At 38.8% G+C, this 72089-nt stretch overlaps 1 protein-coding gene across 1 annotated transcript; it reads right to left on the bottom strand.

Moving 5' to 3' along the window:
- Positions 1 to 20746: 20746 nt before the first annotated feature.
- On the bottom strand, positions 20747 to 71504 carry LOC126249774 (uncharacterized). Its single transcript, XM_049951458.1, has 4 exons — positions 71403 to 71504; positions 46900 to 47092; positions 21093 to 21235; positions 20747 to 20899 (listed from the first exon to the last, which is right to left on the bottom strand). The coding sequence occupies exons 1-4, from the start codon at positions 71467 to 71469 to the stop codon at positions 20793 to 20795; spliced, it is 510 nt and encodes a 169-aa protein (XP_049807415.1). The 5' UTR covers positions 71470 to 71504; the 3' UTR covers positions 20747 to 20792.
- Positions 71505 to 72089: the final 585 nt, after the last annotated feature.

Below are 72089 nucleotides of genomic sequence, written 5' to 3'. Positions count from 1 at the left end.
GCTGACACAATTGTCTTTGGCTTCTTCAGTGTACTTTCACCAGCCTTTGTCCATTGCTTGACTCTGGCATGTAATGATGGATCCAGAATCCATAAAGTCATAAATCAGCACAAAACATCTTGTGGATTGCAATTAAACATCAGCTGAGATTGTGTTGAAATGTTGTGTCGCATTAACTTTTCGTCAACTGTGAACAACCGCAGCACCCACCTCACACAAAGCTTCTTCATAGCCAATTCCCCATGCAGGATATTATGCACACGCTCAGTTGAGATGCCTACAGTCTCAGCAATCTCACAAATTTTTATTTGTTGGTTGTGCATTACCATATCATGGATTTTGTCAATGGTTTCCTTTGTGATCACCAAATATTGGGTGGTCAGAGCATGCTTAGTCTTCAGTGCTTGTCCGGCCACATTTAAATTCATTAATCCCTATCCTCAATGATGGTGCAGAGTCCACATGAACTTCATCCAGTTCTGTTTTGATTTGTGTGGCAGTCCAACCCTTTAAATGAAAATGCTTTATTACAGCACAAAGCTCAGTTTTATCCATATGCAATTGCAACTGACACACTTGCCAATTCAGACAGCTGTCAACAATGAACTGTATGCTATTCATTGTTGAAATTCTTTATATACTCCTTGTAATAATCAAGCTTACTAACCATGAAGGCAGAACACAAATGTTCCCTCCTTTCATAAACATTTACCAGACTTATCAAACCAGCCTAATATTCTCTAACTGAACAAGGTGTCCCATAATTCAACCCCTAGAGCATATGATAGCTGAGCTCCACAGCACACAGTGTGCTTTCAAGTCACCTATGAGGAATGATTGGTGGAGGAGTTCCCTGAAGACCTGTACATCTACACCCAGGGCATCATGAGGTGGAAGATACAGGGAACACACTGTGATCTTAACTGGAGTGACAACTTCTGCTGCAACTGCTTGTATGGGCACAGTAAGGGCTGGTGTGTCAGTGACTTTAAAAAGAGTTTCTTGTACGCAGATGCAGAACGATCTTTCCTGGGTCACAATCTGTAATTCTTCCAAATCCAATTGGTATCCGTTTAAGTTGCATGCAACACAGAAGTCCCTGTGAGAGCCACTAATTAGTGGTGGTTGTTCTTGTCCTTCTCCCTGTCCCTGGGTTGTGGTGGTTTACCCAAGAGGTCAGGGGGAACATTAGACAGTACCCAACTCTCTGGTTTCTTCTTGTGGATATCTGTAGCATCGATCATAAAATTACCATCGGAGTGAGAGTGTGCTCATCAATCCAATGGTTTTGCTGCCACTTTCTTCGATTTTGAAGAACTTACTGTGTAACTTTTTCCTTACTAATAGGAGTATTTGGTAGCATGGACAGAGAGGACAGTTTAGTGGGTCTCTGATGGTGTGCATTGGTACGTGGCAGAGGTTCCAAGTCTATTATTGGTGGTTTCTGAGTGGTTTTGGGGCAAGTGTAACTTTTCTGCCACAAGTACATTGACAAGTGCATGTACTTTTATTTGAATTTGTGGTCTGGACTTCTCTGGAGACATCACACTCGGTGGCTGGCTTCTTAAGGGCCAATGAAAAAAAAAAGAGGTAGTAAACACCAAAGGTTGCACAGCTTGGAAAGCTTTTTTAACTTCACCATAGGGTATGCGTCTTGCATCTTTTACCTACTGAAATTTCCTTTCCTTGCTATAAATTCTGCACTCCTTGCTCCTTACTGGGTTATCTCTGGTTCAGTTTATACATTTTGGAGGGAGTGTACAAACACTATCCGATTTGTGAGCTGAACCTCTTCATCACCGAGTGAGGTGGCGCAGTGGTTAGACACTGGTCTCGCATTCGGGAGGACGACGGTTCAATCCCGCGTCCGGCCATCCTGATTTAAGTTTTCCGTGATTTCCCTAAATCGCTCCAGGCAAATGCTGGGATGGTTCCTTTCAAAGGGCACGGCCAACTTCCTTCCTCGTCCTTCCCTAATCCGATGAGACTGATGACCTCGCTGTCTGGTCTCCTTCCCCAAACCAACCAACCAACCTCTTCAATTTACACATGTAGTCCTCCTATTACATGCCATAGTGGTATGATGAAATCTTTGACATTTGAAGCATATCATTGGGCTGGGAACAAATGGTCAAACTATAAGATGGATATAGCCTGCAAGAATACGTTCATGTAATTCCGGAGTGGAGTTAGAAAAAATGTTGCAATTTTTTCCAATGTGCCATTTATTCTCCTCCAATAGTTCTGCACTTATGTGACACCCATGTTTTTCCATTCTTCATGTAGCTCCTTAGGGTCCATCTACACTACATCGTAGCAGGACACCATGCCTTTACAGAAACTACGGGTCGTATGCAACTCGGTACTCACATAAAGCCTAGTCTCCCAGAAGCTTAGGTACTAGGTGTCATATGGCAGTTTCACCTAGAATTGTTCCATTACAAAGCCATTTAACACTTTTTAACAAGCTAGCACAACACTCAAATGCCTGGTAAATATAAAAAATGCAGACCTTTTCAAAGGTTCCCTCTGTTCTCTTGATCAAAGTATTATGACAACCAGTGCCCTGCTACTATAATTCTAAGACTACTATTTGGGCAAACTGACCAGACAAGCTGTCTTTGTTATGTGGGTGTGGGAACAACTGGACAGTACAGTCGTCCCATCATGAGTAGATGTGAAGAATTGAGGTTGCTCCATAGGGAACCCACAAGCTGCTGGAGAAACAGATGTTGACCCAGCAAGAGCCCTGCATCTATGAACGAACCTTATACAACTGGGGGAAGGCAGGGCCCAGAGGTTGTATGGTGGACACTGTCGACAGCCATTCTCCCCATCAGCGCGTACAGGTGTCTACCTTCGTTGTGGTCTAGATGGTAAAACAAAGCCCCTATTCTTAGAGACACACAACTTTCCACCACTGTGCCAAGCGGTGGTCTGTGAAGAATTCCCAGAAGAGATAAGGAGCCACTGGCTAGTCCCAGCTTGGGAAACCCAGAATTGCCATACCCATATCCAACCATTGCAGGTGAAGATCCTGGGAAAAACACAGCTCTCTTTTCCCTAGGTTGCGGGGCACTCTTTGCCAGGCCTCTCTGCTGAGACCTGCCTGGTTTAGGTGACCCTGCTTAACCCTCAGCATCACTGAGGCATGTAAACCCTAACTATGTGGCACTGAAGTTGCCTGTGATAATGCAGTGTCCCCTGGGATGGTTGTATTTATAATTCATGATTATGATTACTCATTTTGTGAGATGAATCAAATAGACATGCTTGCTTATTCCTGACCTTTTCAATGTAAATGTTAAGACTTTGAAAAATTTTTTGTCCCTCCCAATAAGCATTATAGGTAATTTAGGTGCTCATCAGCTTGCCTTTAGAGGGAATGGTTATGCTGCTGCCTCATTGGTGCACATCGTCTGTACACCTGACTGACTCATAAGCAAACCCAGTACCCCCTGGCAAACCACACAGGAACATTTAATCTGTAGCTGCAGCTTGATCACTGGAGTAGCATGCATGTTTCTCTCTAGGTGTGAATGGAATCACTTATGCACATGTGTTGATAAAGAGGCATGTACCTTGATGCGTGCCTCTAATTGTGTGTGGGGCAAGCATAGGCATATGGTAACTAGGTGCATAGGTGTAAGGTAGCTTAAGAGGCACACTGACAATTTCAAACTATTTCCATACAAGATTAAGAAACAGGAGTGGCCCAAATCATGAGTGCATAGCTAGAATAAATATTTTATGGAAACCTGATATTTGACAAATGGATAGTTCTTATATACAAAGACTGAAATTGTCCTTGCATCATATCCTTCCATCCAATGATCTTCCTGGCTTTAATTTTTACTAGCCACTGCCCCATATCATTTTCCACCCCTACCCATTACACTAACTTACTTCATCCAGCACTCACACCACCTCTTAATGGTCTATCTCCTCTTCTGTCTCCCCTTCCCAATCAAATCTTCTGTGCCACTGTGTGTTGAGTGCAGCTAAAACTGTCTGTGACCAGAACAAGCTCTCCAGAGCCACATTCTTATCTTATGTACCTGGTGTGCGTTTTTGATAAAAGAAATGGGAAAAATGCTTGACATATTATGCAAAAATGCAAGTACTGTAAGATGTGTGTTTCCCATCAACCAAAATAAACAATCATATAGCATAGAAACTGTGCAGCATCCATAACCAACCAATGCATCTTGCTGAATTACCTGTATTGTCAACCACTCTAACTTACTAGAAGGAACACAATATCCATAAATATGGCTTTTGTTAGAGAGTTGAATGCAAGTGCCAGTTTTAACATCTTCTTATATAAGAGTACTAAGCATTATTATTATTATTATTATTATTATTATTATTATTATTAATATTATTACTATTTCTTCCCTTTCTCAGACGTTATGTCTGGTTAGAAATGGAAAGTGATGCGGACCTTGGTCAAGCGTGACTTCCTTTTAACTGTATGGTATATGTTACATTGCATTTAGGAACTTTTGGGTAATTGAACATGCATCAATAATTACGGATTTCTGTAGTTGTATATATAATTTTGGATGTAGCTGTTTGCATTGATGAACTGGTGGATATTGTGTGGTATGACTCCTGTAGTTGATAGTATAATTGGTATAATGTCAACTTTATCCTGATGCCACATGTCCTTGACTTCCTCAGCCAGTTGGATGTATTTTTCAATTTTTTCTCCTGTTTTCTTTTGTATATTTGTTGTATTGGGTATGGATATTTCGATTAGTTGTGTTAATTTCTTCTTTTTATTGGTGAGTATGATGTCAGGTTTGTTGTGTGGTGTTGTTTTATCTGTTATAATGGTTCTGTTCCAGTATAATTTGTATTCATCATTCTCCTGTACATTTTGTGGTGCATACTTGTATGTGGGAACGTGTTGTTTTATAAGTTTATGTTGTAAGGCAAGCTGTTGATGTATTATTTTTGCTACATTGTCATGTCTTCTGGGGTATTCTGTATTTGCTAGTATTGTACGAGGTGCATTCAAGTTCTAAGGCCTCCGATTTTTTTTTCTAATTAACTACTCACCCGAAATCGATGAAACTGGCATTACTTCTCGACGTAATCACCCTGCAGACGTACACATTTTTCACAACGCTGACGCCATGATTCCATGGCAGCGGCGAAGGCTTCTTTAGGAGTCTATTTTGACCACTGGAAAATCGTTGAGGCAATAGGAGCACAGCTGGTGAATGTGTGGCCACGGAGAGTGTCTCTCATTGTTGGAAAAAGCCAAAAGTCACTAGGAGCCAGGTCAGGTGAGTAGGGAGCATGAGGAATCACTTCAAAGTTGTTATCATGAAGAAACTGTTGCGTAACGTTAGCTCGATGTGCGGGTGCGTTGTCTTGGTGAAACAGCACACGCGCAGCCCTTCCCAGACGTTTTTGTTGCAGTGCAGGAAGGAATTTGTTCTTCAAATCATTTTCGTAGGATGCACCTGTTACCGTAGTGCCCTTTGGAACGCAATGGGTAAGGATTACACCCTCGCTGTCCCAGAACATGGACACCATCATTTTTTTTCAGCACTGGTGGTTACCCGAAATTTTTTGGTGGCGGTGAATCTGTGTGCTTCCATTGAGCTGACTGGCGCTTTGTTTCTGGATAGAAAAATGGCATCTACGTCTCATCCATTGTCACAACCGATGAAAAGAAAGTCCCATTCATGCTGTCATTGCGCTTCAACATTGTTTGGCAACATGCCACACGGGCAGCCATTTGGTCGTCCGTCAGCATTCATGGCTCCCACCTGGATGACACTTTTCGCATTTTCAGGTCGTCATGCAGGATTGTGTGCACAGAACCCACAGAAATGCCAACTCTGGAGGCGATCTGTTCAACAGTCATTCGGCGATCCCCCAAAACAATTCTCTCCACTATCTCGATCATGTCGTCAGACCGGCTTGTGCGAGCCCGAGGTTGTTTCGGTTTGTTGTCACATGATGTTCTGCCTTTATTAAACTGTCGCACCCACGAACGCACTTTCGACACATCCATAACTCCATCACCACATGTCTCCTTCAGCTGTCGATGAATTTCAATTGGTTTCACACCACGCAAATTCAGAAAACGAATGATTGCACACTGTTCAAGTAAGAAAAACGTCGCCATTTTAAGTATTTAAAACAGTTCTCATTCTCGCCGCTGGCGGTAAAATTCCATCTGCCATATGGTGCTGCCATCTCTGGGATGTATTGACAATGAACGCGGCCTCATTTTAAAACAATGCGCATGTTTCTATCTCTTTCCAGTCCGGAGAAAAAAAATCGGAGGCCTTAGAACTTGAATGCACCTCGTACATCCTCTTGTGATGTGATCTACTGTTTCTATTTGTTGTTTGCAAAGTCTGCATTTATCTGTTGTGGTATTGGGATCTTTAATAATATGCTTGCTGTAATATCTGGTGTTTATTGTGTGATCCTGTATTGCAATCAAGAATCCTTCCGTCTCACTGTATATATTGCCTTTTCTTAGCCATGTGTTGGATGCGTCTTGATCGATGTGTGGCTGTGTTAGATGATACGGGTGCTTGCCATGTAGTGTTTTCTTTTTCCAATTTACTTTCTTCGTATGTGTTGATGTTATGTAATCTAAAGGGTTGTAGAAATGGTTATGAAATTGCAGTGGTGTAACCGATGTATTTATATGAGTGATTGCTTTGTGTATTTTGCTAGTTTCTGCTCGTTCTATAAAGAATTTTCTTAAATTGTCTACCTGTCCATAATGTAGGTTTTTTCTATCGATAAATCCACTTCCTCCTTCCTTTCTGCTTAATGTGAATCTTTCTGTTGCTGAATGTATGTGATGTATTCTATATTTGTGGCATTGTGATCGTGTAAGTGTATTGAGAGCTTCTAGGTCTGTGTTACTCCATTTCACTACTCCAAATGAGTAGGTCAATATTGGTATAGCATAAGTATTTATAGCTTTTGTCTTGTCTCTTGCTGTCATTTCTGTTTTCAGTATTTTTGTTAGTCTTTGTCTATATTTTTCTTTTAGTTCTTCTTTAATATTTGTATTATCTATTCCTATTTTTTGTCTGTATCCTAGATATTTATAGGCATCTGTTTTTTCCATCGCTTCTATGCAGTCGCTGTGGTTATCCAATATGTAATCTTCTTGTTTAGTGTGTTTTCCCTTGATTATGCTATTTTTCTTACATTTGTCTGTTCCAAAAGCCATATTTATATCATTGCTGAATACTTCTGTTATCTTTAGTAATTGCTTGAGTTGTTGCTGCCAGTAGTTTTAGATCATCCATGTATAGCAAATGTGTTATTTTGTGTGGGTATGTTCCAGTAATATTGTATCCATAATTTGTATTATTTAGCATGTTGGATAGTGGGTTCAGGGCAAGGCAGAACCAGAGAGGACTTAATGAGTCCCCTTAGTATATTCCACGCTTAATCTGTATTGGCTGTGATGTGATATTTGAATTTGTTTGGATATTAAGTGTGGTTTTCCAATTTTTCATTACTATGTTTAGGAACTGTATCATTTTAGGATCTACTTTGTATATTTCCAATATTTGTAGTAACCATGAGTGGGGTACACTGTCAAAAGCTTTTTGGTAATCAATGTATGCGTAGTGTAGCGACCTTTGTTTAGTTTTAGCTTGATATGTCACCTCTGCATCTATTATCAGTTGCTCTTTACATCCGCGTGCTCCTTTGCAACAGCCTTTTTGTTCTTCATTTATAATTTTGTTCTGTGTTGTATGTGTCATTAATTTCTGTGTAATGACTGAAGTTAATATTTTGTATATTGTTGGTAGGCATGTTATGGGGCGATATTTAGCTGGGTTTGCTGTGTCTGCTTGATCTTTAGGTTTCAGATAAGTTATTCCATGTGTAAGTGAATCAGGGAATGTGTATGGGTCTGCAATGTAATTGTTAAATAATTTAGTTAGATGTGAATGTGTTGAGGTGAACTTCTTTAGCCAGAAATTTGCTATTTTATCTTTTCCAGGGGCTTTCCAATTGTAAGTAGAATTAATTGCTTGGGTGACTTCATGTTGCAAAATTATCACTTCAGGCATTTGTGTTATCATCTTGTATGTGTCTGTTTCAGCTTGTATCCACCATGCATGTCTATTATGTTGTACCGGGTTTGACCATATGTTGCTCCAGAAGTGTTCCATGTCTGTTATGTTTGGTGGATTGTCTATTTTAATGTGTGTGTTATCTATTGTCTGGTAAAATTTCTTTTGGTTTGTGTTGAATGTTTGGTTTTGTTTCCTTCTATTTTCACTTTTTTTGTATCTTCTAAGTCGTTTGGCCAATGCTTGTCATTTCTGCTTCTTTTCATCTAATTGCTCTATCGCTTCTTGTTGTGAGATTTTACCTAACCTTCTTGGTTTTTTTTCTGACACTGCCCTCAAATACTAAATTGTTAATCCCTTGATGCCTCAGGGCATATTATTATTATTTTCGTATATACCAGCTAGGATACGTAACAACTTCGATTCTTCTATCTTTTTGTTGTTTTCTGCTGCTCCCTCATTTTCTCCCACTGTTGACTTTTCCTTTCTTCTGTCCAGATTGTTTCTAATCTCGTCTGCTTTGAAAGCCATCTACATTAAGTATTTAATTCTTAAAAGATTTCTATTTTTTTTTTTTTTCAAATCTTTGATGATGTTTCTAGTTCTTTCCTTATATCTGTAAGTCATGTTACTGTCAATTTCTTCAGCCAGATATATAGGAATATTTGTTATGTTAGTCTGTTCTCATTAATTTGGTAGAGGTGTCCACAAAATATTACTCTTCTACATGTTTGTAGATCTCCTCATTACTTTTCATTATCCAACCATCTATAGTTCGTATTGCACTCATTATATTTCTAATAATTCTTCCTTAAAGTACTTCAGCCCAGCTTATACTTTATTGTTAGGCAGCCAAATCCATATACAGATTCTGGACATAGAAATGTGTTACAGTTTTGTTTTTACACATAGGCTTTTGTTGTAAATATACTTTCTGAAACTGTATGCTCTTCCCCTTTTCTTAGCTCTTATCTATATTGCAAATTTTTCTAGTTCTGTTGTATTGTTTCTCCAAGTAACTTAGATTTACTTACTCACTCTATTTTTATCCATGTGTGTTTCCATGAACTTTGCTGCACTTTTTATGTTGTTGTTGTCTTCAGTCCAGAGACTGGTTTGATGAAGCTCCCCATGCTACTCTATCGTGTGCAAGCTGCTTCATCTCTCAGTACCTACTGCAACCTACATCCTTCTGAATCTGCTTAGTGTATTCATCTCTTCGTCTCCCACTACGATTTTTACCCTCCACACTGCCCTCAAATACTAAATTGTTGATCCCTTGATGCCTCAGGACATGTCCTGCCGACCAATCCCTTCTTCTAGTCAAGTTGTGCCACAAACTCTTCTCCCCAATTCTATTCAATACCTCCTCAATAGTTATGTGATCTACCGATCTAATCTTCAGCATTCTTCTGTAGCACCACATTTCGAAAGCTTCTATTCTCTTCTTGTCCAAACTACTTATCGTCCATGTTGCACTTCCATACATGGCTACACTCCATACAAATACTGTCAGAAATGACTTCCTGACACTTAAATCAATACTCGATGCTAACAAATTTCTCTTCTTCAGAAACGCTTTCCTTGCCATTGCCAGTCTACATTTTATATCCTCTCTACTTCGACCATCATCAGTTATTTTGCTCCCCAAATAGCAAAACTCCTTTACTACTTTAAGTGTCTCATTTCCTAATCTAATTCCCTCAGCATCACTCGACTTAATTCGACTACATTCCATTATCGCGTTTTGCTTTTGTTGATGTTCATCTTTCAAGACACTGTCCATTCTCTTCAACTGCTCTTCCATGTCCTTTGCTGCTTAACAGAATTACAATCTCATTGACGAACCTCAAAGTTTTAATTTCTTCTCCATGCATTTTAATTCCTACTCCAAATTTTTCTTTTGTTTCCTTTACTGCTTGCTCAATATACAGATTGAATAACATCGGGGATAGGCTACAACCCTGTCTCACTCCCTTCCCAACCACTGCTTCCCTTTCATGCCCCTCGACTCTTATAACTGCCATCTGGTTTCTGTACAAATTGTAAATAGCCTTTCACTCCCTGTATTTTACCCCTGCCACCTTCAATATTTGAAAGAGAGCATTTCAGTCAACATTGTCAAAAGCTTTCTCTAAGTCTACAAATGCTAGAAACGTAGGTTTGCCTTTCTTTAATCTATTTTCTACGATAAGTCGTAGGGTCAGTATTGCCTCACGTGCTTCAACATTTCTATGGAATCCAAACTGATCTTAACCCGAGGTCAGCTCCTACCAGCTTTTCCATTCGTCTGTAAAGAATTCTTGTTAGTATTTTGCAGCCATGACTTATTAAACTGATAGTTCAGTAATTTTCACATCTGTCAACACCTGCTTTCTTTGGGATTGGAATTATTATATTCTTCTTGAAGTCTGAGGGTATTTCGCCTGTACATCTTGCTCAGCAGATGGTAGAGTTTTGTCAGGGCTGGCTTTCCCAAGGCTATCAGTAGTTCTAATGGATTGTTGTCTACTGCCCATATGTCATTGTTTTTAGCTGACATTTTGAGACCAGTTCTATTTGCTATTATTTGCAGAAGATTTATGTGAATAACTGCTCGTCATATTTTCTGAAAGTCTTGCAAAAACCTCTGCAAAATTAAGGCAGTTAACCTAAATTCCAGATCCTTACAATACTTTTCTGGAGAACAGTGAAATAGTAACAAACAACAGAGGTACTTCAACCATGAATTTAATGTTAGATATCACACTTGTTGGAGTTTTACAAATTATCTTTGCTAATTTCGCTTTAACACCAAATTTGCTAATGATTTTATCTATTGTTTCTCTGTCCATTGAATCAAATACTTTCTTGAAATCCATTAATGGTACTGCTACAGGTCTGCTGGTTAACAGTCTGTGGCAAATTATTGATTTTTAAATTATACTCCATTCTGTGCAGCATTTTCCACATTCGAAAACCACACTGATATTCGACCAGCTATTTGTCTAAAGCTTCTTCAACTCTGTGCAGGAGAATTTGAGATAATATTTTGTATGCCACGGACAGAAGTGCCACTCTTCTAATTGCTGACATTTTGTTTGTCTCCTTTGTTGCATAGTGGTTGGATTAATGTTATTTTCCACTCATCTAGAATCTTTTCAGTTTTTGAAATTTTCTCAAAAAGTAATTTCAATGGAGTCTTTGCTAATTGCTTTGTTGGTTTTAGTGGCTTCATGAGTTTCTGTTGGTGGGAAATCTTCATCCAGATTTTGTGGTATTGCTGCTAATTCCAATTTGACTGTTTGAACTGGACTTAAAGACCCTGTCAAAAATGTTGCTAATATTTCACAATTTTCATTATTATTACTTTGCATCTTTGAAACAAGTACTTAGTGCCTGATACCGTTTAAGCACATGTTTAGAAGTTTGATAAAGTTCTAATATTTTTTGGTGAAATTTCCTTGTATTTTCTTAAGCTATGATTTTTCAAAGGCTCTTTTGATTTTCAGGATTATTTTTGATGTTTTTCTTTGTTGTCTCTATAATACACTCCTGGAAATGGAAAAAAGAACACATTGACACCGGTGTGTCAGACCCACCATACTTGCTCCGGACACTGCGAGAGGGCTGTACAAGCAATGATCACACGCACGGCACAGCGGACACACCAGGAACCGCGGTGTTGGCCGTCGAATGGCGCTAGCTGCTCAGCATTTGTGCACCGCCGCCGTCAGTGTCAGCCAGTTTGCCGTGGCATACGGAGCTCCATCGCAGTCTTTAACACTGGTAGCATGCCGCGACAGCGTGGACGTGAACCGTATGTGCAGTTGACGGACTTTGAGCGAGGGCGTATAGTGGGCATGCGGGAGGCCGGGTGGACGTACCGCCGAATTGCTCAACACGTGGGGCGTGAGGTCTCCACAGTACATTGATGTTGTCGCCAGTGGTCGGCGGAAGGTGCACGTGCCCGTCGACCTGGGACCGGACCCCAGCGACGCACGGATGACCGCCAAGACCGTAGGATCCTACGCAGTGCCGTAGGGGACCGCACCGCCACTTCCCAGCAAATTAGGGACGCTGTTGCTCCTGGGGTATCGGCGAGGACCATTCGCAACCGTCTCCATGAAGCTGGGCTACGGTCCCGCACACCGTTAGGCCGTCTTCCGCTCACGCCCCAACATCGTGCAGCCCGCCTCCAGTGGTGTCGCGACAGGCGTGAATGGAGGGACGAATGGAGACGTGTCATCTTCAGCGATGAGAGTCGCTTCTGCGTTGGTGCCAATGATGGTCGTATGCGTGTTTGGCGCCGTGCAGGTGAGCGCCACAATCAGGACTGCATACGACCGAGGCACACAGGGCCAACACCCGGCATCATGGTGTGGGGAGCGATCTCCTACACTGGCCGTACACCACTGGTGATCGTCGAGGGGACACTGAATAGTGCACGGTACATCCAAACCGTCATCGAACCCATCGTTCTACCATTCCTAGACCGGCAAGGGAACTTGCTGTTCCAACAGGACAATGCACGTCCGCATGTATCCCGTGCCACCCAACGTGCTCTAGAAGGTGTAAGTCAACTACCCTGGCCAGCAAGATCTCCGGATCTGTCCCCCATTGAGCATGTTTGGGACTGGATGAAGCGTCGTCTCACGCGGTCTGCACGTCCAGCACGAACGCTGGTCCAACTGAGGCGCCAGGTGGAAATGGCATGGCAAGCCGTTCCACAGGACTACATCCAGCATCTCTACGATCGTCTCCATGGGAGAATAGCAGCCTGCATTGCTGCGAAAGGTGGATATACACTGTACTAGTGCCGACATTGTGCATGCTCTGTTGCCTGTGTCTATGTGCCTGTGGTTCTGTCAGTGTGATCATGTGATGTATCTGACCCCAGGAATGTGTCAATAAAGTTTCCCCTTCCTGGGACAATGAATTCACGGTGTTCTTATTTCAATTTCCAGGAGTGTAGTTTTTTTTTAACGTCTCCATTTTCTCTGTTTCTGTTTGACTGCCTTTACAATTATTCACTGTGAGTAATGAGAAACAAAAATTTAAGCAATTACATAAATGTATTTTAAAGTATCACTTTGTGGCAGGTAAAAACAAAAACATAACTAAATTTTACTTTTCTTATTGGAGTTTAATAATTCCTTCCAATCATGTACACACACCTACAGAAATACAGATTATAAAATCACTGAGTATCATTTTTCACAGCATTCTTCAGAAACTCCATGACACATAATACAAATATAAGAAAATATATGAGAAATGGTGGAAATTTTGCAGTAGTATGGTAAAACAAAGAAACAAATATGGACGGTACAAGACTCCTTAAACATAACTCATCTCAATACCTAGCAAAGTACTACAGAAATATGAGCTACATACATTCAGTCAGTCCAAACTTCAGAAATATTTTTGCCTTCTGCCTAAGCTGCAGTCCTATCAGTTACTTAATTTGCTACAGTACTTCACATATATTTTTTAAAAAACATATATGAATTTGGAATATCAATATGATTCAAATAAGCTGTTAACATACTTTCCTACACAGTTTAAAAAGTGGCACTTAGAAGCATATGACAAGTAATGAGAGAGACCGCTTGAACAATGTCAAATATATGCAAAATATTCTGTACAAAAAACTAAGATTATTGCTATGCAAAATTTGAGTTAAGGTATAGTTAATGACAGCCCCTTGTCAGATGAATTTTTAGATTAATTCTTGTCTGATCACGAGCATGAACTTTGTGAGTATGTATGTATAAAAGAGAAACCATTAACATTCAAAAAAAATAAAAAAAAATAATAAAAAATATGTAACTTAATGCCCTTCAAACTCTTGGTGTAGAGCATGTGATATGCTTCCAACATGGCACAGGAAACAATGAAGAGAACACACTGGGAATAATTATTGCAGCAAATATCAAAAACTTTTGGATTACAGTCATATAGTCTATTATGCAACTTGCGCCTCTGCCCCATCTTATTTCTAAGTTTTCAAATCAAATTTCAAAACTTGCATTCAAATTGCAAAGTTTACTCCATTTATTGATTTCAAACTGATATGCAAAATCCACTGTTTATACCATTAGCAGAGATTCTATCCTAATTTTTATTGTTCTCGTATGGATGAACTTCAGCATGCTGAGTTCAAAAGTCACTCTATCAACTATCTTACAATTCAATAGAATCTTTAGCATTATTTTACAATTAAAGTGAGTTAAAAATAACATTCATTTTACATGCAAAAACACTTCTGTGTTATCAGCTTCCTCAATCATACAAAGCCATAACTGATTCACAGCCTACAAGCAAAGCATTGTTGTGCCAATTGTTGTGAACAATACTGCACAGTAATACCAATAAGTCTTAAAGAACAAAAAAATATTTCGAAAACTCAGACTATATAAACACAGTAACTCCCATTACTATCACAAATAACTGGCAAAATTAAAAATGATAAAAAAATTAAAGTTTAGAAAATTGCAACTTTGGTATTACACAATATGAAGGTTGATGAAATAATACTGCTACTACCAGTTTTGGTAACATTTATATCACATTGTGCTCAACAGTATAATTGACTAGACACTACGTTATATACTATATGGAAGAACTGCATTTTGTATTTAAAAACAGGAAAAACTAGTTGTATATGCATAGTTATACCCCACAAAGCCTACTAGATAACTAACAGAACACATTTCTTTAAGTTGCAAACAGGGACAATTAAAAGACAATTACACTACATCTTTCAAAAGAAAAAGAAAGAAAAACGCGCGCACATGCACACGCATGCAAGGGCCATCTCCGGCAGCTAAAACTAGAATGTACTGGTCCAAGCAGCCGGAGCTGGCGGTCGTGTGTGCAGGAGGTGTGCTCACTTGTGTGAATGAAAATGTATGTCTTTCTCTTTATTTTTCTGACAAACACTGTGGCCAAAAGATAATGTGTAAGTCTTTTAACTGTGCCTGTCTGCAACTTGACGTGTCATCTAAAGATGACATTGTTTGATTTAGTATGCAGCAATCTATCTTTTCCTTAGATTGTTGATATTCCAACCTGGAGTTTGCATTGTTTGATTTTGTAAACATTTCTATAGTATTCAAACATTCAACATTAGCAGAACCTCAAAGTTCTTAACTGCTGTGATAAACAGTGCAACAGTTACTTTGAAAGTAGAATTTGCAGAACTCATGTGAAAAATTTTGTATTTCACCTAATAAAACAGCTTGAGAAGCTACTTTTACATTTAAAAATTGAATCATAATAAATTCACAAGAACTTACACACCGAAATTATATACAACACTAGAAACAACAATAAGTCTTGGTGATTCTTAACTACTTCCAAAAAGGCTTATAATCATCAAAAGTCTATGAGAATGTGAAAAATTTTAGTTCCTAACAGACCCTAAATCTATATTATCAAAATAATTCTAATATCTGCTACATATTGCAGATGCACTTTCACTGCAATATTTCACACTTCATCATAAAAATCCACAGTACAATTCATACAACTTGTACGGAATGGATTCATGATGAAGAAAATTATGTCTCACTGATGTCCTTTTGCAATTTAATATGCCAGATCACAGGAAACTGGCACCTAATTTTATATGGCAACTACAGATCAGCTCTATTTCTTACAGCAATTCACAAAGCACTACAGTTGCCTGAAAGCTCTCCAAGGTGATTACTTGGAATATAAAAACATACATCTTGAAGCATATAAAAATGTTTGCCTGTTGAATATATATATAAAGGCTATTATTATTATTATTATTATTATTATTATTATTTCTCCACTGAATTATTTGAGCCACATGCCATGAAAAATCATTCCTTAAATAAATGAGTAAGAATATAATGTTAAGAAATAAATATTGCACAAGTAGTGACCTCCCATATGGTACAGGATTTGAACAAAATGTGTAGTTCTGAGCTAGTTGTTAGAGAGAAGCTATTAGTATACAACAGTAAAGATTACTTCAATTACTGGCAATTAATATGTACACTGGCTAAGAAAGTCACTTGAGTATTACTGACATACAAAATTTGAAATATGGATATATCACAGTATAATTTTGTTTGTTTGTTTCAATTTACTGTAGCTGACAAAAAGGAAATTCATTAACATGATATTGGAAAATCGTAGTGGAATACAAACAATGGGATGAGTAAAGACATCTACTCATTTAATAGTGTAACATTAGATATGCACATAACCAAAATCTGTCAAGATTTGGAACCACATAGCTCAAATCATAAACCTGGGTTTTTCTTCCAAGCACACGCATGCACTACACAACTACACTATCCCAGCACTGTGCCAGCACCAGAAAAAATGCAACTGTGTGCATATTTGTGTAACATGAAGACTGCAATTTCATCGCCTGAGCTGCTACATTCCAGATCTTGGATGTACTGGTAATTAAAGATCAATATGTTCATTATATCATGAGTAGTTATCTTTACTCATATTTTGTTTAAAAAGGAAATACAATTACGTAATTAATACTGCACTGTAAACACTTTCTTGAGCAATATATGGTAAACAAAAATGATACAAAATTCATTCCCTGAAAAAGGCAAAGCGTTCTGTTTCTTATACTCTGCTTAATTTAACTAGCCCTGTCAACTAACTCACATCTCTACATAGAATACTGTTTACAAATGAGGAAATCAATACAAATCTTAATACACAATACTGAATGAGGCAACATCCTAATGTTTATCATCCCCCCCCACACACACAAAGACTCAGAAACCATATAATTAGCAATGAAAATTTTCATTGTTAACATTTACCACATGTTTATAAGAAATACAAGGCAGCAAAGTTTTTTTACACAAAGGTAGTAGAGTTCCTGAAAAAATCAAAAGAAGACTCATACAGAAACAAAAAGAGTAACATCCAACTGTCTTACAGCTTTAGGAAAATCTTACACAAAATTTATTTTACACCACTGATGTATGCAGAAAAGGAAGCATTGAGAAAAATAGGGAATGAGAAAATCTTTCATTTTGCATTGAAATGTCAGAATACACACACACACACACACACACACACACACAAGGCTGTTTCTCCTACAAGCTGCCAGGTGACTTCTTCCTGTTATATCAGAAGGTATTTCATATTCTGTTTTCTATATAGGTACCATCAGACCAAATAAATGTTGCATATTAAGTTTAAGATGAAAGACCAAGTACTAACAAAAAATGTCAGTTCTCACAATAATGAATAAAAATAAATGTAATTTTTTGTGTCCAGCTAATAGAATGGCTTCAACTCATTTTGTGCAGCGCTCAGTTGAACAAATTTATTGACAGTGACAGCAAAACTTGATACTTATTTATTTTTATTCATTATTGTGAGAACTGACATTTTTTGTTAGTACTTGGTCTTTCATCTTAAACTTAATATGCAACATTTATTTGGTCTGATGGTACCTATATAGAAAATAGAATATGAAATATCTTCTGATATAACAGAAATAAGTCACCTGGCAGCTTGTAGGAGAAACAGCTAGTGGCAGCCGAGTGTGTTGCACGATAGTATTTTCACACTGTACCCACACAGCAAATTTATTCATCACTGCTTAACATACTGCTTAGCATACTGCATACTTAGCATACTGCAGCGTCAACAAAATCCATTAACAGAAATGCTTATTCTCTCATTTCTCCTCAGCGTCAACAAAATCCATTAACAGAAAATCTAAATGTACTAATCTGGGGATGCTCTGTCAATGAAGCATATAAAATTATGAGTAATGTTTTACGTGTAACAAAAATCGGAATGATAGTTTCCATTGAGGTAATGCACAGGCACATTGTGCTTTATTATTCTTTTTCCCCACAGCAACTCCACCCACACAAAAGCAATGATATTGAAAATAATTTTAGAATCAGCGGGGAAAAAAACATCTGACGACATTTAAGATGGAAATACAGTACAACAGTTTGGAAATTGGGAGGGGAGGGGGGGGGGGAGGTGAATTTCATTGACAGTACTCCATTACATCATACCTACTTTCTCACTGTCCTGTTTTAACAATACACATATACGTAAATAATTAAAAATTCTACTAAATCCTCTAATTATACAGGGATGAGGCTGCTTTCTCCCGTGTGTGTAGAGTTAATTCAAACAAATGCATCTAACTATAATGGAAATCAACCAGACCACAATATGGAAAAATTATTGAACTTAAGACACCTAAATAATAAGTGGATAGTACAACTATCTTTACAATAATTGAACTTATCAGTATGATCAAAATAGATACATGTTAATAATTTCTTAAACTATTTGGCCAAGACGGTACTGCATGAGACATTTTGGCTGGATGGCAAATCACAACACACACAGAAAGCTCTCAAATTTAATTAACAAATGTCTTCCAGAATATCGTGTATGCAAACTTATGAGTTTGAGTTAATGTAAAATTATTTTTCTTTCTGCTATTTGGAGGCTGTATCACTGCATTGAATTAACAGGAATATCAAGCTGGTGTATACCTAATATTTCTAAGCTCCTTCCAGATAAAAATTGAAACTGAAACTGTCAGATGCAAAGTTGTAAGCTATTCTTTTAATTTTTTTATGTTTTAGCTATTTGTCTCATATTTGTTACAACATCACACACAATTATTGTGGTATTGTGACTAACCATGAACACTACCTCGTCATAACTTATCAAAGATATTCTGAGAGTCAATGAGTCTATTTTCATAGTAGAGAACTAGAATATTACTATGAAAAGATTTAACTTCAACATGATCCAACACACTCTCCTCTAATGTAGATATTTATTCATGGTCCAGATATGGCCGAGGATGACGACGGGAGGGAGGGAGGGGAGTTGAAATTAATTACTTTCCTCTCAGCAAGTCTTCAATTAATCAATTGATCTGATAACAGTTTGTTTCCTTGCAAAATCTTTCTTTATGGATAGTTGTTGCCGCACATGAAAACCCTGAAATAATAAGTTCCAGATGTCTAGCTCTGTTCTGATATGGGAGTATCAAACACAAATGGAGACACACACATAAAGAAATAATAAATCAAAGTAGGTCAGTTACTCTTGGAGAATTTGAATCTATACTTCCATCAACGACAAAGATAACTGACGCTCGTGAAGATAAAAACTGTGATGCAACTACGTCCTGTTATCACTTTTTAAAATATAATATATGGCACAGAGGTTTTTCTTGTCAGTACCCATGCATTATTTTGTTCGGTCTACTTTCTGTCAACTTCACCAATAGAATTAATTATCATAAAGCTCCAAAATGGTAACCGTTATGTACAAGAGGAAGTAACAAAACATATAGCATGGCTAGAAGTAAGATTGGGGTGATGATGCTAAATTATTATTATTATTATTATACTATCTGTTGTTATAGCCCACAGCATAAAAGCTTGCAGCAAGAGAGAATATAGTTATTCCAGAAACTAACAATTTCTTCCATCAAACAAACTAATCCTGTGAATGTGCGTATTTGACAGAAAGTTTCCCAGAAAGCAAATTTTAACTAAATGTACAAAAGTGGTCTGTTATAATTGTGGACTGGACCTTTTATGGCTGAGCAGAGAAATTACAGTCTTAGCATTCTGATACATTTGAAGACACTTCAGTTAAGAAGCTCTTAGTGATGGCATAAAATATAAGGCACTAGACACCAAAGGCTGTGTCAGAGCAGCCTTATCCAAAATACTACTTAGCAATATACATTCACTAAAAACAGTGCTAATTCCAGTATCTAGTACAACCACATGAGAACAACTGTCAAGTTAATTTCATACATTTAACAAAGAACCCAAGTGAAAATTTTCATACCACGTAGATTCACAATGAAGTTTCTAGACATACGTAGAAGCTAATTGCAATAGCTTATTTACAAAATGTAGTTTTGACTTTTCAGTACATCATCAGTTAAAGAAATTGCACTACCCTAATCACTAATTCACAAGACTGAAAACATCCGTTTCTGTACAACATTTCCCATTCTTTTGTCATCCCATTCTCTTCACCCACTGCTTCTCTTCCAGTTTCATGTGGTTGCTGAAAATTTACACACTTCCCTTACACAACAATGTGAAAATTTTCTGTTCAAGTTGAACAATAAGATCTATAGGACAGAGGTCAAAACTGCTACATTAACATAATTTTGCTGATAGAAGAAATGGCACACAATGAGCATGGTACACAAACCGAGAGCTACCAAGCTTCAAACTGTCTGTGCGGTCCTACTATAAGCAATCAGTCTACCACTCACAGAGACAGAATTGACATATACATGTCACTGACATTTGTGGACATTATCCAGTGTGTGTTCAGCATGCCACACCCATCTAATGCTCAAGCATAATTATACCATTACAGTATTTCTTGTAAGGTGTCTAGAATAGAATTGCTTCCTAAAATTATACCACTTTAAAACACACAAAAATAATGCAATTGCTGCCAAAGTTGTACATAGTTATAAATTAGTTATAAATGCTATTATACAGACTATGCAGTGTTTTTTGATTTTTCTTTGGTTCAGAAGTGAATCTCTCTCATGCATTCAAATTACTATAATATCATTGTGGTCATTTGCAAGGACCTGTAAGTATCTTACAGGCTACTTCTGTGCAACACCAAGACAAAAAAGAATAAAAATAAAAAAATCTGCATATTACCAACTAGGAACTTTAAAACATTAATCACTGAGATCTAGACATTTTCAAATTGTTTGATGTTTACAGCATTTGGTGTATAGTGATGCTGATTGCTTTTTTCTTCTGGAGGCATTATTCCATTTGCTACATCATCATCTTTGGCTGCAAAGAGAGAGGGAGAAAGGTTAATTACAGCAAGGAAACCAAATTGGAAATAACTGTGATTTTATAAACACCACAATATGTCACTCTGAATTAAAACTTAATACATAAGAAACAATACTGCCAAATCCCAATAGGAATTAATCACAACATAGAGTAAATGTTAATTTTGAAGCAGTAACCAAAAACACACCATATGCTATACTGGTGCCATGTGTGTAGTTGATGCGACAGGCATTGTAGAGAGGACACCGGCTCCAGAAGCAGCAGACAATAGTACCCACAGTCAGGAGTAGGCAGGAGGATATGACAGCAACACCAACAACCTTCACAAGCCTGTGGCACCAGCAACAGTATAATCAGACAATTCAATTGACAATAAATACCAACTAACAATGAGTGTCGATGCAGAAAAGTACAGGGGGAGACAGAAAGAAAGTGGTAGAAGCAAAGTCAGTGGCAGAAGAAATAGGAAATGTGAGAGGTGTGTTATGAGAAAAAGTGGGATGGGGAAGGTGCACTGGGCAGGGAGAGGTAGGTGTGGAGGACGGCGGGGGGTGGGGTGGGGTGGGGTGGGGGGCGACGAGGAGACGGGGGGGGGGCGAGGAGATGGGGGGGAGCGACGAGGAGATGGGGGGGGGAGCGACGAGGAGATGGGGGGGGAGCGACGAGGAGACGGGGGGGGCGATGAGGAGATGGGGGGGCGACGAGGAGACGGGGGGGGGCGATGAGGAGATGGGGGGGGCGACGAGGAGACCGGGGGGGGCGATGAGGAGATGGGGGGGGGCGTCGAGGAGACCGGGGGGGGGGAGGGGCACGAGGAGGGAGCAAGCTGTGAAAATGGTGACTTGGTGTGGGAGGCCTCGAGGCTGGTTGAGAGAGAGGCACAGGGAGAACTGGGAGGGAAGGGTATGGCGGCCTAACTAGAGAAGGGACCATTGTTGAAGGGATTTGGCAGTAATGAAGGGTTGAAGTCACAAAACATGTATGGCAATAAAGTGGGGCTGAAGCAGTGAGGGGTGTCCAGCAGTGTACCCCTACGGAATCTTGGAGTAGTTTCACAAGAGTGGAGGGTGAGACAGGTTTGTGCAAGTGGGCATTAGGTGTGAAGCAGGTTTTTGCAAGGGGAGGGTTGAGAGTGGGCTGGTGCCAGTGGTGGTGGGGGGGGGGGACATGCTAGTTCAAGTGGTGGGGGCGAAGAAGAAGGCTTGTGAGAGTAGTGGGATGGGAGAGTTATGGTGGCGGGTGTGGGGGATAGTCAGTAGGATGGCTGGTGTGGGGGAGAGTCAGTAGGGTGGCGGGTGTGGGGGAGAGTCAGTAGGGTGGCAGGTGTGGGGGAGAGTCAGTAGGGTGGCAGGTGTGGGGGAGAGTCAGTAGGGTGGCAGGTGTGGGGGAGAGTCAGTAGGGTGGCAGGTGAGGGGGAGAGTCAGTAGGGTGGCAGGTGTGGGGGAGAGTCAGAAGGGTGGCGGGAGTGAGGGAGAGTCAGTAGGGTGGCGGGAGTGAGGGAGAGTTAGGGTGGTGGGAGAGATGGATAGAAGTGGTTACGGACAAATGGATTGGTTGAAGGTTGGATTGGTTGAATGTGGCAGGGGCATATTGGTTGGAAATGGGATACACAGTTAGTTGGAAGTGTAAAGGTTTGACTATATGTGGCAAGTGCATGTTGGTTGAAAGTGGGGTTAGCTGGTTGGAGGTGGGAGTAGGTGGATATGAGGAGTGACACAAAAGTGGAGGGATAGTGCATTAGTGTGGAGGAAGGGTTAAAGAAAGTGGGTGACTGGAGTAAGTGGGGTAGGGTAAGTAATGCTCTGGAGAAACGAGGAAAGACACATGGCTGTGGCAAGTTGAAGAAACAGAAAGAAACTACAAGGTACATATGCAGACTGAAAAGACAATGTGAGGGGAATTGCCTTGAATAGATGGAGAGAAAAGGGGAGGTTGGGTGGGTGACTTGGGTACAGCAGGGAATGTGTAGACAAATATGAAAGATACAATGTATGGTAATGTTAGCAAAGGTATCCCTGCTATAAGGCAGTACTAAACCAATTGAAACATGAAAGCTAATTTCAATGTTTATCCAGGTATCATTCAATTATGGCATGCACTAGTTAAGAGTGTTAAAAATTGCTTTCAGGACCGCACTATGGTTCAAGTGTAAAGAGGAGGCAAGAAAATATGGCGAATTTTACTCAAAGTAAATATTACAAGTTGTTGTGAGTAAGGAATAGATGAACACCAAGTTAGCTGCTCACTCCTCTTGGCTCCATTTCGTGCCTCTCTTCCCCAGATGACCTACACTCCAGTATAGGTACTTTCCTCTGTCCTGCAACAACTGGTGGAAACGATAATTTGTTTCAAAAGGCTAGGAGCAACATTGGCGAATACCTGGTGTTGTTATGAGATTGAGCATGCATATGTTTCTGTACTTAATAAGAAGCTGCTTTTTATATATTAAAAAGTAATATTTATTCATGTCTGTCTTATGTCAAAGGTAAAATTTACATAAAATTGACATTACATGGCAAATCTCTCAAACATCAGGTGCCTTTCCGCTCGTGCTTTTAACTATACTTCAAATTTTGTCTTTGTGGTGAGTGTGTGGAATCACCCCAAGTAAAAATTTCTCTTGAGGTAGTCACACGGTGTTTGGTGTGATATGAAATAACCCTTTGATTTTCATTGCTAACAAAATGTTATTTAATATGTAAATAAGTGTCCAACTAATAGAGCAGCCTCTTACTGAACTGATGGGATATTCAATTGAAGAATATTTATTGACACTGTTGGAAATACTGACATTCTTCGTGTTTTGCTGTTACTGTCAATAAATATCTTTTACATGACCACCACATCAGACCAGTTGGACAAAAATTACACTTAAGCATCATTTTGTTTTTCATGAGAACTGAAATACGTTTCACTGACACTTGGCGCTCCACGAAATATTCCTTGGGTAACCTGTTTTTACGCTGGCTCTAACTAAACACCACTACAAAAATTAACTGAAGATATCTTCCAAAATATTTGAAAAATACCTACTGCATAAGCAACTTCAGTGTAATTTCTTTGAAAGTCAGTGTGTTTTAGGGGACAAAAGTTTATTAGTATTAACAAACTATTTACATGGCAAGAAAGAAGTGAACTCAGGAAGTGTCTGAAGGAGCCATCATAAGCCTTAGTGTTGCAGTTTGTATCTTACTGATGGGTGAGAAAATAATTGAGACTGGAATAAAGCAATACAGGCATGCAGAACACAAACAAATTTCACAGGACATATGAACAGAAGGTAAGGATCCCAGTGATATATAGATTAGTCATTTCCAGTAGTCAACACACACAATTTCTCATGTAAATATTACACAAAGTTTAGCTGATATAGTTAATAAACAGATTCAGCTTACTGTGTTTAACATAAATACATTAATACAATATAACAACACTGAAATAAGTGAAGCAGTTGAATGTTACCCAAGAATGAGAGAGAGAGAGAGAGAGAGAGAGAGAGAGAGAGAGAGAGAGAGAGAGAGAGAGAGAGAGAGAACTTACAATTACACTCAACTGTGGCTTCTAACTGCTGACAAGTTTTACCTATAAACTTCTTGAAGGTTTTTTCACATCACTAATTGAATGCCATTTTTCTTATGCAAATTAATTTACCCCTGGGAATCAGATACATAAATACCAAAAGCGGAATTATTATATTTTTGATTACATTATACACCAATAATCTTTTAAAATGTTGTCTGGATTGTATGCTCTTGGATTTGCAGGGCCAAGAAGCATTATTCAAGTCAGATCTCCACATCAGGCCTTTGTAATTTTAATATGTATGTTGCTATAGCAGTGTCCCATTATATCAGTATGTCTTAAATTCTTGAGCAAAATAAATCATTAACACACAGTTGTTAGTTCATTCCTTCAGATGTTAATCATTTCCTTGTTGGTTTCAGTAACAGTTGCTTTTGTACCATCAGCAGTGTCACAAATGCTTTTGCCAGTAACAATAATAGTGTGAACATATCCAGTATCTTTGATGATATACAGGTTATGATTCGATTTAGCTCTACTGATTTCCGTGTACTAACTGTGTGGCTTCCCATGACACAGAGCTAATAAGACCAAGATTTCATTTAATACTCCAAAAATAAGTTATTAACTTTGGTTCACTGTTGAAATAATAGCAGCCTGACTTCCAGTACCAGTGAAAATACAAGGGAAAGAAAAAAATAATGAGAATTTTCCTTTGAGAACAATTAAATTACGTATTTCATATTTCACATAAACTTTACAGAACTGCACCACCACCATCAAAACAGCATCCAGTGAACCTAAAGCACTTGTCTGAACATTTCACCCAATGAGAGAGGAAGTTTCTATAGTTATGCAAAGATATGCCACATAGTGCCCAATGTCATTTTCATTTCATCTCTTTTTTCAATAGTCTCAAAATAATTCCTTTTTATGCCTCTTTTCAGTCTGGAAATCAGGATAACATCTAAGGGTGTTGTGTTTTTAATGAAGTAGTTATGTTTTGTGATGGGAGTAAATTACAATTTACAGCAATGCATTGCAGCGTCATCTGTTAAAATGTTGGATAGACTGAAAAAGTAGGAACTGTGGGCTTTGTTGGATAACCTATAAACTATTTTAATATTTCTGTGATTTTGTGCCTTTGTGTATGTGAAATAACATTATCAAAAATGGTAGACGGATGTGTTAATTTGTTGAACAGGGAAAAAGTAGTCAAGAAATTAGAGCAGATAATGGGCATGCAGTGCATGAAATAGGTAACAATAATGAAACCTCAAATTCAATTAAAATGGAGAACATAAATCCAAATTCCAGTGTTCTGACTCCAGATGCTATAATAAATACTTCTATAAAAATTTATAGTAATTATCTAATTCTTTAGTACTTATAACAAGTGAACAATAAATTAGGTAACACCACCAGCGGATTGAACAGTAACCTAGAAGCAAACACCTGCAAATTAAAGGATATGAAGAATGCATTATGGAGTGGAGGCAACAGTCTGCTAGTTTAAAAGTGAGTTTCAAGAACCAGTGGATGTAAAGCATTCTCATTTTACCCTAGAGATTAAGGAACAATGTACGCAGATAAAAACTGCATTAATTGAGGTTCAATCCTAACTAAACTTGCAGCAACAAGAAGTTTATTAAACACAGAGCAACAAGGGATTATCAGATTCCTGAAATAAATTAAAAATTACGGGATACCTTTCGTAACAGACAAAAGTCATGTAAAGAAAATGAAAATGCAGTTGCTAAATCAGTTTCTGATTTATGACAACATTGTTCTGATCTGGAAAGTACAGTTAAAGTGCTGGATCTAATCATAAGGGCCAGACAAAACTGTAAAACTGATACTGACTGAAGTCTGATAGGTGAAGAGATTAATTCAGTTGTGTGAGGGAGCTATACCAGAAATCACTATTCAAATATCATAATCGACAATGTTACCAGCAATGGGCAACTTAAAAGAGTTTGATCTGAATGAACATCTTCATTCAGTCTCATTTTGTTAATCAATTTAAAGTTGCTTATTCGTGTCTTCCCACTGAGGCAGATAAGATTGATATTTGTCTGTGACATGTGTGCTTGTGCCCACACATGGTGAAAACTGTGTTGCTGAAAGGTACTACTTTTTGTCGACTTTGAAACAGCATTGGTCTAGGGTAAAACAATGGAGTATTAAGGAGAAGTTATTTGTGCTCAGCAATGACAATTTAAGTGAAGGTTCCATGGAACATTTTCTTTAGAAATATTGGGAGAATAATATGTACTTGGATGACCCTATTAATGTTGTGGATTTAACTGTAATCTTAACAAAGCGTCTTCCTTGGAATGTCTGGGAAAGTCTAGCATCAAGGATATTTAACAACTTTGATGAATTATTACAAGCTATTACCCATTTGGAAGCATTAGACAGTGAGAGAAGAGGTTGTGGTACTTTACACAATGTATATGCTAATCGGAACCCTCATTATCCACATCCAGAGGCCACAAGACCAAGTAATACCAACCAGCTAAAGTGGCATCATGAAATTAACTGCCACTGACATGAAGACATAATGTTTATACAAGAGATTATTGGCAAATGCATGCTGATAGGAGGGAAACTGGTAGCCATTCTAATGAAGATCACAGCATCTTGGACAGACTTGCATTAAACAAAATAGGTTTTGGAACAGACCCATTCAAAAATAGGGAACAAAGTAACAGGTCATGTTATGCTATTCAAACAATTAAATATGAACATAGAGATGACATTAGAGAAGATATGCTGTGTGAAAATACAGCAGTCAGTGATGAAATACTTCTACCAAATGTTGAAGTTAATGTCTGTGGCAAGAAGGTTTCAATTTTAATGACATTGGGAATGAAACAACAGCTACATTGAGAACTCTTTTCAGACAACTTAGAGACATAACCAAAATACCAGTTTTCCTTGTGAACAGTGTACTTATTGTAACTACAACTGGAAATTGAAACCCACTATACTGGAACAAACACACTGCCAATTCCAAATGCTTGCTGAATTTTTTGAGGTGAGTGCTTAAAACTTTGGAGATCGCCCACTTAGAAGAATGTCAGGCCTAAAAAACTGGCAATTTATGCCATTATTTAAAGCGTTACTGGCACATATGTAATTATGTATAAAGATAGTTAATCCATACCTGGAACGAGAATTTCATAAATTTTTGCCAGTTATCACTATCAATGCCATCAAGATACCAAATGTGACATAAATGGCCTTTTATTTTGATTGCACTGAGGTAGACGCTTAAATGTTTTACACCAGCAAGTGATCGCACATTAGTATAGCACATAAATTTCAAGTTGATACATCGACCTGTTCCTACGAAAAAGGGATCTTAACGGTCAGACAGACAAACAACAAAGTGATTATACGAGGATTTTGTTTTTACTGTCTGAGGTATGAAACCCTAGAGAGACCAAGCTACAAGATTTAGTTTTTTAGTTCTTTAATAGATTACAAATTCCAAAATAATGATGACAGAAAGTACAGTTATCCTTCAAAGAAGCATAGTGTGATGTGAGTTTTTGAGCAATTTCTTCCTCTTGAGTTTACAAAATTCCTAGATCACTCTACAAAGGTGACATATTTGTAACAGAATTATGGCAAACTGTGAAACCTAATGAACACGTACACCAATTACACCAACTTGATCACATATTGACTCAACTCAGTCATTCATCACAGCAGTTGTTATGTTCGCTACGATTTCTTTCAAAATAATCCTAGAAATTTGAAAACAGAAAGCAGCAGCTGCCAAGGAATATGTTGCAATATGTCCATTCATTGTTCCCATATGAAGAGAGTCCAGTCTTCAAGTGACAGGCTGTTTGCACACCGAGAAAATTGTGACCTGAGCAATATACTCAGGCACCATCTTTTTAATACAGTACTGTGTCCAGAGCTATTGCTCGGGCTTGGTCTCCAATGTGTTGCTTATAGATTATTTGAATGTAGATTATTATGAGTAATCAATGGTTGAGAAACTGTGTAAAATAGATTTTGGAGTTTAATAGCATCTAGTACAGCACATTGGTGCATTAGTTGTGTTAGATTTATTAGTATGTGGTGCTATAGAAGAATGCTGAAGATTACATGGGTAGATCGCATAACTAATAAGGAGGTATTGAAAAGAATTGGGGAGAAGAGGAGTTTGTGGCACAACTTGACTAAAAGAAGGGATCGGTTGGCAGGACATGTTCTGAGGCATCAAGGGATCACCAATTTAGTATTGGAGGGTGGCGTGGAGGGTAAAAATCGTAGAGGGAGAGCAAGAAATGAATACACTAAGCACATTCAGAAGGTTGTAGGTTGCAGTAGGTACTGGGAGATGATGAAGCTTGCACAGGATAGAGTAGTATGGGGAGCTGAAATCAAACCAGTCTTAGGACTGAAGACAACAACAACAACAACAACAACAACAACAACAACAAAAACAACTACAGATTTATTAGTAACTAGCAAGCCTGGGAATGCTTCGCAACTGCTAAATACAGGGACCTTTACAACTTTGTAATGATGTAGAAATTTATTGACATAACTTACAGAATTGGTAGATGTGTCATTTTGTAGCAAATAACCTCAAGTTTCACATAAAAGTGTTAAGTTGGTTTAATGTGAATACCATTTGTGATGTGGCAAACATCCCACTAGTAATCAATTTCTTTGCTCAGTCATTGCAGAAAATCGGGCATAACTTGTGCAATGGTAGAATAGATTTGATTTTTCAGGACAGCTAAACTGTTTGGTAGGGGAGGAACATACACATGGTCTTTAATGAAACCCCAGAGAAAGAATTCCATTGTTGTCATGTCTGGGAAGTGAGGTGGCCAAGCAATTGGCCCTTCACGATCAATCCACCGACCTGGGAAGCAATTATCAAGGAAACCTTGAACTTCCGTGAGGAAATGAGGCGGTGCACCAACTTGCTGGTAGTAAACCATCCCATCTCTGTTATCATCATTGTTCTGTAAAATAAAATTGTTCTGTAAGCATATACAGATGCACAATACCAATGACAGTTTTCACCATGAAGAAATGAGGGCCGTACACTTTCAGTTTGCTAACGGCACAAAACACATTAACTTTGGGGCTGTCATGAATGTGTTCCAGGGTTGCACGTGGATTTTCATTGCCCCACATTCTGCAGCTATGGGTGTTCACCATGCCCTTATCGACCTCTATCCAATGAAACATTTCCGCACAGAATTCCCCATGAGCAAACTTATCTGCATCACTAATGTGCTGTGCCATTGTGAATCTGTATGGTTACAAGTGTAAACATCTACAAGTACTCACCAAACAGTCTTTTGTGGAACGCAAGTCTCGTGAGATGCACATCGCATTGATTTTTGTGGACTGAAGGTGATTTATCATGTGGCAATGAACAACCCATCTCAACAAAGTTCTAGTACCAAGAGGAAATTGTAGGCCTGCTTGGATGTTCTTTAGCATATTGAGTGCAAAATTTATGCCAAACAGTTGTTGCAGAGTTCATTTCATGAAACCAAAACAAAAAGTGAGCATGCTCTGCACCAGTGAAAGTAGCCATTTTAACTGTGCACTACGCTGGCACTCCTGGTGGTGGAATGGGGTACTGATGCAGTACGTGAATCAAACTTGAGGGTGTTTGCAACAAAATGACATCTACTAATTCTGTAAGTTATCTCAATAAATTTTTATTATCGTCCCAAAGTTTAAAAGTCCTTTTTGACTCATCCTATATATGGAGGAATTGGATATACATTCCAAACTCCCTCCCCCCCCCTCTACTGCATCTCCTCCTCCCCCTCCAACCTGTGCTCATATTCTCCTTCCCCCTTCTGTCTGTCCATCTCCTGATCCTAATAGGAGCTAGTGGTACTTATCCTTACAGTATTTCTTTCCAGATCGTAACTAATATGTGTACCAAATTTTGTTGAAATCATTTCTGGGTTTAGGATGACGTTTTCACATCCATGGCTTTGTCTGCATGCGCACATGCCAAATATATTTAACATATTTCACACTCATTTATACACATATCTCTAGCGGATTTCGCCCAGCAGTTTCATTTTGATGCAGTTCAACGTTTATGACAATGTATCTACTGAACTGTGTGTTGTACAATGATATAATTTTGCTGGTACATCCAGTGGTATACATGAATACTGTCTGAAAATGTATCACAAATACAGTTAGCAGTAAAGAAGTAATAAATTAATATTTCATGCTTCACACACAAGTAAATTGGTCGAAACTTTTGAGATCTTTGGTAACAACATTAAACAACTACTTGGCTTTATATAGTAGTAGTAGTAGTAGTAGTAGTAGTAGTAGTAGTAGGAGGAGGAGGAGGAGGAGGAGTTGGGTCTTAGGTCCAAAGACTCGTCTGATGCAGCTCTCCATGCTGCTCTAGCCTGTGCAAGTTGCTTCATCTCTGAATAACTAGTGCAATCTACAGCCTTCTCAATCTGCTTACAGTAGTCAGCTCTTGGTCTCCTCTACGATTTTTACTTCTCACACTTCCCTTCAATACTAGATTAGTGATCCCTTGATGTCTGAGAATGCGTCTTATCAGCCAACCCTTGCTTTTAGTCAAGTTATCCGACAAATTTCTTGTCTCCCCAATTCTATTCAGTACCATATCATTAGATACATGATATACCCATCTAATCTTCAGCATTCTTCTCTAGTGCCACATTTCAAAAGCTCTTCTTGTCTAAACTGTTTATCATCCATGTTTCACTTCCGCGCATGGGTACACTCCATAAAAACGCTTTCAGAAACTACTTCCTAACACTCAAATCTGTATTTGATGTAAACAAATTCCTATTCATCAGAAATGTTTTTCTTTCCATTGCCAGTTTACATTTTATATCCTCTCTACTTTGGGCATCATCAGTTACTTTGCTGCCTGAACAGCATAACTCATCTACTCCTTTAAGTGTCTTATTTCATAATCAATTGCCTCAGCATCAACTGATTTAATTCGACTACATTCCATTATCCTTGTCTTGATTTTGTAGGTGTTCATCTTACACCTTCCTTTCAAGACGCTACCCACTCTGTTCAACTGCTCTTCCAAGTCTTTTGCTGTCTCTGACAGAACTACGTCATTAGCAAACCTCAAGATTTTTATCTCTTCTCCCTGAACTTTAATTCCAACTCCAAATATTTCTTTGGTTTCCTTTACAGCTTGCTCAGTGTACAGACTGAATAATGTAGGGGACTGGCTACAACCCTGTTTCACTTCCTCTCAACCACTGTTTCCCTTTAATGCTCCTCAACATAACTGCTGTCTGGTTTCTACAAAAGTTGTCAATAGCCCTTTGCTCCCTGTATTTTACCCTTGCCACCTCCTGAATTTCAAAGAGAGTATTCCAGTCAACATTGTCAAAAGCTTTCTCTCAGTCTACAAAAGCTATAAATGCAGGTTTGCCTTTCCTTGATCTATGTTGTAAGATAAGTCGTAGGGTCAGTACTGCCTCGCATGTTTCTACATTTCTCAGAAATCAAAACTGCTTTTCCCCGAGGTCAGCTTCCACCAGTTTTTCCACTCTTCTGTAAAGAATTCATGTTAGTATTTTGCAACCATGACTTATTAAACTGATAGTTCTGCAATTTTCACACCTGTCAGCAACAGGTTTCTTTGAAATTGCAATTATTACATGTTTCTTGAAGTCTGAGGATATTTGGTCTGTCTCATACATCTTGCAAACCATATGGAAAGACCTTAACTTTTCCCAGCAAATTGAATGTTCAAATAACTTACAGGTTTGTTGCCGGGTGACGTCATTGACCACCGCTGATATTTCGACAGGAGCACACCCTGCCATTCTCAAGGCACAACTGCAAGGAGGAAGCAATGTGAAAGGGAATTTAATACCTCCATTCACAGAAGAGAAACAAGGAAGATACCAAACACAGAACAAGTAACCGCAGAGTCAACACACAGTCAAATATAACCAACATCAGAAATATCGATAGTGACTATTAATCAACAGGTGAGGTAGCACTAATTCTGTCCCTCTGTTTTTTTATGAGAGACAGATCCGGATTCCAAGCAGCATTTAAACAAAATCCACCATCTCTGTTTATAAGGTTGCTTGATAGTTTGATTTCAACAGCTTCCTTAATAACACTATCCCAATAGCTGGGCGTGCAAGCCAGAATGTCCATGTTGTATTCCATAGGATGACCGGTGTCAAGGCAATGTTCTGCAATAGCATATTTGCTCGGCTGTTGTAAGCGTGTGTGACGCTTATGTTCAATACACCGGTCTTCCACAGTCCTGATTGTCTGACCAATATATGACATGCCACAACTGCAAGGGAATACGATAGACACCAGCCTTACGCAAACCAAGATCATCTTTTACGGACGCCAACAGGGCCATAATCTTAGAAGGTGGTCAAAAAACACACTTCACATCATATTTTGGCAAAATACGGCCAATCCTATTGGAAATGCTTCCTGCGTAAGGCAAAAGGGCTGTAGACTTAGGTGCCATGTCGTTGCTATTGTCACTCACCTGTTGCACAGAAGGCTGATAGTGCAACGCACGTTTGATCTGGCTCTCAATATAACCATTCTGACGAAAGGTGTCTTCGAGATGTGAACTCTACAGGTTTCTTAGGTTAATTGGAGGGATTGCGTTTGAATGACTCTGATATTTTAGTCAGTTTTGATGTGGTTTCTCTTTTCACTCGCATTCCTCTGATTCATTGCAACTAACTGAGGTTAAGTTTGGTGTCGAGTTAACAAATTTGTTTCAACATGTGCTGACTTCCACTTACTTTTTACTCAATGGTCAGTACAGTGTGTTAACTGTAAGACGGCAGAGTTGTGAAGGGAGTGCGGGGAGAGGAGGAAGCAAGCATTGGCTGGCGAGGGGAGAGGAGCCGTTGGGGGGGAGAAGGCACGCCAACCAGTTGCAGTGCTGGCACTACAAATTGCGTGTCATGCTTACACGAAAGCAGACGAAAGGCTTGGAAGTAAAACTCGCTTTAAATGTTGTTCGTAAACGGAACTGAAATCATCATGTACATTAAAATATTATATATGAAACTTCCTGTACGGGCGTGAGTCGTGCTTCGGTAGCTCAGATGGTAGAGCACTTGCCCGTGAAAGGCAAAGGTCCCGAGTTCGAGTCTTGGTCGGGCACACAGTTTTAATCTGCCAGGAAGTTTCATATCAGCGCACACTCCGCTGCAGAGTGAAAATCTCATTCTGGAAATTTCTGATGTCGGTTATCTTTGGTTGTGTGTTGACTTTGTGGTTACTTGTTCTGTGTTTGGTATCTTCCTTGTTTCTCCTCTGTGAATGGAGGTATTAAATTCCCTTTCACATTGCTTCCTCCTTGCAGTTGCGCCTTGAGAATGGCAGGGTGTGCTCCTGTCGAAATATCGGCAGTGGTCGATGACGTCACCCAGCAGCAAACCTGTAAATTATCTGAACATATGGAAAAGTTTTGTCCTAACTGGCACTCCCAAGACAGAATGTCATCTATTCCTGGGGGCTTGTTTTGACTTGGGTCTTTCAGTGTTGTTTCAAATTCTTCTCGCAGTATCATATCTCCCATCCCATCTTCATCTGTGTCTTCCATTTCTATAATATTCCCTTCAAGTTCATCTCCCTTGTATAGACTGTCTATATACTCCTTTCACCTTTCCCTACTTTTCTTAGTATTGGTTTTCCATCTCAGCTCTTGATATTCATACTGCTGCTTCTCTTTTCTCCAAAAACTCTAATTTTTTTGTAGACAGTATCTATCTTTCCTCTGGTGAAATATGCTTCTGAATCATTACATGTGTCCTCTGGCCATACCTGTTTAGCCATTTTGCATCTCCTGTCAATCTCATTTTTTAGATGTTTCTATTCCCTTTCGCCAACTTCATTTGCTGCATTTTTATGTTTGCTTCTTTTCTCAATTAAATTCAATATCTCCTGTGTTATCCAAGGATTTCTGCCTGGTCTTTTCTTTTTTTATCTATTTGATTCTCTGCTGTTTTCACTATTTTATCTCTAAAAGTTACCTATCCATCTGTTACAGTATTCCTTTCCCCTGTTCTAGTCAACCCTTGCCCAATGCTCCCTCAAACTCTCAACAAGCTCTGGTTCTTTCAAATTATCCAGGTCCCATCTCATCTTTTTGCAAATTCTTCAGCTTTAATCTACAGTTCATAAGCAATAAATTGTGGTCTGACTCTACATCTACCCCTGGAAATGTCTTACAATTTAATATCTGGTTCTGAAATCGCTGTCTTACTATTATATAACCAGTATGAAACCTGGTGTCTCCAGGTCTCTTCCACGTATATATCACAATTCTTAAAGTGTCAGCGATGATTAAATTATGCCCTGTGCAAAATTCTACTAATTGGCTTCCTCTTTCATTCCTTTCCCCCAGTCAATATTCACCTACTATTTTTGCTTCTTTTCCGTTTCCTACTATTGAATTCCAGTCTCCTATCACAAATTTTTGTCTCCCTTAAATATCTGCATAATTTATTTCTCTCTTCATCCATTTCTTCAATCTCTTCATCATCCATGGAGCTAGCTGGCATATAAACTTGTACTACTGTGGTAGGTGTGGGCTTAGTGTATCTTGGCTGTGATGAGTTCACTATGCAGTTCATAGCAGCTTACCCACATTCCCATTTTCTTATTCACTATTAAACCTACTTCTGAATTACCTCTATTTGACCTGTATTCGCCTCACCAGATGTCCTGTTCCTCCTGCCACCGAACTTCACTAATTCCCACTGTAACTTGAACCTATCCATCTCCCTTTTTAAATTTTCTGACCTGCCTGCCTGATTAAGGGATCTGACATTCCATGCTCCAATCCACAGAATGCCAGTTTTGCTTCTCCTGATATCATCTTCCCGAGTAGTCCCCCCTGGAGGTTCGAGTGAGGGGACTATTTTACCTGCAGAATATTTTACCCAGGAAGATGCCACCATCAGTTAACCATATAGTACAGCTGCATGCCCTCAGGAAAAATTACGGAGTAGTTTTCCCCTTCCTTTCAGCCATTCTCAGTACCAGCATGGTAATGTCATTTTGGATGGTGTTACAATGCCAGATCAGTCAATCATCCAGACTGTTGCCCCTGCAACTATTGAAAAGGCTGCTGCCCCTCTTCAGGAACCATATATTGGTCTGGCCCCTCAATAGATACTCCTCTGCCGTGGTTGCACGTATGGTGTGGCTATCTTTATCACTGAGACACGAAAGTCACCCCACCGGTGGCAAGGTCCATGCTTTTGGGGGAGAGAGTACAGTCAATAATGACGCTGCTGATACCACCATATGTCTCATTAAGGAGGAAGTTGACATCTTGTAGCGTCGGTCATTCTACCGAATATCAGTGTCATCCACACACAATATTTTGACGTGACTCGTTACTTTCATCAGGCTCTACCCGAGATGGCTCATCAGGTGGAATGGGTTGAATATTTAAACCAGGTGGTTATATTTAAACTTATAATATTCCAAGTGCTGCAGGACACTGAAACATCATAGGTATGTTCATTAATTGGTGCTCTTGTGCAGCATCCCGAAAAACATAATAGTTCCACTTCCTGCCACCAGGTGAAAATATGGCACTAAGTGGTCAGTGTGGTGTGGGTGCAGGGAAAGGTGAGGAATGATCAAACATGTGATAATGGTCATTGTGGCTCATTTATTAGGATACAGTCACAGGTTACATGTATTCAGTATGGCCTCCCAACTCAGCAACATGCTGCATCCGTAACACGCCATGGTCGACAGTTGTTCACAGCATAGTAATCAGAATGATATGTCATTGTATGCTATCCTTCAGATCAGGAAGAGTCTGGATACATCCCTGACAGACACAATCTTTCAGAAACCACCACAACCAGAAGTCACATGGGTTTAGGACATGCAGTCATTACCGAAGGCAGCTCAAAGTAAATCTTTCACCTGGCAATTGACATGTGATGTCATCCAATCTTGTGTGAAAATAGTGGTGTGGACACAGTTGCATTCTTGCAAGCTGGAATAAGTGTTACAGAAGTATGTCCTTATAACATGCAGATGTCACTGTACATCCAACAGGCCTGTGAGCTGTCAGCCGCTAGAAGAAAAACTGACAAAGGATGAAGGAGTTTGCGAATACACACCAAACAGTCACATATGTTGAGTGCAGTGGATGTTCCTAAACAACATATGGTGGGAGAACACCACATGTGATAGTTCTGTGCATTCACAACACTACGCAGAGTGAAAAATGCTTTGCCCGTCCAAAGAAAATTCCCTTGTCACATGTCATACATTTCCATGAGTGCCAAAAACCAAAGGGCATAATCACAGCATTGCAGCCTATCTTGGGCCTTTATCTGTTGACTATTATGTATCTTGTAGGAATACCAGCATGTGCTGCAAAATCATTTGAAAAGTTGACAAGGGAAGAAACAATTCCTGTGACACAGCTTGAGCACTGGCTGCAGAATCTGAAGCATGTGCGGCATGGCTGGATATAGCTACAGCAACTTCATCAACAACTGCCACGGGAATGGGCTGTCTTCCTCTCCCTGCTGCACTGCCTGTTCCTCTAAATTTCTTTGTCATATTATTTAGCCCATTTATTGACTTCGGGCCTCTTTGCCACTTTTTCTGTCAGCAATACTCTTGCAGTGCAGTGCTGCTATTGCTACTGTTCTGATAAAATAACTTTACCAACACTGTACAGTCTTTCTTCTCCATAGCCACTGAATTTCACACAGAAAACTTCAATCTTTTTAACCCTTTACACCAACAGTCACTTCCAAAAAGAAATCAACACCTTTCACCAAGTGACAAACAGCATACTGATGTCAAAACAAGAAACATTCCACATTCTGACTGCTTACAGTGCCATATTTTTCACCTGGTGATAGAAAGTGAACTATTCCCCCCCCCCCCCCCCCCCCCCCCAGCATACTCCATGAATGCACGTATTAATGAACATACCTCGAGTGTTTCAGTGCCCTGCGATGTACACATTCTTCACTGTAGCAGCCAGAACACTATCCATTTAATTATAAGCACCTGATACCTACTGCTTCCCCCCCCCCCCCTCCATGGTCAGGTCTAGGCACACCATCTGCAGTCCATCAGTCCATTCCCACTAGTAATGTCTTGAAATTTTCTGTCTTCAGTAAGGTGTACCTGGCCTCAAGCTGGCTTTCTGGTTTTGGTCCGGTGCACCTGACAGCGATCTGGTGTATCCTATTCGCTGTTTGGGATTCATTCCTCATGTCCAAATTCTCAGATTATCTTTTTGCTGAGTTCTGCTATTGCAACCATTGTGTTTTAGCAACTCCAATGCAGGATTCCAGACTTTGCTGAGTTGGTAGCCCATGCCACTATTAGTGAAGCTTTTGCCACCTTTACCACTAATGACACACTTAAAACATTGTTCTAGCATCTGGGGGTCTGTGGCACAACCCTTGTTTCTTCATGGACCATGGTATGATTAAGTTCCAGTCAATGCTCAGCAATGGCTGATTTAGTTGCCTTTCTCAGCCGAGTGTGCAGCTGATGTCTTTGGCATCTGACATCCACTGTTCTAGTTGTTTGGCCAATTTACGACACACCACATTGGCACGGTGTATTATAAATTCTTGGTTTTCATAAACCAAGGTCATCACCCACATTTCCCAGTAGTCCTCTTATTTTGGTAGGACAGGACACGCACATGATGGTATGCTTCTTGAGAATCCTGTTGATCTTGACAGAAACAGATCATGCAGTAAGCCATAATCTTTACTCCATCTTCCTCTTCTTCTCTGTCACATGACACAATTGTTGGTTGAAAGGCCTTATGAATATGTTTTACCATGTATCCATTTTTGCAGAAGCATAAGCATAGGTGCTCTATTTCTGGTGCCAAACTGTCTTAGTCTGATGAGATATGTGCCCTGTGGACCAATGTCTTTAGAAATCCATTCTTCTGCACTAGATGATGACAGCTACTAACTTGTGGATACAAATCAGCGAGCGCTGGTTTGTGATACACACTGTGACCAAACAATAGGTAATGACCCATCTGCTCTCTTTTTGACCAATACATCCAGAAATGGCAGCTGACTAATATTTGGGTGGCATGAGTTACAATATTCCAAAAACTCACTAATACTCTACCTACCATGAGGACAGATCACAAAGATATCACCTACACACCTAGAGAAGCCTGTGGGTTTGTATATAGCCATCTATTATGCTTCTTCCTTATATTTCTCCATGAACGGTTCGGCAGCCCCTGGAGATGGGGCTGACCATTGTCACTCTTGTCTGTCCATAATATTGGCCCCTATACAGAATATAAGTTTATGTCATGAATATATGCCCGAAGAGTTCCATTTGAGCATCATCAAATTTCTTTGCAATCAGTTCCAGTGAGCCTTCCAATGGAACTTTGGTAAACAGGGAGATCACATCAAAACTGACCATTGCATCAGATTCCATGATATATACTTGCTTGAGATGTTGCACAAAGTCCTCTGAGTTGTGGATGTGATGAATACACTTCCCCATATAAGGGCACAGCAGTTTCTTCAAATACTAAATTTGTGCGTAAGGTCATAGCATTTTTTGATAAGTTTAATAAACACAATAGACACACATTACAGAGACTTTAGCCATCAATAATATATTATCCTTCACTATTTGCAACAGTCTGCCAAAGCTGGGCTAACTTTTCGATAACGCGACAGTAAGACTCACGTGATTTTGAGATGAAGAACACGTCAAGCCACGACTGGAGTGCAGTTACATCTGGAGAGGAAGCTGTTCAATAGCAAGAAGATGTGTAGGGGTTATTACAATGAACTTTGTGCACTGATAGGGTGCAGAAATGTTGAGACTGAAAACCTTGAAATGTGTGTGAATGGTATCACGCTAAAATTTCTGCTCCCTTGATTATATATAGGAATGAGTAAATGTGTAGTTTTACGATGTTGCTCTGGCATTCATTCATGTAATTTGATGTTATTCTGTGAACTCATCTTTCATTTACATATTTTAGATGTCTGTTTCCATTTAGTTTTGTGCACATTTTGTTTGAGGTGTTTGTTGGGCTATGGGTGGCATCGGGGCACGTGCAGAGAGACCTCGGCACCAATCACAGCTCCCAGGAGTACGCCGGACAGAAGATACCACGAATCCTAACGAACAATGCTGAAGGCTGATGAGAACATCGGGCTTTGATGTATATTTTAGGCAGTCTCTTAGCTGACGTCTCTGGATGGACCTATTATGATAGCATTGCAGGAGAAATCATACACCGTGTGACAGTTTGAAAATAAAATAATTTGTTAATGAGAACTCCATTCTAATGGGTTAAGTAGAATGGGTAAATAAGTGTTTGGTATGGTTTACTACAGTACGAGAACTGTACAAGAGTACTGCACAATTGTCACAATCACTGCCGCTGTTTAACACAGTATCACTAACAAATTTGTGTGGCAGCCCTGCAGCCTGATACAGCTATCCTCCCTTGTAGTGGTCATACGTGGTTGACCAGAACCTTGATGATGAGTATGCCTGTGCTCACGTTCCCATACAGTCCAACTGTCACACTTCAATGCCTCAAAAATCTGTATATTGCACGATTTGACTAGCTGGCCAAATTCACAATGAGGCACCTTTCAAATGCTGCCAGGTGTCAATAATGTTGTCTCACAAGTGGCATCTCCATGTCCTTCACAGTGATCACTCAGTATCTGTAACAACACTAAACATGGACAACAATGAAGAATTACAATTCTAATCATTTACACACCCACCAACGGTGTATACACGTGCGAAGTTGCACTGACATCTGGCCATTCCTCTGGGACTTCACTTTTGTTGTCAGCACTGTGTGTGTGTGTGTGGGGGGGGGGGGGGGAGTGTTTCTTGAATGAGTGAGTGCTGTAGTTTGTTTTCAATTACTTCATTTTATGAACTACAAATCATATGATGCAGTTTATAATCACCAGGATGCCACTTTTAAAATTCTCTGATGTGGCCTACATAATGTCTATAAAGTGACAACACAAATAGTTCCGGAAGCCCTTGTTTGGGCTAAGAGCATCTTCCAGAAATGCGCTACTACCCCAATTACATCATATAAGAAAACAGAGTAAAAGTAAGCAATAACAACAACCTTTTACACTGGAAAGTAATTATGGAGGGTATTCCAATGTGAAAGCAGAATTCAGTTTCGTATAAAATTCTCAATGTGAAGCTTTCAAGATAGATTCTTATTTATAATTACCATGAACTTAAAACATTAAGAAATTATCTCCCTCCCTCACCGCCCCCCCCCCCTCTCTCTCTCTCTCTCTCTCTCTCTCTCTCTCTCTCTCTCTCTCTCTCTCTCTCTCCCCCCCATTTGTGAGCTACCAATGGCGGGTGTAGAAAGACTACATTGACCACCACAGTTTGTTTCTGACCACTTGTATGGACCTGAAACTTCCTAGCATATTAGAAGTGTGTGGTGAACTGGGGTTCAAACATGGGGGCCCTTTGCCTATTGGGGGCAAGTGCTCAACCATATGAGCTATCCAAAGAAGACTCACAAACCTGCATGAACAGCTTTATTTCCACCTGAAGTACTTGTACCTTCCAAACTTCACCAAAGTTCTCCTACCTACCTCCTGGGATTAACGCTTCTGAAAGAAATGTTCTGCACAGAAATGGTTTAGCTACAGCTTAGAGGATTGTTTCCAGAATGAATTTTCACTCTGCAATGGAGTGTGCGCCGATTTGAAATTTCCCAGTGACTGATTGCTTTTCTCTATTTTTGTTTCTTCTCACAACTTCCTTTGGGAACCATCAGTTTTTTAAACAGAGGCTCTCCTACATAAGCACTTGGACATGCAGATAATATTTCGTCTCACAGGCCATCTGTTTAGATGTTTGTCTTTGGGACAGACAGTTATTAGTGTCAACAAAAATTATGTAAAGAACATCAGTGGCTACAGGACTTCATCCAACTTTTTGGCTTCAGAGTATGGAAGATATATGTGTCATCTTTAATGTCTACATTTTCTCTTCCCTAGTGAACATTGAAAAATCCCTGTGCCAAAGATGTCTCAGAATAATTGAAGCACATGGCTGCAGTTTGTGAATGAGTTGCCCTTTTAACCACAATTAAATAGCCATCACAAACTATAGCAGTATGATGAAATCTCTGACAAACTATGGTGGACTTGGGATGTAAGGGTGGGCTTTGCATAAACCACCAGGATAGCTGTGCACATTATCATGCCACTTTCGGGATTTGGGAAGGTGTGCTGGCTCCAGATCAAATCTGCCCAGCGGATTAGCTATGAGGGATAGTGTGCCGGCCAGCTTGGACGCGATTTTTAGGCAGTTCCCCAAATCCAACTCGGTAAATTGTGCTGGTACCAACATCCTGCCTCAGTTACAGGATTTGCACATATTCTGAAAACTGTTTCATAAAAAACATTTCTGGAAACTGTTTCATACTTTCACATGGGTTAACATTACACGAAGACAGATGAGACACACAAATACCATCCCCTGGAGGAGTGACAACAGGAAAGTCATCTGGCCACTATCTACCACTATCATTGCCAGATCCAGATTAACATGTTGACCCCATATACTGGGAACTAATAGCATGTAGCATCCCCCAAGATTCAATCTTAGTGCCCTTACTTTTCTGTTTGCAGATGTTACAAATGTTGCAACAAATAGTAAATCATGTATAGCCTAAGAAAGGTCGGATAATGAAATTTTGATGGACATTAATAAATGGTTCTAGCCAATCATCTGTCATTAAACCTTGAAAAAACATACTATATTCAGTTCAGAACTTGTAAAAGGTTTACTGCCAGTATGTGCTTAACATATAATGACAAGCAGAGATAAGAAGTTGACAGTGTTAAATTCTTGGGATTACAGCTTGATAATAAATTTAACTGGGAGAAGCATACCACAGAACTGCAGAACTACCTAAACAAATCTCTAATTGCTATGCAAATGTTATCAGATGTAAGTGATACAAAAATAAAGAGGCTGGTATATTATGCTTACTTTCATTCCATAATGTCATATGAGATTATTTTATGGGGTACGTTATTAAGCTAAGCTAAAGTACTCCTCGCCAAAAATGTGCAACATGAATTATTTATGGTGTGAACTCAAGAATGTCCAGCAGAGGGTTGTTCAAAGAACTGTGACGCTAACTACTGCTTCCCAATACATTTATTTCTTAATGAAATTTGTCATTAACCCTTAAATGCATGATTTTTTATTTCAAGCTGTAAAAATTACCATGTTTAGTTTATAGTGCCTACATTTCGAAAAAAATATTGAAAAATTTTTTTAAATTAAATTAACAAAGCACTATTGTTGAAAATCGCTTTGTAGCTGATCAGCTACATTTTGAGTTAACACCTTACGAGCCACAATAAATGTGCTTATTTTGCTCCCTCAATTTTGACCAAATCTCTCGTAATTTAATTGTTGATTATGATTAAATACTTTGTATAGGAAGGGAAAAATCCTAAAATAATAAATAGGACATTAATGTTGTAAATATTGAGCATTTATTGTATATTTTATACACTTTTATATATGAACAATAAGGTATCTAGTTCCAACAGGTTTGTACCCAAGCATGTGATAATCACTTTACATGAAAAGTTTGAAAACAGTTCTTTTGTTTGTGCAAACACAATGCAACTGCACATTTATTACACTGAACCCAGGAAAATACCTTGCATCCTGGCATTTTGCACCTCTGTCTCACTTGCAAGTACGAAGGCAGGTGACCTACTTGATCCAGCCTTACATCTTGTGGAGGTACATGTGCTGTGGGCCCCTTTGTCTTCTTAGCTTGTATTTGGTTTTCGAGTTCATTACTTGGCCTTCCACGTTTTGCTGAAGTTTGACCTGAGCGACACAAACAGTGAGCAATTTCCATTCAAAATTCGGAGAGTTTCATAGTTCTCCTAATCCCTTTGGTTTCTGCTACTCTCCTATACAACAGCCAGGAATTGACTACTCCCATGTCCAGGAGATGGTAAAACAATCTTATATACCATTTTCGACTTTTCACAAGAATTTTATGTCGACCCATTATGCTGTCAAGAAGGTCAACACCTCCCATATGTTTATGGTAGAGCTTAATTATTTGTGGACAAGGTATTGTTATTCTTGACTTTGTTTTTTTGTCATACCTCCCCTGCTTCATGAATAGGCTGCTGTCCAGCAAGTGTAGAAAGCAACATCACACTCTTGTTATCTTTCCACACTACATTTGATATGTCGACACCATCCACTGTTGCGACGCGCTCTACTGATGCACCTCGTGCCATTTTCTTCAGCTCAGCTTCTGAAGGGAGCTTGCAGTCTGGCACTCTGTTTCTTCTGACTGTCCCAAGTGAGTAAATTCCTTGTTTATGTAACCATACAAGCAGTGGCAGACTTGTGTAATAATTGTCACAGTACAGTTTGTGGTTCATATTTCTTGGTAGTATCCTACTGAGTCGAACTACAACATTTGCACTTGCTCCCAAGTCTTCCTCCCCAGTCACTCTTTTTTCTGGTTCATTTTCATCTCCAGTGAAAATCTCAAAATCGTAGGCATAACCAGATATGCCACTAATAACAAATAATTTGTATCCATATTTATGAGGCTTGTTTGGCATGTATTGTTTCAAATAACTTCTAGCCTTTGTTGAACATCTGTTCATCAACAGAAACACACTCCTCAACAGGTATTGTTTGAAACCGAGATCTCATCAATTCTATTATGGGTCTTATCTTGAAGAGTCTATCATGACCTTTTTCACCCCTGGGTATCATTGCACTGTTGTCATTGAAGTGAAGAAACTTACGTATTTGCTCATACTGACTCACTGTCATTGTTGTCTTGATCAGATGAGTACCAGTAACTTCTCCCCAGTAATCCCTCGTATTAGGTACATGAACTATTGACATTACGAGACAGATGCCTATAAATTTTTTTATGTCATCACAGGATAAATCTATTGGTCTATCAGGATTACACTGCACACTGTATCTATGAGACTCTTCGACAATTAGATCAAACAATTTAGATGGAAATATATGTTTGAAGAATTGGTATGGAGTATTTAAGTTTATTACTTCTTCTGGTAACGAAGCATTGCCATGAAATTTTGACTGCAGTTCGGGAATAATCAACTGTTTATCTTTCCAAACCACACTCCTGCTGTTTTTGGTAACATTTTTGCTGCTGCATGGCAGTTTCAGAGCATTATCAGACAACTGTGACGTCGATTCCTTCATTATAACATCAGATTGTGTTGTTCCAGAAACATCTTCAGTCCTAATTACTGGTACTTGACTTTCTTCGTCACTACTGTCACTATCACAATCAACAGATTCTGGAGCAACATATGTCTCATCTTGAATGGAATCTTCAGAGAAACACTCAAGATCGTCATCACTGCTTAGTGGAATCTCTAACCATTCCATAAGCATTTCTTCTTGACTCTTTCGAGACATTTTTACGTCAGCGCCTGAAATGCAGTAAATGAAAAATGTAGCTGATAAGCTACATACACAAAAATAGGCCTCATTTCAAATCTATCGCAAAGACACTCGAATTAACTGTTTACACCATATCTACTTACGTTTTCAAAATGAAAAAGTAATTTTCAAACCCAGAAATCAGTGCACAAACACCAAAAACACACCTCAACTTTCCGCCAAAACACACACTTGGCAGTATGTCCACACAGCTCACTGTCGAACTGCTTCAGCTCGTCCTGCCATCTATGATCGCTATGAAGAACTACTAGAAACTGCAGCGGAGTGTATACACTTAGCTACATAACGAATTTGATCGAAAATGTTTCTCCATATGGAATAAATCGAAGAAATGAGGTCTGTAGCTTATCAGCTACAGTATGCATTAAAGGGTTAAAATATATCATTTTTCAAACCAACATCTCAGTTCATGTAATCAATACTAGAAATAAGAATAACTTTCACAAAGATTTAAAGTCAGTCACTTTGGTTCAGCAAAGTGTCCACTACTCAGAAGTAGTACATATTTTCCATAATATGCCAGCAGCCATAAAAAGTTTAACTAATAATTAAGTTCAGTTTGAGAAGAGCCTAAAGGATTTATTGGTGGCCAACTCCTTCTACTCCTTTGATGAATTTCTGAGCAGAACCAACTGATACATGTGTGTTAATAACAACATCACATGATGTGAATATTGGATACAATCTGTCTTCTTTACAAATTTACGCAGTAATGTGATCATTGTAAGTAAGTACTGTAAAATGTTTTTATTTTATTTATTTATTTTTTGTTTTAAATAGATGATATGGGTCTACAAGAGTAAGAATTATCATATGCACCTAAGTGTAATGAATATTTATTATTTGGTGACAAGTTTTATATCCTTTTACATGCAAATATGCTTCTTTTTTTTTTTTTTAACCAATTCCACATCAACAAGGGAAATTTCATTTTGGGATCTGTGGAAGGTACAATAGCATATCTGTTCTTATTTTGTAAATATTTTTGGTGTATTCTTGTTTTCTTCCATGTCACACATCCCAGAGGATCTCCTCATTATGGACCAATTGGATCGAAAAGTACATCTAATGTAATCTACTGGTAAGGCCAGGAAAAAGAAGAAGATATCCACCTTTTGTGTATAATGGTAAAACCAGGCTATTACTTGTTAAAATGAAAATGATAATTTGCTCAAATATGCCACTCACTCTTTTCATAGTACTGTATACTTCAGAATCTCCCAGTACACAAATCTGAAAGAACATTTAAATACCTTGCAGACATCTTTTTCCTGACTAGACAACACATCCAAAATTGTAATCTTAACAAATTACGTTTTTCTACTAAAAATAAAAAAAATAAAAAAAACACAAGGACACTATCCAATGGTTTTGCTATGATTTCTGAGCCTGTCTGTCACTCAACACTTCAACTATATGGTGGATGGTTACTTCTCACCATTACTCTTTTCACTGTTTATTAACATTAAATCAAGTGTGGTTTTTTTCCCCCCGAATGTGGCATGACCTTATGAGTTTCACTCTATACTTTTACATACTATTCTTGTTCCCAACCAGCTTTCAGAAGATCACAATATTATGAGGGAAAAAATCATTGTACTATATTTTCAATTTCATGAATCTGCTCTCAGCCACTCTTTGCAAAATGTTGATACTGATAGCAATGAATACACCATCAATTTTGAAAAGCACAGATATCAATAATCTACACCAAGCATGTTTTAGTCAGAGCCTTTTCATTTCTTCAAGACCATCATGGGCAAAGATGAAATAATGAATCTGAAAATGAAGATGACCAGTGCCGTACTATGTCAATTTACACACACACACACACACACACACCTACTACTACTACTACTACTACTACTAGCACATGGAAATATTAGCATATCATCACTCACTGATCATCCATTGAGGCTGCTGCCTGGACAGGGCAGCACTGATAACGTGAATCCCAACAGCACTCTGTATAATGACTAGGGTCACCTGGACCAGGGCACGTCAGAAGCCCTTCTTTCCGTCTCAGGGAAGCACTTGTTCCATTTGTGTTTTCCAGGCTCAGTTCGTCCCCATTTAGCCAACACTGAGCACTGGCTGAAAGTAAACATACATATCAACATTACGGCACAACTCAAATCAACATGACTGCAAACATATAAAGCCACACTCCAACATCAAATTCATAGCAAATATTTCAACAGGGCTGAACTCCGTAATATTCTTACTATTCCTAGAGCACATTCAATTACTTGTTACTGAATAATCAAATATACTGTCAAACATATACAACTTATGTTTTCATATGGCTGTAGTGTCTTCCAGTATAACTGATTTAAAAAAAGACAATTCAGATACCAAACCTTAAGTGTGTGTCACAAAATTTAGAAATGTTTTGACAAAGAAAACAATATACTATCATTAAAAAATTCTGCAGGTGGTGACTGGACATCCACAAAGGTAATCAAATCAATGTATAAAAGAGTAAGCTGTTCTCTAATTGCATTAATAAATCAATCTTTCAAACAAACTTTTATCCCAGATGTATAAAATTATGCAGAAATGAAAACACTCTTAAAAAAAAAAAAAAGGAGTCATCAATAGTGTCTGAGAGAGCAGCTGCTATCCAGATACAAAATTTTACTGTAACACATGAGATTATTTTGAACTATCAGTTTGATTTAGAGCAAAGAAAAAATACTATCTATATGTCATAAATTAGTTTACTGATAAGTACCTCACTAAACAATAACAACAACTTCTGTCACTCCACAACGGCCTTTAATTCAATAAACCACACATGCTAATTCACTAACTAGAGAAACATGCAACTGAGGGCAGTGCCCTACAGTGGCTTATGTCATACCTACATTATGGAAGGCAGAGGTTAATTATATCCTCCAACATACCAAAATATCCTTCAGAATGAAGAATAACAACACCGGGAGTGCCTGAATACTCTATTTTCAGTCTGTGTTTATTGATTTACCCACAAAATGAACTCGCACAACCAAAGCATAAACACTAAACAAATGAAGCCTTGTGCATCAGAACTTCTGTGTGGACCTTTGATTAGAAGAGCTGGCTGCTTTGACGTTATTAGATCTTAATATAATTACTGTCTCAGTACACCATTCTCCAAATGGCAACTATGAAAATTTTCTCATCCAAATGGAATCTTGCCTGAGCTACTTAATCAAAAACTGAAATAAAAAACTGCATTGTGTGGTAATTTCAATATACATTTTGGTAAAGAGTACTAAGGAGAGAGACTTTATGAACATAATATCCAGTTATGAACTATCTGTAGCAAACCATTTACCAACCACAGGTGCTGTTTGCCTTGAAACTGTGATCACAAACCTAAATACTTGGGATTATGATATGACTGCAGTTGACCTAATGATCTCTGACCACAGAGCACTGGTCCAGGAAATTTATATAAAAAGACCTAGTAATCAACCAAATGTCTCCTGGCATTATAATTATTTACTCACAAAAAGGTTCATAAATATGGAAACATTAACTGCTTTTCAGACAGCACTATCTGCAGTAGTGTGGTAGCCTGGATTACAGGAGATGAAAGCAACTGATGCATTTGAAGAGTTCTTCTACACCATTAAAACCAAGTTTGATTTTATAAAGCCACAGAGGACCAAAAAATTTCCTGTGAACATGTCCACAACACAGTTAAAATGTGGAGGAAGAAAAAACATGGTATACCAGTGAACTGAACGAATTAAAATGCATTGTACTGCTTTACACTGAGGTGACAAAAGTCATGGGACAGTGATCTGCATGTATACATATAGTGGTAGCATTGCATACAGCGAGTATAAAAGGGCAGAGCATTGGCAAAGCTGTCATTTGTACTCAAGTAATTCAAGATTATGGCCACACTACAGCAATTAAGAGAATCTGAACGTGGAATGGTAGTTGGAGCTAGACACATGAGACATCCCATTTCAGAAATCGCTAGGGAATTCAGTATTCTGAGATTCACAGTGTCAAGAGTGTACCGAAAATGCCAAATTTCAGGCATTAACTCTCACCACAGACAATGCAGTGGCCAACGGCATTAACTTGATGACCGGGAACAGTGGCTTTTTCATAAAATTGCCAGTAATAAAGAGATAGACTGTGTGAAATACCACAGAAATCAATTTGGGACATATAACAGATGTATCCAGAAGGATAGTGCAACAAAATTTGGTGTTAATGGGCTATGGCACCAGATGATTAATGGGAGTGTCACTCCTATCAGCATGACATTGCCTGTAGTGCCTCTCCCGGGCTCATGACTAATTGGTTGGACCCTACACAACAGGAAAACCATGGCCTCATCAGATGAGTCCCAATTTCAATTGGTAAGATGGTAGAGTTCAAATGTGGTGCAGATCCTACAAAGCCATGGATCCTACAAAGCCATGGACCCCAGTTGTCAATGAGGCACTGTGCAAGCTGGTTGTGGCACCATAATGGTGTGGGATGCGTTTACATGGAGTGGACTGGGTCTTCTGGTCCAATTAAACTGATCACTGACTGGAAATGGTTATGTTCAATTACATGAAACCATTTGGACTTCATGTTCCCAAACATGTCACTGGGCCACAACTGTTTGCAATTGGTTTGAAGACCATTATGAACAATTCAAGTGAATTATTTGGGCACCAAGACTGCCCGACATGCAACCTAGTGAACATTTATGAGACATAATTGAGGTCAGTTTGTGCACAAATTCCTGCACTGGCAGCACTTTCACAATAGTGGACTGTTCTAGAGGCATCATGGCTCAACATTTCTGCAGGAGACTTCCTCCAATGACTCGTAGAGTCCAAGCCACATCGAGTTGCTGCACTGTGATGGGCAAAAGGAGGTATCCCATGACTTTTCACCTGAGTGTACATGATCCCTCCAAAACAGCAACAGATCCCAGTGCAAGGAAAATATTTTACAGCAAATATTTAAAAGCAAAAATACTTATAGAAAGGATGTAGAAGAAGCCAAAAAGAAAAGCAATTATAGGTTCAGCGCAGGAGCTCACAACTCATGCAAGGCAGCCTGGGACCTGATCAATGAAAACATGGAAAAAAACATCCACCACTCCCTTAAGCTTGTGTAGTCCAGATGATTTCAACAATTATTTTACTGACATCGTGAGAAACACTAAGTGCAATCCCTGGACTTCCTGTAAGGAATGACAAAAGGTGCACCATGATGAGCTAGAGGAAATTAGAAAAAATTAAATAATAAATATTGTCGCAGAAGAGGCTGAGTAGTGCAGTCGCCGTGGTGTGGTGGTTGTGATGCTTGGCTGTTGCATGGAGGGTCATGAGTTCAAAACTCACCTGGACTGTAACATTTTAATTTATATATTCGTTTTGAGTAAATTCTAGAAGTATCCACAAATGTCAAGAATCATTTTACTGGAATGTTCTGCAACTGTATATATATTGTATGTGTTCTGGCCAGAGGCAGTTCACTTCGTGCTCTTGTATGTGCAAGTACTGAATAAACCTTCATTAAGTGAAGTTAGTGTTCCTCATTCATCTAATAACACATTGACATTGTTGTAAAATCTTATAAGCCTTCTGACATTTTGATGTCCACTAATGTTCTTAAGAAAATTATTTATTATATTACTGAATCTTTAATTATGGTAATTATTAAGTGCATCTATGGCACGTGTATTTCCAGACTTTCTGAAACTTGCATGGGCAGTACAGTTTATAAAAAGGGTGACCCAAGAATGGTAGCAAGCTTCAAACAATCTTAATAATTTCAACCTCTGCTGAAGTCATTGAGACTGCAATGAAAGACCGAATCTCAAATTACTTAGAAATTAATTAACTGTTCTCAGTTGCACAGCATGGTTTCAAATGGCTCTGAGCACTATGGGACTCAACTGCTGTGGTCATAAGTCCCCTAGAACTTAGAACTACTTAAACCTAACTAACCCAAGGACAGCACACAACATCCAGCCATCACGAGGCAGAGAAAATCCCTGACCCCGCCGGGAATCGAACCCGGGAACCCGGGCGTGGGAAGCGAGAACGCTACCGCGCGACTACGAGATGCGGGCGCACAGCATGGTTTCTGGAACTGTAAATCTACAACAGTAGCACTAGATCTGGTTACTTGGATAAAGCACAGTTTTGAAGAAAAAGGATCTTTAGAACTGACCCTTGTGACCTTAGTAAGGTGTTTGACTGCAGTCCTCATAATGTCCTCCTAAATAAGCTTAATGAGTATGCAGTTGGAGGCAGTGTTCTGGCAACCCTCAAATCTTATCTGGAATACAGAATATCATGTAAGTCCAAGGAGCACTACCATGTGAACAGAAGTTGGAATACAGTGTGCCACAGGGAGCAGTAATGGGTCCCATCCTGTTCCTAGTTTTTGTAAAGCTCTCATGGTCAGTTCTTACGATTCGCAAATGGCAACTCTGTACTCAAAAAGCATCAAAGCCAGCAAGGCAGATGCCTTGTTTAATGTGACAAAAGGATGGTTTGTAATAAACAAAATGAAAACCAATGAAGGAAAAAATGCAAGAATTGATACACAGCCTCACTGACAAAAAATACCTAAACTGCGTAGGGGTTGTGAAACTTCTGGGGTTCATGGTGGATAGCAAACTCTTGGTAAGAACACAATGCACATTGGAGTGACAAACTGTCACCAGGCATTTACGTCCTGAGAAAATTGAAACATGTGATAACTGATCAGTATTTCCTAATACTTTGTTATTAATTGTTTCACAGCCATATCGGCTAGGGCCTGTTACTATGGGACCACTCTACATGCAGGCCGAAAAAAAACGGAAGGAGACAACAATCACAACATCGAGTAGGAGATAGGAGAAAAGAACACTGCAGGCCATTAACAAAATTGGGAATAATGACCATTTATAATCATTATGCATTTTTGAGTTTCCTTCAAGTTAAGAAAAATCTAAACTCCTTCGGCCAGAGGCATGAGTTACATAACCACAATTCCCACAACAAAGAGAGCATAAACGTATTATCCTGCTGACTGTACAAAACAAGAGACAGTTTTGCAAAATATTACCTCGAGAATGTTTGGATAACTACCCATGGAAGTGCAGATTCTGCCACTGGAGAGGTTCAAGGACAAAATTTCAAGAGACTTAAAACTATGTCTGCTCTACTTCATCCAGAAATTTTTTTCATTGTGAAGAAAGTTAATGACTTTACTGAACTTTCTCTAAAACTAATGAATATGTCAGAACTCAAATGTCAATAGTAGATTAAATGTATCTATACTAAAATGCTTAATGTTTTAAATTTTTTGTATTGTTACATGTCATTTGTACTGTAGTATATATGTTTTGTAATTTTTGACAGTCTATCCAGCCATGGTTGGCAAACGACACAGACTTATAATAATCATGACACAGAAAAAAATCCTGACAGCATCATTAATACACTTGATGGCTCAGAAACATGGTTTCAGCTAAGCAGCCCTACACAAACTCTGAACATCCTAAAAGCACACATGGTGGGATTCAGGAGCCAACAATCAAAATGCCAGGACATAAAAATAAGCCACAAAAATAAGGACACAGTGGATGTGGAATCTGTCAATTTTCTAGGACTACATGTATATACATATTTAAACCAGAATATCCATACTGAGTACCTACCAAGTAATTTATGTAGCTTTACATTGCTATGCTAATATTGTCTGGTGTCACTGACATGTACACACACAAAACTGCATGCTGTAGCTATTTTAAATCAGCAATCCTGAATGACATAGTTTTTGGGGGAAGTTCTGGTAATGAATCTTATATACTGATGTTAGAGAACCAAGTTATCAGAAACTTGTACTGCACATGTCAGTGAACCATGTCATCCACTACTTGGAAATTTAACAATCCCCTCCCCTAACTCAAGTCATGTGCCATAGGACAAATAGGGTGAAACAGAACTCCACCAACAAACTTTCAGAGGTAGTAGTATGGCCTCAAAACAAGTAAAAAAGGGCTCTGAAGTGCATGCCTTAAGAGTTATGAGCACTTCACTTCAGTAGATGAGATGTTTTTCACAGTAGCAAAGATAAACTAGTGCTCATAGCTTGTGAGGTATGCATTTTAGAGTCTATGTTAGACTTTTTGTTGTTGTTTTGGTCCACACTACCACCCCTGAAAGTTTTTAGGTGGAGTTCTGGTACACCTTATTTGTCTACTGGAACATGAGTTTTGAATCACCATGTATGTTTCATTGAGATAATAATCTTTTTAGACAGCAAACCACAATTATTCATAGAAAATCAGATTCATCATTCATATAACATATGAAATAAACATAACTGTATGATTACATTCAACAATTAATATTACAAGCTCAGATTCTCCAATACATGCAGTGAAAATCTTCAACATGCTATAAGAGAAGAACATTCTGAATATGAAGCTATGTCTACTGAAGAAAAATCTACATGATACTCAAATACAGAAATGTTATTACTAGGTGAAAGAGTTCATGAAGGATGAGCAGATAAACTGAGCAGGATGCCACTGATCATTAGGATTATTTCATAAATACAACATTATTCTGGGGAGAAACATTAACTTTACAATGCTGCTCCAGCTCACTAGCTATGTAAGTGACTTGTGTTACTAATTTTTGACATGTGTCTTGTAAATTAATCTGATGAATAATAAGCACATGTTATGAGATGAGTAAACCACAACTCAATAATTGGTTGAAGGTACATAGATGATGTTGAGGATTCAACGATTTGTATCTCATAATCTAGAACAAACCACACAAAAGAGCTAAAACAGAGCCACGTCTCAGTTTGCTCATTTTCATAATGCACAGTTTTAAGGACTCCAGCTTGTCTTGTGGAATGTGGATTACCGTATTTGTGGACAGTAAGCAACAAAGAAGACCTTTGTATTTTACAACTAGTTCTCCTCACCTGTAATGTGCATGTGGGGACTGTATTTCCAGTGCATTCAACATTTTCACAATCCAATTGGCTTAACATACCATTCTTAATCACTCCCTAGCCCTCACTTTCTATGCTGCAGCCATTTTCCACCCAGGTCCTCATTTCAGCTATCATTTAAACAGATTTTTTCCCTCTAGTCCCTCATTTTAACAGTATTACATGTATTAATTCATTGTTTGACAATGCCACTGAGAGTAATCTGTCACCCCCCCCTCCCCCCCCCCCCCCCCCTACTGTCTTCTGAAACTTTCCTACTCGTCCTCACAGCAAACAGATTATCTGTGAAAGCTAGAATTAGCATTTTCTTCTTGAAGTGTGTATACTGGCAGTACTAGGAATTTTGCCTCCTGAAGGTAAATCCTGTAAACCTATTTGGTCTCCTTGTAATTTTAACACTTTTCTCAATTAATGTTTCCATTTGATACATAGGATATATTTCATAACTATAATACTATGGCCGCTACGTAACATCACATTAAATAATACCTTCTTATACACACATGTGAGAACAAACAACTTTATTTCTCTTTCTTGTAAAACATAAAAGTGAATAATCAGCAATGGAACATTCTAACTCCATAGATAAAAGGCAAAGAATAAGTAGTATTCAAATAATTAACATCTTTGCTGCCAACTGCTGTACTGTGCATAACTGTTTATTTATTTTGTCTATCTTCCTCTCCCACATAGCCCCCTTCCGGTACAGTAGAGCTCCAGGCGTGTGTGGAAACTTTTATCAGACTTTCCGAGCCACCCTTGGACAAATCACTGGTTGTGTGTCTTGTTCCTCCGATGCCGTATCTTCCACCAGATTCAGTTTAATTGGTTTCCTGGAAGATGGTTGGTTGGTTTTGGGGAAGGAGACCAGACAGCGTGGTCATCGGTCTCATCGGATTGGGGAATGATGGGGAAGGAAGTCGGCCGTGCCCTTTCAGAGGAACCATCGCGGCATTTGCCTGGAGTGATTTAGGGAAATGACGGAAAACCTAAATCAGGATGGCAGGACGCGGGATTGAACCGTCGTCCTCCCGAATGCGAGTCCAGTGTCTAACCACTGCGCCACCTCGCTCGGTCCCTGGAAGATGCTTGCGCCTGTTGTAGCACTGTATTCCACTGCAAGTCTTGTATGTCTTCCTGTTTTAAGTCTTTCGGCAGTAAGTGAGCACGCTTCACTCGATTGACTGACACAGTAACAGTACAGTTTATCATGAATCTGGAGCTCCACTGTGTGTGCATTATGTTGCAGTACTTTATAAGGTCCAGCATGTGGTGCTGCAACAGGGCTCTTACTGAATCAGTTTGTAACATCACACGCAAACACTTGCTTAAGTTTCCGCACACAAATGACAATGTCGCCATGTCATTTTGACGGGTGTGACTGGAGGTTAGACAGCTGCACTTTAACCCTCTTCAGTAAATACAGTAGGTCAGTCTTGTTATTACACTCTTCAAAGTATTCGCCGGAAAGCTCAAGGTTCCTCCGTACACAAGCTCTGTCATGAATGCCCCTAGGTCTGGTTTAGAAACAGTGCAGAGACCCAATAACACCAGTGGCAATGATGTAGACCAACTGTCACCATGGAACATCAATGCCACTGTAAGTGTTCTGTGCCCCTGCTCTAAGATTCTGTAACTTTCTGGACGATAACTTGTTGTACAATCATGTTGGAATCCACAAATGTTCACCAGTTCAAGAAATAATTAGGATTCAAACTGACGACCCTGGTCAGTTGTGACATGCACTGGTGTCCGAATCTTGCTACCCATGTCGCCAAGAAACTTCGAATGACTGTCTCTGCTGATATGTCTAGAATCAGTACAGTTTTTGCCCAGCTCTTAAATCTGTCAATTGCTGTTAGCATACAACAGTAACCTTCAGACATTGGCAGTGGGCCAATGATGTCAAAGTGCACATGTTCAAAACAACCAGATGGTTCATCATAGTGTCCCACTGGTTTCTTCACATGATGTCCCATCTTACACTGATGACATGCAGGGCATACCTGTGTCTACCTTCGACAATCTAGCCTCACTCCAGGCCAAAAGAAGTGTTATATCAGCAACATGATACTTGCTCGTGTACCTGGATGAGCCAAATTATGTATACTTTCAAATATCTCTGACTGTAAACAGTCAGGCACAAATGGTCTAGGTCTTCCTTGTGAGGTATCACACCACATTTTAATGGCCTCACCTTCCGGACATTTTTCCTGAGGTCTCAACCCTTTCGATGTGCTCTGCTGAAAAACCTGAAGTTGTAAGTCCTCTCTTTGCCCTCTCACCAATCTCGTGTAATCCACAGAATAGTCTACTATGATATTCTCCACTCCTTTTAAATCCTCAAGTTTCTGTGAGAAAAACTCTAACTGCTGTCAGTGTCCAGCAGACCCTTGCAACGCTGCTCCAATGGCTACCTGACTTGCATCAACTATTACAGTTAGTCTCGCATCTCTCTCAGGATGAGCCAGTAAAACAGCTTGCTTCTGACTTGTCTATATCTGTTCAAAGGCTTGCTGCATGCAGAGTGTCCAGTCTAGATTCTGATGTTTATTAGGTATTAGGACCTGTCAGCACACTCTGTGAGCTGTGCTTGCAAAGCAGCTGCTCTTGGCAGACACTGATGCTAAAATTTTACAACACCTAAGAACTTCAGTAATTGTTGCAGATCCAATGGCTGAGATATTTGTTGTGTATGTTCCACTTTCTCTTCCAATGGGAGGATGCCATCTGCTGAAACTGTGAGACCCAGGTACGTCATGTGGTTTTTTTGCAAGTTGCACTTACTTTTATTAATTATTACCCAGTACCAACATAGTCGATCAAAAACTGATAAGGTGCACCTCATGGAGACTTTGTGTCACTGAAAATACAAGTATATTGTGAAGATAGGCGAAGGTGTAGCGTAACCCTCGTAACACCTCATGAATGAAACGATGCCACGTTTGAGCCACATTTTTAAGGCCAAATGGTACATGTAAAAATTCGAAGAGGCCAAAAGGTGTAATGACAGCAGTCTTCGGTATGTCAATGTCTGCAGTGGTATCTGATAGTATGCCTTTTGACAATCTATGACACTGAAATATTTTACTCTCACCCATACATTCATAAAATCACAAATATTAGGCACTGGATACCAAACAGGTATCATGCAGGCATTCAGTTCCCTGCACAAGGCCTCCAACTTCTGATTTTTTTTTCTTTTTCTTTTTTTAACTAGATGTTAAGGTGAGGACCATGCACTATCAGATCTTTGTATTACTCCTTTTTCTAACATAGATTCAAACTTGGCATTTGCGTCTGCTAACCTACCTGGTGCCAATCTTCTCGGTATAAAAGAGACACTATTCCCCATAACTGCCGCCAAAATTCTGTGAGAGATCTGTCACCTTGCCACTCGCTGCGTAATACATTGTATATCCGTTGATCTAACAGTTACTAAGCCTGTTTATCAAAATCTTCTTTAGACTTTTATGCTACTGTGTTGCTGGCAAATGCTTAATTTCATATTCTACTAATGCCGCTGCTCTAGTGTCCAGACCGTTGACTGCTATCACAAACTTTTCTTGGTTGTTTGTTACTTTATTATGAATGAATGCCAACTCTAACACAAAAAATCAGAATTCCAATTTATCGGACAGGAACTGAGGCATGCGCACCTCCATATGCCCTTCTAGATGAATCAGCACTTCTTGTAGTTTCGTCAACTGTGGAGCCTGTCATGTGAAAATCATTAATTTGTCCAGGAGAAATGTTTCCATGCTACACTATTTCATTCTACAAGTCTTCTATCTGAGTGAGCAACATACTCTGTAGCTACATTAAATGTATCATAGGACTTCTGCCATCTGTTGTATGCATTGGCGAATGTGTCACCTCGCTTGTTTGTTTCTTGCTGTGCAAGTTCTTCTGAGTCTTTGGTCACCATTTTATGGCTGCTACATATCATCATGTTAAATAATAACTTAATGTACACACATTTGAGAATATACAACTTTATTTCTTTTTCTCGTAAAACATAAAAGCAAATAATCAACAATGGAATATTCTAACTCCATAGAAACTAAGGCAAAGAATAAACAGTACTCAAATTATTAATGGCAACTGCTGCACTGTGTGTAACTGATTGTTTATTTTGTGTATCTTCCCACTCCCACAATACCTTGAATAACTGCATATTTAATAAATGAATACAAAATAAATAACATTAACAGCAGAAACTTCCAAGCAGATTAAAACTGTGCACTGGACCAGAACTCAAACCTGGGTCCTTTGACTTTCATGCAAGTGCTCTTCTGTCTGAGCTGTCCAAAATGACTCATGACCTGCTCCCACAGCTCTACTTGCGAATGTTAACAGCTGATTAATATTTGATAACATACCCATAAAATATGTTATAAACACTATAATGATGAATGGAAACACTAAGTGAGCATTCTAGAACCTGCAAAATTTTAGTCGAAGTGACTCACACCAAAAATGCTGTGCAATTTAAATATCACTGTGGCAAGGGAAGCAAGTCTGTGATATCTTATGTTCTAAGGTTTGCCATTTACAAATGCACCTGAGTACAAGTTGTTGAAACAGGAATACACTACTAAATTCAATGTTGTGTAAGAGTCTGACTAAAATGGTCTAACATATTAATGGGTATGTACCCACTATTATCAGAAAATGGATGCAGTAACTAATACATAGTTAACTTTAAATATATGCTGTCCAGTCACATTAATGTGTGTCAATGTGAACAGCTATCAAAAGCCTGAATAGTCACCATTTCCAGTGTGGATTGCTGTGAAACGAGCAGGAACAGTCAATGAGGATCTGAAAAGTACAGACAGAGATGTGGAACCACATCTACACTGGTGCCGTGGTCAGCTGTGCTAGTTTTCTTGGTTGAGGATCTATGGTGCATTCAGTCCAATCAAGATGATTCTACACATTTTCAATTGGGTTTAAACTCGAAGTTTGGTGGCCACGGGAGTAGGGTAATTTCATCATGTTGCTCTTCAAACCATGCATGTAAACTGCGAGCTGTGTAACACGTTGCATTGTCCTGCAGGTAGAGGCCATCGTGCTCAGGAGGAACAAACTGCATGTAGAGATGGGCGTGGTCCCCAAGGATAGATGCATACTTGTGCTGATGCACTGTGCCTTCCAGAATGACGAGATAACCAAGGGAATACTACAAAAATATTCCTCAGATCATAACATTCCCTCCTCTAGTGTGGACTCTTTCGACGACTGTTGCAGGGTGTTTGCTTTCAAGCATTTCACATTGTACATGCCAACAGCCGTCTGTCCGATGGAGCATAAAATGTGATTCATCCCATAAGGCCACCTGTCACCACTCAATGGACGTGCAGTTGCAGTTACTGGCATGCAAATCCCAGCCTTCATTGTCAAATAACAGTCAGCTTGGGTGGCCCACATGTAGCAACGTTCGCTGAGGAGACACTGTTGGTAGCCCCTTGGTTCACCTGGGTGGTCAGCTGCTCAACAGTTGCATGTTTCTTTGCCTGTACACATCTACATATCCATCATTTACCCCTGTCATCTATGACCCATGGTACGACATACTTGCCTCAGTGCCTGTTTTGGATAGTTCCATTTTGCCATGCATGGTATACTTTAATCACATGGCATGCAAATGGTTGACAAACTTACCCATTTTGGAAATGTTTCCACCTTAGGCCTGAAAGCCATGTTCATGCTGTTTTGGATGCCAGATAAATCGCTCTGTTTCCACAGTATGGAAACAACTGCACTGCTTCCTGTGTCTCCCTTACACGTCTTATCTACCTTCCACTGCTAGTGCTGCCACCTGCCGCCTACAAGTGGTTATTGCACATTTATTTCGAACATAGGCAGTGGTCACATTAATGTGACTGGACTGTGTATAAGTAATTATAACAGTGTTATTAACATGCTTGTACCTTTTGTCATTTACTACAACAGAAAAACTGTGTAGATGTGATTCAGACATTAAAAGTCATGAAAACTACCTCCAACAAACAACAAAGTTATGTCAACATGTTACATACATTTATTCAATTAAATCTATGTCGTATTGTCCTGCCTCTCATTTACAGAAGTACAGTTTGTTATGTTAGATAATTTTCTATTTGTGGGTAAGCAAAGCTACAGAAAAAAAATCTTAATAGTCATAATTTACGTGGTGCTTCCTGAGATAGATCATGGAAAGCTTAAATAAACAATTACTTGTAAGCTGTGATTCCTATGTAGCTAAAGTTCACACAGTTTGGTGCCACTGTTAACAGGTTAGTGAAAAAGGAGGCTGGGATATCAATCATGGGAGAAAATGATTTAGTTGTGGAAGAGAATGAGCGAGTAACATGCGAGTTCAAAATTAACATTCTGATGATCACTACCACAACACAACTTAGAAAAATGGTAAAAAACATTGAAGTGTATACAAAATTGGTGTTGAACACTTAATATATGATTAATCAAATTTCTGTTTAAAAGTATAAAAAATTATACACAATCTCAAAAATAGAACCTTCCCGTAGATTGAACACATTCCATGCAGAATTATAAACTTGTGTTTGTTCATAAACATAATATGTACAAAAAATATTTCATATGGTGATGTAAAGAGACACCACGTCCCTTTCTAAAAATGTGTGTTGAGTGGGAGATTCATAACTAATATCTTTCTTTATTGTGCTGAAGTTACGATTAATATTCTTTTTATGTCATTATTAAAGCTCATGAAAAGAAAGATGACAGGAAATATCTAAATATTACCATCCAATTTACTTTTTCTAAATATTTTAAGAGAGTAAGTTACACTTAACAACTCTCATATTAAATCACAGTTTTGTTAAGTTGCAGACAGGCACAACTAAAAGACACTTACATACAGCTTCTGGCCACAGCCTTCATCAGCAAAAGAAAAATAGACACCATTCAGACACGCAAATAAGCACATCTCATGCACATATGACTGCCAACTAGGGTAGCTTGGGCCAGAATGCAACTGTCATGTGGGATGCAAGCAGCAATCTGAAGGGTCACAGGGAAGGGATAGTAGTGTCTGGGTGGTGGGAGAGATGAACACTGTCTGGTGGAGTGTGCAGGGACTAGAATGCCAACACGTGCAGTGCCAAGAGGCTAGGGGGCAGGGAGGAGTGAAAAAGGAGAGGAGTGGGGAAAGATAGGTGGGTGCACTAGCAGAGGGTGGCATTCAAAGAGAGTGGGAGACAAGAATGGGGAGGAGTTGATAGGACAGAGGGGGTGGAAACTACTGGCTGGAGGGTTTGGGGACATTGTGTTACTGTAGGTTGAGGTGGGGAAAACTACGAGAGCGGAAAATGTGTTGTCAGGATAACTCCCATCTGCACAGTTCAGAAAAGTTGGTGGTGTAGGGGAGGATTCAGACAGCTTGGGTAGTGAAGAAGCCATTGAAATCAAGAATGTTATGTTCAGCTGCATGTTGTACCATTGGGTGGTCTACTTTGCTCTTGGCCACAGTTTCATGGTGGCCGTTCATCCTCGTGGACAGCTGCACACTCTGCCAGACAGCGTTAATCTTGTCCACCACCCGTACCCTCCCTGGCCCACCACATTCCTTCTTGCCTTCCACGTGATAGTTGCTTTCTGGCCCGAACTGCCAGAGTTGGTGGTTGTGTTAGAATTGTGTGTGTTTTCTTGTGTGTATGAAGGGTGTTTCTCTCTTGCTGAAGAAGGCTGTGGCCAACAGCTTTATGTATGTGTCTTAATTGTGACCGCCTGCAACTTAACATGTCTTCTTTACAGTAAGTAGTGATCTATGTGTTCCTACACTGTTGATATTCATACCTGAATTTTCCATTGTTTGAACTGAATAACATTTAATTTAAAATAATTGCAAACTGTAGTGATGAAAATTTTTGTTGTTGCTGTTAGCAGGGGGGGGGGGGGGGGGGGGGAATGTTGTGACAGTAGAGAAATCACAGAGGCATTCCCACAACACTCAATTTTGGGCCCTGTCCTATTTCCTGTATGTGTGAATGACCTTCCACTTATCACATATCAAAAAGGGCTCATGTTTACTGCACAGGACACACATGTTAGAATTCACCAGAGAAATTGTTAGCCAACAAAATACATTATTGTTAATGTTTTCCAAAGAACTAATAAGTAAGTAGCATATCTGCAAATGAACTCTCTCTTTAATTAAGAGGAATATAGTTCTGTACAACAAATGGAACAGTAATTTCATGGTAAAAAAGAAGTCAACAAACATGGTAAATGTTCCAAAGTTTTGAACTGAATATGTGGTTGAGCTTCTACAATAGCAGAGTTCAGCAAATACAAAAACCACTAACCACCCTTAAAATTAAAAAGAAATCATTGGATTCTGTGATTCTGATTGACTGCAATGAATGCTGATGAACTGTCAACATTGACAATGTTTTCTTTGGTATAGCTCAAAGCAAGAAAATAGACATTTACCCAGTAACAAATGCTTTCTCTGATCAAGATGGACAGTTAGGATAAATAACAGTGCCTTACAGTTTGGATACTGGATAATGCAATGTAGTTGAATTAAGTCGGGTGATGCTGAGGGAATTAGATTAGGAAATGAGACACTTCAAGTAGTAAAGGAGTTCTGCTATTTGGGGAGCAAAATAACTGATGATGGTCGAAGTAGAGGGGATATAAAATGTAGATTGGCAATGGCAAGGAAAGCATTTCTGAAGAAGAGAAATTTGTTAACATCGAGTATAGGTTTAAGTGCCAGGAAGTCGTTTCTGAAAGTATTTGTATGGAGTGTAGCCATGTATGGAAGTGAAATATGGACGATAAATAGTTTGGACAAGAAGAGAATAGAAGCTTTCGAAATGTGGTGCTACAGAATAATGCTGAAGATTAGATGGGTAGATCATATAACTAATGGGGAGGTATGGAATAGGATTGGGGAGAAGAGAAGTTTGTGGCACAACTTGACTAGAAGAAGGGATCGGTTGGAGGACATGTTCTGAGGCATCAAGGGATCACCAGTTTAGCATTGCAGTATTTAGTATCGTAGAGGGAGACCAAGAGATGAATACACTAAGCAGACAGAACGCAGCAGAAATGCCGGGATGGTTCCTTTCAAAGGGCATGGCCGGCTTCCTTCCCCGTCCTTCCCTAATCCGATGAGACTGATGACCTCGCTGTCTGGTCTCCTTCCCCAGAACAACCAACACTAAGCAGATTCAGAAGGATGTAGGTTGCAGTAGGTACTGGGAGATGAAGAAGCTTGCACAGGATAGAGTAGCATGGAGAGCTGCATCAAACCAGTCTCAGGACTGAAGACCACCACAACAACAACAACAACTCGGTGGAAATCTGAATAATTAATGATTCCATGACAAATGTTTTTAAGAATAGTTTACAAAAGATGACATAGGATGAATGAACCAAATGCTAACATAAAACTTAATGCATTCCATGATAAATTCATATTATTTGAAAATAGCTTCCCGCATGAGCAAACCTGAAAGGGCATTAAATAGCCATATAAAAAAACATGGATCACTAGAGGGATTAAAATATCTTGTGTAAAGAAAAGGGAAATGTAGCCATTGAAAAAAAAACAAGTAGGGGTCTGCAGTAGTTGCACATTACAAAAACTACTCAAAATTGCTAAGAAAGATTACTGGAAAATCATAGAACACACACAATGTCAGAAATCAGTAATTCTGACAATAGTGTTAAGGCTATATCAAATGCAGTGAAACGAGAGCCAGGACAACTAGCCACAGAACAAGATAACGTTACTATGAACTGAATGGAAGGGCTATAGATGACAAGTCAAAGGTAGGAAATGAATTTTATGATCATTTCTCAAATATAATAGAAAGCACAGGGACAAAAATTTCATGAGAAAAATCACTGCAGTACACTGAAAAAGTAACTCTCATAAAGTGCAACCATATGAACATATCACTGACGTCTCTTCTTGAAATCAAGAAACTTAAACATTCTCTCAAAAATAAAAGCTCATCTGGTTTTGATGGTGTTTCCAATAGAGTATTAAAGATTTGTTCCCATATAATTAGCCTGGTCTTATCCAAAATATGGAATGCATCACTAATTTTCCAGACAAACTGAAATATGTCATTGTTAAACCTATCTTTAAGACATGTGACGAGAGAGATGACAACAACTAGCAACCTGTTTCACTGTTATCATTTCTCAAAATTTTTTAGAGTGGTGATGTATTCTAGAATAATATCTCACATTAGCAAGAATGATATCCTCAGCAATCACTATTTGTGTTTCAGAAGGGCTGCTCTACTGAGAATGACACTGACATGTTCACTCACCAATTTTACAAGCATTAAATAATAAAATAGTGCCAACTGGTATTCTCTGTGACCTATCTAAGGCACTTGACAGTGTGAATCACAGTATTCTCCTAGATAAATTGAAGCTTTATGGGACTGGTGGTATACTCAGCCAATAGATCTTATATCTAAAGAAAAGAATGCACAAACTTACACTTAGTAATTCAGTCAATAAAGTTTGGGGACATAATTCTGACTGGGGAGAAATCATGTATCGAGTTCCCCAATGCTCAGGCTGAGGACCACTATTGCTCATCATATAGTGAAATGATCTTCCGTCTAATATTCAACGAGCAGACTTAGTTCTTTTTGCAGATGTCACTAGAATTGTAATGTCACATATAGAAAAAGAAGAAATGGTAAATAAAGTTCTTAAAAGTATCACTGACTGGTTCTCTGTGAATGGTCCCCCCCCCCCCCCCCCCCCCCAAATTTTAAAAAGACACAACATATTCAATTCTGTACATCTATGGGTACTACACCAACGATAAGTGTAATACATGGTGAGGAAACAATAAATAGGGTTAAAACTTCAAAATCCTTAGGCGTCCATACTGATGAGAATTTAAATTGGAGAAAGCACATTTTGAAACTCTTACACCAATTTACTTCAGCCACATTTGCACTTAGAATCATTGCAAATCTTGGAGAGAGACAAATCAATGGTTGACATATTTTGCATATTTCCATTCAATAGTGTCCTATGGAATACTGTTCTGGGTAAATAATCTTTACAAAAGACCCACAAAAATGGGCTGCAAGAATAAAATGTCGCGCTCACACACGATCAGCTTGTAGACATCTGTCTAAGGAGTTGGGCATTCTGACTATTGCTTCAGAGTATATTTACTCCCTCCCTCACAAAGTTTGTTGTAAATAACCCACACTTTAAAAGCAACAATTATGGACAGAATTATAATACCAGAAGGAAAAATGACATTCATTACTCCACATTAAGATTGTCTTTAGCATAGAAAGGTGTGCACAATGCTGCAACAAAAATTTTTTACCACTTACTCAGTGATATAAAATGTCTGACATACAGCAAATTAAAATTTGGAAACAAACTGAGAAAGTTTCTCCTTGACAACTCCTACTATTCTGTAGAAGGCTTTCTATAACTGTAATGTGCAGAAGGTAGGAATTACTACCTCAAATCTTAGAATTGTTCAGAATATAACCATATGTACAAATTAATTTGCAATGTGAATGTAAAATAACTCATTTCACATCATTATGATCTATCATACAAAATGATCCATGGAACACATAACTAACTAACATCAGCACACAAGACAAGACCTGAAGACATGGTAAGGGCACTTTAGTCCAGACTGTCTAACACTTTTTCTATGGCTTGTTAATCAAGTCCACATTCAATGGGATTAAAAATGTTCAAAATTAGCTTGCACATATCTTGCTGCTACTCTCTGAGCACCCTCAAATTCTGAAACTGGATATGATTTGGCATGGATTCCACACACAGTGACAAAATTAGAGGGAGACCCAACCAAGGAACAGTACTGCTCTTCCTTTTACTTCCATGAGCAGCTGTTTGGAAAATGGCACTGTTTACCTTAACACACATTTCATATGTATATCCCAATACAGTCTTACTATCATATGTCACACCCAGGTACTTAAACCTAGTCGACTCTGCAAGCAGTTCTAGATTCTGATGAAAATCTCTCTCGAATTGTCTGAAGAAGAAGATTACTGGCTATTTCTTTTTAACATTGATACTCATCTCACCATCACCCTCCCAGTTCTGTTGTGGCAAGCTCTTTCTGCACATATTTTTCTATCTGCTGATTGCCGATTCCTACAATCAAACACTCTAATACTGAGTGGTTGTAATTAAAGTGCAGCTACTCATGGCGGTTCAGTGTGAGCTGTACTTATCGTATGGCAGTGAAACTTGGTAGATACGGTAAAGTGTTAATACAGAAACGATTTACGGCGGAAAAAAATAGTTTCAATTTTGGCCATCAGCTGCAAATTTGGTGCTGTACACTGTTTTTATAATGATATCACATCCACACTATTGTTTGAGAAGCTATAACGTGAGTGAACAGAACTGCCACCAAGAAGAGAGACTGTGCGTTGTTAGTGAAACTGTTTTTGTGCACCAAGAGAGTATTGCCAACTGAAAAGTTTGTGAAGAGCCCCAAAGTCATTAAATGGTTTAAAGATGATAACAAAATTCAAAAACCTGGGCGAGCGTGGTGTGGCACCTGGACGACGTCCCATCCCAGTGGAAGTTACTAACAAATTTACTGTTGCTATAACTGAATATGCAATAAGCACACCAGGAACTGCTAATGCTCATGTTCATGAAGTGTCACGAGAACTGTCCATCCCACAGTAAACAGTATGGAATGTTTTGCAGTATATTTTCCACCAGTACCTGTACAAGATCCAGACCCTGTAGCATCTGAAACCTCATGACCCACAGCAACGTCCTGAACTTGCTCTTTGGTTTCTGGCAGGGATCAAAGTTGGTAACATGTGACCAAGTCACATTTTACACTACAGAGTGCAATGAACACACAGGCCTGCTACATTTAGAGGTACTGTTAAAGCCCGTGTTGTGCACAAAGAGCTATTGTACTCGCTGTGTGTGACTGTATGAAGTCTCTCATACAATGGGTGCAATAGCTCTCACAAGCATCTTTTTCTCAGTTCATTCTTCTTTGAAGAGAATACACCCAGACGGTCTGTCAGGTGTACTGTGACTACTGCATGTTATTGAGACCTCTTTTAACAGCATGTGATTCATGTTTTGGAAGAGCGCAACTGTGTGGAAACCAATGTTTTCATGCAAGATGGGGCAACACCTAATGTCACAAGCCTACGGGAAGATCTGCTTAATGAAACCTTCCGTCTCCTGATCTGAATCCATGTGACTTTATGGACACAGCATCTTGTTGATGTCGCTGGTGCTCATACTGAAAAAATTGTTTCGGCAGCTGTTAATAATAAAATCAACATTATGCGTTTCTCACTTGTTTGACCTTTTCTGCCCATGTCCGGTTCCTAATTCATTACATATGGAACCATTTCTGTACATCTTTCTTGCATTCACAGAGCCAAATTTCCACTCTGTGGCCAAAATTGAAACTAATTTTTTCCAGCATTAATGCATTAGAATACCTACAAGGTTTGCAGCCATATGATAATTACAGCCCACACTGGACCTCTGGGAGTAGCCGCACTGTAATTATAATCACTCAGTATATGAGTAGGTAACTCAAAACACACACACACACACACACACACACACACAATAGTGGATCCAGTGCACATACATATAGCACCTCTAACACTATTTCCACTTTCTCTGGAATTTCTTCCTGTCAGTCGCCTCCATTTTCTGCCCTATATGAAGGCCTCTACCCTGTGCCAAAATGGCACTTTCCATAAGGAAGATAAAATTTATAAAAAATTTCCCACAATCAAATACTAAGTTCAACACTTTGGAAAAGTCTTTTAAGTCACATTTACAGCATCACTTCTTTTACTCTAGTGAAGAATATTTAAATGCAATGCATGAAACATATTGTACAGATATTTAAATGTATGAAGTGAATTACTTGTAATTTTAAATACGTATTCCACCCATCTAGTTTGATCCATGAAGTAAGGGTGTTGTGGAGTCATTACAGCGCGGAGTTTGAGTTGGTTCTGTCTGTAGATGTCGTCGAGTTGTGTTTGATGGCACCCTCTCGACATTTGTTGGTGGTAAGTAAATTTTTTTTTTTCTACGTTTCTCGAGTTGTAATGTTTTGTGTACTGAATGTGTTTTAATTTATGTAGGGATGTTTAACTTTTGAATTTTTGAGGTGGTGGGTTTTTTTTTTTCCTTCATAGTTTTAGGCGGTGGTTTTTTCGTATCAATAGTTATGATTGACCTATATAGGTCAAGGGAAATGACAGATTCCAATTTTCGTAGTTTTATAAGTAGGTATTGGTGTGTTGGCATCATCAGCTGAGGTCAAGGGAAATGTCTGATTCCAATTTCCACAGTTTTTGCTGTAGGTGTTGGTGTTTTCGTACCATCAGCTGCAGTTGACCTATGTAGGTCAAGGGAAGTGTCCGATTCCTGTAGATTTTGTAATTTTTTTTGTTCATCACTTTATGTGTTTTGGGTTCATGATGTGTGTTTTTTACTGTTATATTTAGCTTGCCCCCTCCCTAAAATCCCCAATTTCCTGCGGCTGCCCTGTTAGTTTGATTGTATTTTTGGAGGGAGATGTTACTGTCTTATTTATACGTATTCTAGTGTTTGTTGCCATAGTGACATCATATTGGAGATGCTTAGAATAACCATCTCCGCCATATTGACGTCATGGGTCAAAGCAGACGGGTGGAATCTCACACTTCCGTAATACTAGAATCACTTTCATTTCTATACATCTAAAATTACTTGTCCAATATCTTATGCATAAGCTGCTTTTGAAGCTAACAGGGTACAAAACAGTAAAACAGAAAGTTCAATGTTTGGGAGTATTAATAAAAAATTAGGTTGGAAAATATTGTTTAAGTAAAATAACAATAGTTCCAAACTCAAACTTCAATCAAATTTGTTTGAAGGATTTATTAAACTGCAGCGGTAAAGCATGCAAATGGGCACGAGAGTAGTGTTGGAACCAGAGTTTCCTTTGTGTGGCAAAGTGGACAGATGGTTTGAGGCACACTAGATTAAACATGGATCCCAGCTGATGGGAGATTTATAGGAAATCTGCATTACATGCTAGCAAAAGATGAGATTTGAAAATGTGATAAGTTAGATGATGATGTTTGGTTTGTGGGGCACTCAACTGCATGGTTATCAGTGCTTGTACAAATTCCCAACCGTTGCTCAGTCCAATCTCACCACTTTCATGAATGATGTGAGAAGTTAGAAGTGATAGCAACCAAGACATGGTTCAAAGTTTTGAAGTGATGTGCAGTGCACATGTCAGTTTAAAGTAAGTTTTCTTTCTTTGTGTGTGTGTGTGTGTGTGTGTGTGTGTGTGTGTGTGTGTGTGTAAATTCTTCTATTAAGTAGAAGCAGTTGTTATTCAGAAATTCTTTTAATTTGTTTTTAAATACTGATTGGCTATCAGACTTTTAATACTATTTGGTGACCAAAGATTTTTTGTGGCAGCATAATTTACCCCTTTTGGTGAACCCAGAATAATGGAGATCATTCTTTCTTCTAGTGTTGTAGCTAAGCAATTTGCTATTATTTTTGAATTGCAGTGGGTTATTACCTGATTACATGCTTTTATGCAATAAATGCCTTTCCTCTTAATGACGAATTACCCCAAAATATGACACCATATGAAAGCAGTGAATAGGCACAGTAGGCTAATTTACCAATACATCTATCACCAAAATTTGCATTAACAATAATAGCATAAGTAGCTGAACCCAAATGCTTCAACAGATCATCAATGTGTTTTCACAAATTCAATTTCTTATGAATGTAGTCACTCCGAAATTTCGAATATTCTGCCTTAGCATCAAACTTCTCTTCAACATCTATATTTATCAACAGTGTTACGCCGTTTACTGTGCAGGACTGTACATACTGTTTTTTCTCAAAATTTAGTGAGTCCATTTGCACACAACCATTTAATTTTCTGAAAGACATTATTAGAACTTCCTCAGCTAATTCATGGTTGTTTGATGTGATTACTATACTTTTATCACCAGCAAAAAGAACTAGCTTTGCATTTTCCATCAAACAGTAATAGGCAAAGTAAAGTCTGTGGTTTCAAAACAAACCTTTGAGTTGATGACTTAAGCATAAACCAATAAAGCAAACAACGTAAGTTTTTGAAATTACACACTGATGTTATTGATGAAATTAAACAGCATAGCAAATAGTTTCAGCAATAAAAGTAAGTGGCATCTTTGGGAACACACAATTAATTAAATATATTTTGCACATTTTAATTCCCTTGTGGTTTTAGGCATTTCATCTCCTCAGTAAAAGTAGTTAGAACCACGTTTGAGTTGAAGCATAGGCGCTCATTAAAAGAATCATTAACAACTGTTTCACAGCATTTTTGTGCCCTATCGGCACTATAAGACTACACACAAGTAAGGATTACAGTGACATTACTTTATGTAAAATTATCCACTGTGGAAAGTCTATATTGTATTCAACACAATCGATTTTTATCCAGGTTGCAGTGACATACTGTCACTCAATCACTTCAATAAAACTACATATCTACTGAAAAGAAATAGTTCGCAAATTAAGAAAATATGTTCCTAACGAGTTACTCTGTTCATTAAGAGCACACAAGACAATCCTATTGATTATGTTACCTGACTGATGATTTAGTTTATGATTATCGAATGGTATGTCATAAAACAATTCCATACTGGATCTCTAAATAATTCAGCAGCACCAATAAAACCACTTTATATTCCCTGCCTGACATCACCTTACTTTAACTTAGCGCCCTTAACTAGTGCTTACCCAGACATCAGATACTTCAGCAATCATAAAAGTAACTGTATGTAGGAAATTTACAAGGTTGCCAAAATAATGGAAAACACCACCTTTGAATAGTTTTACTGATGCTGTAACACTACGTCCCACGGTTTACTCATGAAACAACGATGAATCTTTGTAGTAACACTGTTTAACAGTATTCCACCATTGAGATAGTCTGTAATTATCGTCGGGATTTAGTACTAACTCGGAAACTGCCCACATCACATGAAACAATTTATTCACTTATCAGTGATGAATCTTTCCAACCAGGTTTGCGCTGAGTAAATGTATTAAAAATCGATTACTTCGTTGTGTAACCCACCGGTTACATATTTTTAAGCATAGAATATTAATAGCAGCCAAATATAAAACCACGCGGAGAATTTCTGGAGATATAAACACACTTTCCGCTGTAATTAACAGTTCTGTATGTACGCAGGAGGAAAGAAAAACAGTTAAGTTCAGATGTTCGTTGTTGGTACTTAATTTCTGCCACCTAACTTGAGAACCTATAATACTAAACAAGCCTTTAAATGGTTTGTAAAATGAGCACTTACAACTAAAATAAACTTTTCTTAGGACGTGAAATTCTACTTACAGGTTCCCCGTACAAACAAAGATGTTATACATTGAAAAACAATAAACCAATGTCTATACGATGTCATTTTCTGCCACACCCGCCGTTCACAAGCTGCTCTCTGTCATAACAATAACTCAACCAAAGATATCTACAAAACATTTCGCTTCGTAGACGAAGAAAATCTCTGGTTGGTGAAACAAGCCATAGACAATAAAGATGACTGAACGGGAAACTAAGAATTGTGAATTGTGATTTATTAATCTCATAACGTACATAATACAAATCATTTGATTCAGGTACAGGAGGCATGTCAAAATTCCAGTAAAAGTTCACCACAAATACAGAAGAGCTGATGTTAACGAACAGCACCCTAACAATATTAATACAATTTTGTTATATACACATACAATAAAATCTAACACTTAATTACCTGTTGCTCAAATTACCATGTCATCCTCTAGGAATTCTTCTATTGAATAGAAGCATCACTTCCACAGAATCTAATATATCCTCGTTTTAAAATTTCTGGCTTCATATTAAATATGTTTTTGTCCCTTAACTTGTTATACATTATCATCACCGTATACTGTGGAGTCCGTGCATATAATTTCAACTAGTGCGTGGGTATCATAAAATTATTTCTCATTCTCGTTTTACATGTGTGGTTAAAATGATTCTCCTCAAATAATTGTTGTCTGCTGTGTA

The sequence above is a fragment of the Schistocerca nitens genome, chromosome 3, assembly GCF_023898315.1.
Source record: "Schistocerca nitens isolate TAMUIC-IGC-003100 chromosome 3, iqSchNite1.1, whole genome shotgun sequence".
In the NCBI taxonomy this organism is placed as follows: Eukaryota; Metazoa; Arthropoda; class Insecta; order Orthoptera; family Acrididae; genus Schistocerca; species Schistocerca nitens.
This window is presented reverse-complemented; position numbering and strand designations above follow the sequence as displayed.

Bases quoted from the DNA above. Each gene is read 5' to 3' on its own strand.
- LOC126249774 (XM_049951458.1), bottom strand. From the start codon at position 71,469: ATGACATCGTATAGACATTGGTTTATTGTTTTTCAATGTATAACATCT. The intron at 47,093-71,402 runs GTAAGTAGAATT...GTTTACTTTCAG, and splicing joins TTTGTTTGTACGGGGAACCT to CCAGTGCTCAGTGTTGGCTA. The intron at 20,900-21,092 runs GTGTGTTTTTGG...CTCTCTTTGCAG, and splicing joins TGGCACCAGTATAGCATATG to CCAAAGATGATGATGTAGCA.